General features: G+C 46.0%; 2 long non-coding RNA genes across 3 annotated transcripts; one reads left to right on the top strand and one right to left on the bottom strand.

Moving 5' to 3' along the window:
- The first annotated feature begins 23,963 nt into the window (after window positions 1-23,963).
- Window positions 23,964-26,094, top strand: LOC139180148 (uncharacterized). The gene is made up of 3 exons (XR_011564453.1): window positions 23,964-24,961; window positions 25,279-25,748; window positions 25,882-26,094. It is a non-coding gene; the product is annotated as an uncharacterized lncRNA (long non-coding RNA).
- A 5,717-nt stretch (window positions 26,095-31,811) lies between these two features.
- On the bottom strand, window positions 31,812-46,260 carry LOC139180113 (uncharacterized). 2 transcript variants are annotated; one of them, XR_011564430.1, is made up of 4 exons: window positions 46,192-46,260; window positions 44,663-44,915; window positions 36,570-36,816; window positions 31,812-33,716 (listed from the first exon to the last, which is right to left on the bottom strand). It is a non-coding gene; the product is annotated as an uncharacterized lncRNA (long non-coding RNA). The 2 variants fall into 2 exon arrangements; XR_011564431.1 differs by lacking the exon at window positions 36,570-36,816.
- Window positions 46,261-63,677: the final 17,417 nt, after the last annotated feature.

Raw genomic sequence — 63,677 nt, 5'->3', positions numbered from 1 at the left:
CTGATCCCCGTTGGCAGGAGTCATCCTGGCGGAGCGGTGGGGGACAGCCAGACTCGATGGCATTGTTGACACCAAAATGTTGGTTTTCTCTGCCCACTGGAGCCAAATAAAATTTGCAGAGACAGAGTTTGGGGCAAACAGAAAGATGGCTTTAACCCTTAAGCCGGCAGAAGGGAGAACACAATAGGTTCCTGCCTCAAGGAGCCTGTCTCCCCTTCATCGGGAATCCAGGGGATCAAAAAGTTGGACTCACAGTCAGGGCTTGGAGATACGGGACAAAAGGTGTAGGGGTCCTGAATTCTCTCTTTTTGCACTGTTTGGAAACAGTCAATAGACCAGTGTCAGGTAGCTAGGTATTTGGGTCTGGCACTTGGTCCAGGTTGTTGAATCCATTGTCCTTTGGGGATTTCCTGCTGACTTTCTTCCTGAAATTCAAAAGGGGGAAAGCAAACCACTACGGGGTGGCTTCCAAAAAGAGTGCATCATAAACTTAAGCATCAACAAGAGGTTAAAATAGAGCAAAGAGAGGAACCAAACTACAAGGGGAGGTTTATGATGCCATAAAGTTAAGTACCAGGACGTGGCTAGAATAAGTTAAAGAATCCTAAATGCAGAGTGTGGCTTCTGCAGAGTTAGAGGGCAACTGGTAGAGATGTAGTTTGCATAATAGGTTAGTCTTCTGAAAAGAAGAAACTTAATTATCAATGCAGACTGTTGATTGTTAGCAAAGTAACACTCAAAATCCTCCAAGCTAGGCTTCAACAGTACATGAACTGAGAGCTTCCATATGTACAAGCTAGATTTAGAAAAGGCAGAGGAACCAGAGATCAAATTGCTGGCATCTGTTGGACCATATAATAAGCAAGACATTTCCAGAAAACATCTACTTCTGCTTCATTGACTATGCTAAAGCCTTTGACTGTGTGGATCACAATAAACTGTGGAAAATTCTGAAGGAGATGGACCACCTGCCCTGACTCCTGCAAAACCTGTATGCAGCTCAAGAAGCAACACTTAGAACCAGACATGGAAAAACAGATTGGTTCCAACTGGGAAAGTAGTAAGTCAAGGCTGTATATTGTCACCCTGCTTATTTAACTTCTGTGCAGAGTTCATCATGCAAAATGCCAGGCAGGATGAAACACAAGCTGGATAAGGATTGCTGGGAGAACTATCAATAACTTCAGATTGCAGATGATACCACTCTTATGGCAGAAAGTGAAGAGGAACAAAAGAGCCTCTTGATGAAGGTGAAAGCGGAGAGTGGAGAAAGCTGACTTAAAACTTGACATTCCAAAAACTAAAATCATGGTCTATGATACCATCATTTCATGGCAAATAAATGGGGAAACAGTGGAAGCAATAGATGACTTTATTTTTTAGGCTCCAAAATCACTGCAGATGGTGACTGCAGCCATGAAATTAAAAGACGCATGCTCCTTGTAAGAAAAGCTATGACCAACCTAGACAACTTATTAAAAAGCAGAGACATTACTTTGCCAACAAATGTCCATCTAGTCAAAGCTATGGTTTTTCCTGTAGTCATGTATGGATGTGAGAGTTGGACTATAAGGAAAGCTGAGCACTGAAGGATGGATGCCACTGAACTGTGGTGTTGGAGAAGACTCCTGAGAGTCCCTTAGACTGCAAGGAGATCCAATCAGTCCATCCTAAAGGAAATCAGTCCTGAATATTCATTGGAAGGACTGATGCTGAAGCTGAAACTCCAATACTTCGGCCACCTGATGGGAAGAAGTAACTCATTTGAAAAGACCCTGATGCTGGAAAAGATTGAAGGTGGGAGGAGAAGGGGATGACAGAGGATGAGATGGTTGGATGGCATCACTAACTTGATGGACATGAGTTTGAGTAACCTCTGGGAGTTGTTGATGGACAGGGAGGCCTGGCATACTGCATTCCTTGGGTTCGCAAAGACTCAGATATGACTGGACAACTGAACTGAACTGTAGCATATGAGATCTTAGTTCTCTGACCAGGGATGAACCCATGCCCCTTGCATTGGCAGCTGGAGTTTAACCATTGGACCATCAGGGAAGTCTCTGCTTTTAGTTTTTGTAGCTGCACTGGACAGGGGCAAGAGGTAGAGAGGGTTTGGGTGTCACTCCTGAGTAAACATGAGAAATGAGACCCAGGACCCAGGTGGAAAGGCTGGCCTTGGACCAGAGCATGAGCTCATGAGTCACATGGGAAAGCCATCATCTTCCCGGTGCTAAAATGACACGAGCATTCCTCCCATGCAGGAGTCCAACATGACACCCAGAAATGTTAAGGCAATAAAACATCAACAGATACAAGAATGAAACTTAAAATTAAGTAGAAATTAAAAACTGAAATCCCAACAAAGACTATGATAAAAATTTAATATAAACAGTACCACCAAACCACACTTGCTGCTGCTAAGTCGCTTCAGTCATGTCTGACTCTGCGTGACCCCATAGATGGCAGCCCACCAGGCTCCCCCGTCCCTGGGATTCTCCAGGCAAGAACACTGGAGTGGGTTGCCATTTCCTTCTCCAGAGCATGAAAGTGAAAGTGAAAGTGAAGTCACTCAGTCGTGTCCGACTCAGTGACCCCACGGACTGCAGCCTACCAGGCTCCTCTGTCCATGGGATTTTCCAGGCAAGAGTACTGAAGTGGGTCGCCATTGCCTTCTCCGAAACCACACTTAATGGCAGATAAATATTCCATGAAAATAAAACAAACTAAAAATAAAAGATAAAAGGGATACAAGATATATGAGGTGTAAGACTGAGTCCCAAATACAACCTTCGAGATGAAGAAGAGTTGGCAGATACACCATGGGCATTTCTGTGAAAAAAGAAATATAAAGTTGAGTAAAATGTTGACAGCTGTTATCATTTTTTTCCTCCATTAAACACACACAGGTTTGTCTCTTTTGAGCTGATAATTTTAGGCTCAAGGCATGATTTTAAGCTACTGCTGTATTGATTTCCTGTGGCAGCTGTAGCAAATTGCCACAAGCTATGTGGCTTAAAGGAACACATACTTGTTATTGTGGTTCTGAGGATCCAAAGTCCCAAATGGATCTCATTGGCTTCAAATCACTGTGTCAGCAGCATGCCGTTCCTTCTGGAGGCTTCCTTCCTTCTCACGCTTAGAAGCTGCCTGCCCTCCTTGGCTTATGGCCTCTGCACATCAGTGTGAGCTGATGAGAGGCTGGTTTAGCCTCTCAGCATGCATCTCAGACACTGGTCTGCATCCCTCCTCCACTTCTAAGGCTCCTTGTAATGAGATGGCATTGGGCACAGCCAGACTCCACGTCATTTCCCTATCTTAAGGCTGAATGATTAGGTACCTTAATTCCACCTGTGCTGCAATTCTCTCTTGTCATGTGTCTGCCCTTATAGGCTACTGAAACAGAAACACGATAGGCCAGGTGGCTCTTTTTTTGCACTTTGTTTTTTAACTGAAGGATGATTGCTTTACAGAATTTCGTGGTTTTCTGTCATACATCAACAAGAATCATCCATGGGTTCACCCATGCCCCCTCCCTCCCGAAACTTCATCCCATTTCCTTCCCCATCCCACCCTTCTAGCTGGTCTCAGAGCCCCTGTTTGAGTTCCCTGAGTCACACAGCAAATTCCTGCTGGCTATCTATTTTACATGTGGTATTGTAATAGGTGGCTTACTAACAACAGACCCTTACATCTCAGTTTTGGAGGCTTGGAGCTCCACGATCAAGACAGAGCAGGTGGCTGGTAGATGGTGGTCTTCTCCCTGTGTCCTCAGAGGGCACAAGGGGTGAGCCATCTCTCTGGGGTCTCTTTCAAAAAGGCCCTCATTCCACCCAGGAGGGTCCCACCCTCATGACCAAATCATCTCCCAAAGGCCCTGTCTCCTAACACCATCCCCTTGGTGACCTCAGCTTGCACTGTGGGAAGAGTTAGTACAAAGACCAGAGAGCTGCTCACACATACAACGTGCACCAGCAAGGCTCTTGGTTTAACTAGCAAACCCTCTGAAGAAACTGCAAGCAGGCTGAGGTCAGCCTGCTCGCCCTGCCCGCTGCGGTCTCTGTGTTCTGTGCTGTGTTGTCTTCATTGAATTGTGCTTTCCACAGGACTTGTTTTTCCATAGCATCTAGTTGCATCATATCATGTACACACAGAGAGACATGCTTTGTTCATGTCAACTCTGTCATTCAGTTGATGACAATTTGTGAAGCAATGCCTCATCTCAATGCCCAGCACATAGAGGAATAGGACAAGTCCATGTCTGTAGAGATCTTATAGCCCAAAAGGTAATCAGAAGTGTATCCAGTGTGCACAAGGCAGGTATAAGAAGCAGAAACCAAATGGAAGTGAGGGCTGCAGGGGACAGGGGAGGGGGGTTTCCTCCTGGAGCGGGGGTGGGGGCTTTCCTATGGGACTGGTGTGCTGGTGATTCTGGACCCCTGGGGTTCATGTTTGAGGGGAGACATGGGGCAGGACAGGGTGCCCTGGGCTGGGAAGCAGGAAGGACAGTAGACAGAGGGGCTGGGGAAGGTCAGGCCCCCAAGGAACAGGGGTTCACACCCGTGGGAGCACAAGGCACCCCACCACGATTCCCCGATGGTTCGCGTGGGGAGCTCAGAGAGTATCCTCAGGGATTTCGGAATTCACCTGGGATCAGACACCACACAACAACCTCAATGACCAGTGGGCAAGATTCTTTAACTTTGAACAAAATTTATTCTGGTTTTAATTTTAGACGTTCTGTCGAAGGGCACAGTTTCTGTCTCTGCTTCGGTCCCGGCCGCATCTTCGCCTTCTTCTACCACGACCTGCAGCATTTTACTGGGCGCCCGAAACAGGTGCCAATCTGTCTCATGGGTCCAGGGCACCTGATCAGAATACAGATGCCTCCTTTCCTACGGCAGCTTAGAGGACCACTTATTCCTTGAGTAAATCGTAAAAAGAGAACAAAGAGGGAAAAACGTGTCAGCAGGAAAGCGGCATCTCGAGAAGGCCCACTGTGTCCCCTCTGAGCGAGGCCCTGGGGCTTTCTGTGCTGAGATGCGCACACGGCCTCATGACAACAAGATATGAGTCCAGGACCCTGTAGACCAGCTTCCAGACAGACACTGACCGTGCCCAGGCTCTGGTGGACCCTCATGTTTTCAGAACCACAGGCTGAGGGACTGGGGTGTGAGGACCCCGGTTGTGTGCAGGGTCAGCTCCACCATGAGGGCAAAGACTGGGAAGCTCTGCTACATCCACCTTCCCGCCAGGAGTCAGAAGCCCCCCACGGGTTCTACTTTCACCGTTTAGTTTTCCAACTCATGGAGTCAGTCAAGTAGTGGAGCTGAGATAGGAGGAAAAGATGCAGCTAAAAGTGTAAGAACCGTTTAAAGAGAACTTGCTCTCAAAGTAACTTACAGCTGACAGTGACAATGGCTCAGAAAAAAAAGTTTTGTATCATCGTCTCTGCTGATTCAGAACGCACTCAGTGCTGGTGCGAGTAAGCCCCTCTTGTCCTCCCTTTGTGGTTTCCTCCTGACCAGCCGCCTTCCTGTCTTCCTCACATGCCTTTTTCCTCTTGACCACAAGGTACCTCTGGTCCCTCTCTAGTTCCCCGCCCAGGGATTGAACCCAGGCCCCGGGCACTGAGAGGCCACATTCCTTACACCCCTGTCCTCGCTTCCTGCCACTGTGCTAAGAGTTGGGTTACAGTCATAAACAACACTCATCATACAAGGCCTTTTCAACTTGATTTTGACATCTAATCAGTTGTCTCAGGTCTCAGTCTCCGCATCCTCTCCCTCCATCCCTCTCTCCCTCCCTCCTTCCTTCCTACCTATTTTCATCCTATTTCAGGAAATATCAAGGGTAAGATGAAAATCAGACAGCCGATCCTGCACACTGCTTTGAATGTGCTGCCTCCCATCTATGGAGCGATGGGAGCATCAGCGACGTGTCCTAGAGGACCTTCCTGCTGAGGAGACTGAGCACGGAGCATCCCAAGGGCAGCTCCTGAAGCCCATGCTCGGGCTGACTCTCTTCTGGACTTCTCTGGTCACCCAGAGCTGCCACCCTTCAGATAGAGAGATTTATACAGTGACATACTGTGCTTCTGTCATGGGACAAAATCAAATTTCTTGCTTTTATGAAAAGAAAAAAAGGAGAGTCACTTAACTGAGGCATCTTTTGTTTACTCCTCATGAAACCAATGAGGAGACAGGCTCAGAAGCTTTGTCTCACTACAGTGGCTTAGAAACAACCAGGTATTTTGCAGGGCATTTCTCAGCCCCCTCTTCCTTCTGAAGGACTCAGCGCTGGCTTCTCAGAAGCATCAAATATGGTGGGTTTAGTCTGACCACGTGTAGATGGGGGTAGCAGGACAGAAGGAGGTAGGTAGAAACAGGAGAGAGAGCCTGCGGCTCCCCCCGGGGCTGCCATGAGCTCACCTGACCCAGCAGACAGGACCAGGAAGAGGAGCGCGAGGAGCAGGTGATGGAGCCTCATGCTGGCGTCCCGAGCTCTGCGGCTGACAATGGAGAAGAGGCTGCGCTTGCCGCTTTATAAAGGTCCCAGGTTCCGGGAGGAATTCTGCACTGGCTGTGGATTTGGTTATTAGGAACTGGTTAACTGAGCCTCTTCCCTGTGTGTCATGGGAGTGTCCTTTATAGCACAAAGCAGGGGCAGTCACTTGTATGCTAATGAGGCTGTGGAAAGGCCAGGAAAAGCTTTCCTGCTGCCCTTTTAACCACAAACTTCTCCCTGGCAGTCAGTTCAGCTGATGGGCAGGGGTGTGGCAAGGGGCACAGACTTGCCTGTTTCCCCTGGCAGGGGCACAGACTTCTTGCTGCACCTTCGCTTACCTGCTCCCCAGCTCCACCCTCGCCCTTCCAGGGCTTTGAATCTGCCCACTGTTTTCCTGTGCAGAAGGAAATGGCACCCCCCTCCAGTACTCTTGCCTGGAAAATTCCATGGATGGAGGAGCCTGGTGGGCTACAGTTCATGGGGTTGCAGAAAGTCAGACATGACTGGGAGACTTCACTTTCTTTATTTCTATAGTTCCTTTTGGGCTTGAAGAAGCATGAGCTGGAATCAAATTGCAGGGGAAAATATCAATAACCTCAAATATGCAGATGACACCACCCCAACAGCAGAAAGTGAAGAGGATCTAAAAAGCCTCTTAATGAAACTGAAAGAGGAGAGTGCAAAAGTTGGCTTAAAGCTCAACATAAAGAAAACTAAGATCATGGTATCCGGTCCCATCACTTCATGGAAGATAGATGGGGAAACAATGGAAACAGTGTCAGACTTTATTTTTTGGTGCTCCAAAATCACAGCAGATGGTGATTGCAGCTGTGAAATGAAAAGATGCTTATTCCTTGAAAGGAAAGTTATGACCAACCTAGATAGCATTTGAAAAGCAGAGATATTACTTTGCCAACAAAAGTCCATTTGGTCAAGGCTATGATTTTTCCAGTGGTCATGTACGGATGTGAGAGTTGGACTCTGAAGAAAACTGAGTGCCGAAGAATTGATGCTTTTGAACTTTGGTGTTGGAGAAGACTCTTGAGAGTCCCTTGGATTGCAAGGAGATCCAACCAGTCCATCCTAAAGGAGATCAGTCCTGGGTGATTTTTGGAAGGACTGATGCTGAGACTGAAACTCCAATTCTTTGGCCATGTCATGTGAAGAGTTGATTCACTGAAAAAGATCCTGATGCTAGGAGGGATTGGGGGCAGGAGGAGAAGGGGACGACAGAGGATGTGATGGCTGGATGGCATCACCAACTGATGGACATGAGTCTCAGTGAACTCTAGGAGTTGGTGATGGACAGGGAGGCCTGGCATGTTGCAATTCATGGGGTCGCAAAGAGTCGGACACGACTGAGCAACTGAACTGAACTGATAGTTCCTTTTGGAGAAGGAAATGGCAACCGGCTCCAGTGTTCTTGCCTGGTGAGTCCCATGGACTGAGGGGCTGGGTGGGCTGCAGTCTAAAAGGTTGCAGAGAGTCGGACACGACTAAGCAACTAACACATACACTATTTCCATGAAAGGCTGTTTCAGGCCCAAAAAGGGACTAACTCGATCAGAGGCAGTTTCACTCCCTGGGCAAGACTTGCTGACTCCCAGCATCCACAGAGACAGCCACGCTCTTTCTTTCTGGCCCCTGGTGCACTGAGGGAAGAGACCCAGTGGTCCCGACCTGATCCCCACACAGGCTAGCCACAGTCACCACCAAAATCTTGGTTTTCTTTGTCCACCAGAGCTGAATAAAAATTGTGGAGACAGAGTTTGGAGGACACAGAAAGATGGCTTTAATCATTAAGCCGGCAGAAGGGAGAACACGATAGGGCCCTGCCTCAAGGAGCCTGTCTCCCCTCCATTGGGAATCCAGGGGATCATACAGTCAGGGCTTGGAGATACGGGACAAAAGGTGTAGGAGTCCTGAATTCTCTCTTTTGCACTGTTGGGAAACAAGCAATAGGCCAGTGTCAGGTAGCTAGGTATTTGGGTCTGGCAGTTGGTCCCGGTGGTTGGGTCCATTGTCCTTTGGGGATTTCCTGGTGACTTTCTTCCTGTAATAGAAAAGGGGGAAAGCAAACCACTATGGGATGGCTTCCAAAGAGAGTGGACCATAAAGATAACCATCAACATGAGGTAACATAGAGCAAAGGAAGGGAAAAACAAACTACAAGGGGAGGTTTATGATGCGATAAAGTTAAGTATCAGGATGTGGCTAGAATAAGTAAAAGGATAATAGATGCAGAATGTGGCTCCTGCAGAAATGGAGAGCCATAGGTGTCAGGTATAGTTCGCATAATAGTTTAGTCTTCTGCAAAGAAGAAACTTGGTTATCCATACAGAATGTACGTTAGGAACAGTTAAAGTGGAGAAAGACACAAAAGGGAAAAAAGAAAGAAAGAGGGGAAAAAAACTTTTATTAATTCTCTGCAACACAATCACACACCTGTCTCATGAAATCTCAGTGGGACACATGATGGGCAGATGGGTGCTCTGTTTCCCTTCATCAGAGGCAGAGTGGGAGGATGATGCTGCCACTAAACGCATCACCCAGCCTAGTATCACGAAGCAGGCCCAGCAGTGGGGACCCCTTCACTGGGTTGAGGGGGACCTCCATCACCAAGTAACATTCCTCACTTAGTAACATCCGTCCATCTCAGTGTTGGAGAGACGAGACGCTAAATCTCAGGATGGAACTTGCCATGCAGCTCTGAGTAGAACTCCAAGCCCTTTAGAAATGTGGGGATACAGGAGGACCCCATCCTGAAGGAGCCCCTGGAGCTTCAGTCCTGTTCAGGTCCCCCGCTGTGGCTCAGAGTCTGGCATCTGAGGCTCGGCAAAGCCATGGAGGCTGCCTCGAGAGATAAAATCCCTGGCTGGCACCCAGGCATAGGATTTTTCTGATGGAAGATAAATTGTCTTGATCATAGTTCCTTCTCAGATCAGATCAGATCAGTCACTCACGTGTGTCCGACTCTTTGCGACCCCATGAATCGCAGCACGCCAGGCCTCCCTGTCCATCACCAACTCCCGGAGTTCACTCAGACTCATGTCCATCGAGTCAGTGATGCCATCCAGCCATCTCATCCTCTGTCGTCCCCTCCTCCTCCTGCCCCCAATCCCTCCCAGCATCAGAGTCTTTTCCAGTGAGTCAACTCTTCACATGGGGTAGCCAAAATACTGGAGTTTCAGCTTTAGCATCATTCCTTCCAAAGAAATCCCAGGGCTGATCTCCTTTAGAACGGACCGGTTGGTTCTCCTTGCAGTCCAAGGGGCTCTCAAGAGTCTTCTCCAACACCACAGTTCAAAAGCATCAATTCTTCATTGCTCAGCCTTCTTCACAGTCCAACTCTCACATCCATATATGACCACAGGAAAAACCATAGCCTTGACTAGACGAACCTTTGTTGGCAAAGTAATGTCTCTGCTTTTGAATATGCTATCTAGGTTGGTCATAACTTTCCTTTCAAGGAGTAAGCATCTTTTAATTTCATGGCTGCAGTCACCATCTGCAGTGATTTTGGAGCCCAGAAATATAAAGTCTGACACTGATTCCACTGTTTCCTCATCTATTTCCAATAAAGTGGTGGGACCAGATGCCATGATCTTTGTTTTCTGAATGTTGAGCTTTAAGTCAACTTTTTCACTCTCCACTTTCACTTTCATCAAGAGGCTTTTGAGTTCCTCTTCATTTTCTGCCATAAGGGTGGTGTCATCTGCATATCTGAGGTTATTGATATTTCTCCCAGCAATCTTGATTCCAGGTTGTGTTTCTTTCATTCCTGCGTTTCTCATGATGTACTCTGCATAGAAGTTAAATAAACAGGGTGATAACATACAGCCTTGACGTACTCCTTTTCCTATTTGGAACCAGTCTGTTGTTCCATGTCCAGTTCTAACTGTTGCTTCCTGACCTGCATACAAATTACTCAAGAGGCAGATCAGGTGGTCTGGTATTCCCATCTCTTTCAGAATTTTCCACAGTTTATTGTGATCCACACAGTCAAAGGCTTTGGCATAGTCAAGAAAGCAGAAATAGATGTTTTTGTGGAACTCTCTTGCTTTTTCTATGATCCAGCGGATGTTTGCAATTTGATCTCTGGTTCCTCTGCCTTTTCTAAAACCAGCTTGAACATGAGGAAGTTCACGGTTCACATAGTGCTGAAGCCTGGCTTGGAGAATTTTGAGCATGACTTTACTAGCGTGTGAGATGAGTGCAATTGTGCAGTACTTTGAGCATGCTTTGGCATTGCCTTTCTTTGGGATTGGAATGAAAACTGCCCTTTTTTAGTCCTGTGGCTCCTGCTGAGTTTCCAAATTTGCTGGCATATTGAGTGCAGCACTTTCACAGCATCATCTTTCAGGATTTGGAATAGCTCAACTGGAATTCCATCACCTCCACTAGCTTTGTTCATAGTGATGCTTTCTAAGGCCCACTTGACTTCACATTCCAGGATTTCTGGCTCTACGTCAGTGGTCACACCATCGTGATTATCTGGGTCGTGAACATCTTTTTTGTACAGTTCTTCTGTGTATTCTTGCCATCTCTTCTTAATATCTTCTGCTTCTGTTAGGTCCATACCATTTCTGTCCTATATCAAGCTCATCTTTGCATGAAATGTTCCTTTGGCATCTCTGATTTTCTTGAAGTGATCCCTAACTTTCCCATTCTGTTGTTTTCCTCTATTTCTTTGCATTGATCGCTGAAGAAGGCTTTCTTATAACTTCTTGCTGTTCTTTGGAACTCTGCATTCAGATGTTTATATCTTTCCTTACCCCTCTCTATATCTGGTCCTTGTCCTAAAAGTTACTTGATTGTGCTGTGCTTAGTTACTCAGGCATGTCTGACCCTTTGTGACCCCATAGACTGTAGCCTGCCTGGCTCCTCTGTCCATGGGATTCTCCAGGCAAGAATACTGGAGTGGGTTGCCATGACCTCCTCCAGCGCATCTTCCCAAACCAGGGATCAAACCAGGTCTCCCGCATTGGAGGCAGATTCTTTACCATCTGAGCCACCAGGAAGCCTGTCAATTAACCAATACAGCCTACCATGTTTTCTTTAAATTAATGTTTCCATAGCATATCTGTCAGCTCAACAGTAAAGAATCTGCCTGAGATGCAGGAGATGCAGAGACATGGTTTTGATCCCTGGGTCGGGGAGATTCCCCAGAGGAGGGCATGGCAACACACTGCAGTAATCTTGACTGGATGATTCCATGGGGGTCTCAAGAGTGTTGGACACGACTGAGGGTCTAAACAATGACCACAGCAGATCTGTTTCCATCCTTTCATTTTAAATCCACTTGCCTTTTTATTTGATGTCTCAAGTGGGTTTTTTATAGTTAGTTTATATCTGATTCTTTTTTTTTTTTTTTTTTTTACTGAAAGGACCATCTGTCTCCTTAAAATAGGGTCTAGAATCTTAGCATCACACTTTATCCCATCAAGCTGAACCAAAATTCCATCTAGTATCATAGACTTCATTTTTCAGAGCAGTTTTAGAACTGAATGAAAAGCACAGAGTTTTTAGGCAGGCTACACTGGCAGGCTACAGTCCACAAAGGGTCAGCACCTCCACAGTCCACAGTGTAGCAGAGTCGGACACAACGGCAGCGACTTAGCACACAGGCACACACCCCTGATCCTGACGCCCATCGCTGGTTTTCTGTCCAGAAGTGAAGATGCCTGCACTCTCTGAACTTTGACCCCACTCTGCTCAACTCAACTCAAGAATTGTTGGTCTGTTTGGGTTCTTGTTGCCTGAGCTTTAGGCCTGGAAATCTGTAGGCTGGAGATGTCAGAAGTCTCACTTCACTTGTTTTCTTTTCTTTTTTATAAATGATTAAGCACATAATATTTATTTAGCTAATTCATTAATTTGGCTGCCTTGGACCTTAGTCATGGCAGGCAGGATCTTAGTTGCAGCATGTGGGATCTACTTCCCTGACCAGGGGTGGACCCACGCCTCCTGCATGGGGAGCACAGAATCCCAGCCACCAGACCACCAGGGAAGTCCCTCACCTCACTTGTCTTCTTCTCTCCTCAATTACAGTCCTGGACTGCTTGTGCCAGAGTCTGAATCAGTAGTTTCACAGGTTTTGCCTGGTTCCTTAGGTGTGTACTGTAGGAGGGCAGTATACAGTCCCATCACAGTCCTTTTTTTTTTTTTAATGCTGAATTGTGGGGTCCAAGCTCTTGTCTTTGAGGGTGTGCACTTTCTTCCTGAGATAATATTGTAACCCTGAATATACTCAGGTAAACAACTCCCTTCACCTCGGCAAGACTCCTGTTCTCTCCTGGAGCTGCATGTTCCTGAATGATGCCCCTTGCTTTAGTTCTGCTGAAGATCCCAGTCCCTTCGGGCTTTCCTGTTATTTTCCTGCATGTTTCAGGGCAGTGATGCAGGTTCTATGAGCAGGTTTCCGTCGCTCTGGCTCCTTTTGCTTCCCTCACTTTCCCTCCCCTCCTCTTTCTCACCCTCTTTCTATATCCTCAGCCTGTCTCATCTTGTGGAGAGGAAACTGCTAAAGGAGAGGTAACCCAGCTTCAAGCTTGTATAGACGGTGGTTCCAGTGAGCTGCCTGTACCACCTCACTTATTTTACCCAGCAGATTCAGGCAGGAGGTAAGACCTTAGAAATGGGAGCTCTGTCTACTTTGCTCAGAGGGGCTCGGGGGTGGAGGTCTCTTCTAATGGACCATGGGAGGAAGGAAGCAATGGACACCACGTGGCCGCCGGTCAGGGGGGCTTCCCAGAGACCCGCCATCATCACCCAGGGTCTCCGGGGAAGCTCTTCCCTGAGCCCTGCGCTCGCCGGGAGTGGCTGCCCCCTGAGCCTCCCCGGACTCCCCTGTCCTCTGCCCACCCCCAACCCCACTCCCGGCTTCCCAGCCCTGGCATTTGGGGCTGCCCTTCTTGTTCTGTGTTTCTTAGCTTCTGTTCATTTCTCCCACCAACTGTGTCTCTGTGTCAGTTATTGCAGGGTTGCAAAAATACGTGGTCCACATCATCTAAGGCAACTTCAGCTGCAGTTTGTGGCCAGTTTTGGTGAAGAAACTTTGAAATTTTCCAAGACTGTCTTGCATCTGTGTGTGTGGCAGGTGAAGGGGTGACGGGGGTGGTGTGTTCTCAAAAGGTTCTGCAACCCAGGAAAAGTTACTTCAGAGTGTAGACACCCACAGCTCATCCCTGTGGGGCTTTCTGGGGGTGTTTCCATCTTTTTCCTCTTCACTTGTCCAGATTTGGTTGTGAGCCAGTCAGGGTTCTCCAGAGAAATAGCCCATTTCTTTAAGGAATCATCTCACACCATTATGAAAGTAAGCCCCCAAACTAATAAACATTTTGGCAAGTCCCCAAACAAACAAACAGATCCAGTGCCAGTGCGGTAGACCAGCAGGACTCAGGGAGGAGCTGATGCTGGAGTTCAAATCTGAAGGCTGGCTGCCGGCAGAATTCCTTCCCTTTGCAGGGAAGTCAGTCTTTGTTCAGGCCTTCAACTGATTGGATGAGGCCCACGCATGTCATGCAGCGGTAATAATAACCTGCTTTACCAAAGTCCACTGATTTAAATATAGGTCTCATTTCCAAACATCCTCACAGGAACATCCAGAATGACATTTGGGCAAATATCCAGGCAGCAAGGCCCAGCCGCGTCTGTACGTGAGATGAAGCACCACAGGGACGTTCTCAGATTCGCTCTTCTCTGTCTTGTCTCCCTTTCCCTCACACTGTGGGTTTCCAGCTGTTAGAAGCTTTGAGATGGACAGCATTTGTGGTCCCTTAGACGTGAGAGGACACCTGGGAGTGGTCCTCCATCCCTCCTGTCCGGCCCATTTATCCATTTTAAAATGAGACCTAAAGGGCTCTTTTTATTACAAACCCTGCATTTTGTCTTTGCCAATTTTCAATTGAAGCAGAGCTTGCATAGAGTGAGGAGCACAGATCCTGAGTGTCCAGCTGGAACCCGCATCCCTGTCAAACTCTGGGACGGCCCCATCCAGCCCCAAGTGACCTTGACCCCCTCCCCTCCTCCTCTCCGACCCTCTCCTGCTCATCTCGTCTGGAGAACTCTGTGGAATCTGGGTGGTGGGGTCAGGACACATTCTCAGCAGTGCAAGGACTTCTGGCTTTGTATTCCAGTAGTTCTGATAAGTTCCCATAGTTTAATGCCAGTAGTTCTCAACTCACATGGTTTTTCATTGTAGTTTACCTTTAAATAACATTTACCCTCATCTTCACTGAATGGTGGGCATTAGTCCCTTGGACTACAAGGAGATCCAACCAGTCAATCCTAAGGGAAATCAACCCAGAATATTCATTGGAAGCCTAATACTGAAGCTCTGATGCTTTGGCCACCTGATGCAAAGAGCCAAGTCATTGGAAAAGACCGTGATGCTTGGAAAGATTGAGGGCCCGAGAAGGAGGTGGCAGAGGATGAGATGGTTGGATGGCATCACAGTCTCATGGAGACGAATTTGAGCAAACTCCGGGCGATAGTGAAGGACAGAAGAACCTGGAGTGCTGCAATCCGTGGGGTCACAGAGTTAGACATGACTGGGAAAGCAACTGAACAATAACAAGAACAACAATAATGACCTCTGGGAGGGAGAAGGGACCACGAACTTGTCTGTGTTTGGCTCCTGACAGGTAGTGCATGAAGTCTTTTGCCTCAGTGAGTGTGGAGCCAGCACCGAGAACCAAGGAGGGCTTGGTCGTTTACTGGGCTCAGATTATGCATGTGGCCTCTGCAGCAGGGAGCTGCAGGCACCACTGAGGTGGCAAGGGGAGCCCAGGGTGCCCTGCACTATTTTATGCTATTCTCAGCCTCTGAATCACCAGTGTTGTGGTCAGACTGCCCCCTGTGGGTCTGATGTTCTCAGCAAGCTCTGTAAAAAGGAAAAAAATAGAGGCTTTTTGCTTAGGAGACCTAAAACTTACACAGCACACCTTCCTACTATGGTGTGGCTCTGATGCACTCAGGAAGCTCCAAAAACAGAGAAAAATAGAGGCTTTTTGCTTAGGAGACCTAAAACTTACACAGCACACTCTCCCTACCATGGTGTCAGGTAGGGAGAGAATGCATGGGGGACCTAGGCTTTTGATTTTGTTCAGGTATAGGGTTGGGAGTCTGGGTTTTCAAGGATGCTGCTGCTGCTGCTGCTAAGTAGCATCAATCATGTCCAACTCCGTGTGACCCCACAGAAGGTAGCCCACCAGGCTCCCCCGTCCTTGGGATTTTCCAGGCAAGAATACTAGAGTGGGCTTTCCACTGTCTTCTCCATTCAAGGATGCACTATTGGTGAATTGAAAACATACGAGGGAGAATTTAAAGTGTAGGAAGAGAAACAAACCAACAAGTGACCCAAATGGCCAGTTACAGAAATCAACCAAGGTGTCTAAAACAAAGGAGCCTGGGGAGGGGGCCGTGGCCTGGCCCTTCCTCTTGCGTTTTCTGGAGTTCTGTGAGTCAGTCTAGCAAATCATACAACCTGAAGGGGGAGGTACTGGGATTCCTGATTTTGTAGCCAAGTCGGGCAGAAGTGTGGGGGAGCTGGGGACCCAAGGGTTGGCATCTGAGGTGGGGACAGTCTTGTGGAACTGGTATCATACCTGTGAGACTGCCCCTCCTTCTGGGGTGGTTAGTGTCAGAACTGAGCTGAAGCCCTGGACACACAGTTGGTGTCAAGAAGGGAAAACACACAAACAAAACCCTCTCAGCCAGGACCTGAAAACCCTCTTTAATCTCAGTTTTAAGCAACTGCTCTTGACTTCCACCTCCTGTCTTTCTGGCTCAACCCTTTGTAGATGAAGAACCTAGAATCCTTAACCTGATGCTGCTAAGCCCCTTGCCATGCCCCCAGATTCAGCCTTTTTTCAGGACGCCTCATGCACAGCAGGTCCTGTCTCCCCACTGGCCCTGCTTGCACGCCCCCGTCCCCCTCCGCTTGCCTTCATTCCCCACGACTGCTTCATGTGGCACCTTCTCCTCCAAAGTTACCGTCAGCTCCCAAATCCCACTCTCAGCTGAGAGATGTCATGCCAGGTTTTCAAAGAAAATCAAAGCAACCAGAAGTGAATTTCCCCAGTTGCGGCCCCCAGGTGTGTCTATGTCTGTGCCCACGTGTGGCGTGGGATTCTCGTCAAGCTCCCTGCACACCTTCCTGTCTTTTCTCCCTGCCCCCCTTCCCCAGTCCCCACCACCTCCTTTTTCTTTCAGCATCTTTGGAGAGATTCTGAAAGGTTTCTCTTTGATGATGACTGCTCTTTGTCCAGGTGAAATATTCCTGTGCTATTTTTCTTAATTTATTCTATTTAACTGCTTGCTTTATACTGATTCTTTTTTTGTTTGTTTGCTTTTAATTTGTGCCAGCTCTTAGCTGTTGCATGCAGAATCTTTAGTTGCAACACGTGAACTCTTAGTTGTGGCATGTGGGATCTAGTTCCCTGACCAGGGATCGAACCTGTGCCCCAGCATTGGGAGCTCAGAGTCTTAACCACTGGACCACCAGGGCTGTCCCTGTACAATCTACTTTAAAGAGGTTTTGTAGGGTGGGTAGACAGAATTGGGTTCCAGGCTACAGGGATTTCTCCCTATGATGCATGATTGTTACTATGAATACCTTCTTTCAATGGGTAACCAATGAGAATAACACAAATGGACCATCCACATTCTCATAACCAGATTCACAACTGCTGCCTCCTAAGCAGACGACTTCCTACCAGTGTGGCCCCTCATGTGATGGTTAAGTTAGCACATCTCTTCTCCTTCCTGAGGCTGAGCTTCCTGTGCTATAAAGCAGCTTCCCACTAGCTAGCTGTTTTATATATGGTGGGTTTATAACAGTCCTTTACCTTCGCTTCCTGAATCCAGTCTATATATAGCTACCGAGTTATTTCCAGATTACAAACTTGACAGTGTTATTTTCTCATTTAAAGTCCTTCAGTTTCTTCTCTTTGCTTATAAAACAAATTCAAATATCCAAACCTGAGTCTACATATCCTACAGTGTTTCCTTTTTCTTTAGCCAAAGGACACATGACTTCCCAAATTCACATTGAAATCTACACCTTTCTATCTTTGCCTATGAGCTTCCTTTTTCCAGGACTGGCTTCACCACTGTGTGTGTGTCTGCCTCATAAATACTGTCTCATCCCTTAGACCATAAATCAAAAACTGACCTCACAGCAAAGTTTTCTCAACCCCTCCCCCTGCTCCCACCCCCACACCATAGGAACAGGAACAGCCCTTCCTTCCTTTAAGACCCCTCCTCCTCACTGCAGTGAATAGTGATGAACTGTTACAGTGTGGATCTGTTTGATCCAGCTGAAAGCCCCTGGCATTCTGGGAGCACATTTTGTTCATTTTGTACCCGATTCTGCCTAGGAACTGGAAATCGTGGGAGCAGAGGAAATGGGTCTCAGGAAGAATGGTGCTTAGCCAAGCTGCCCTGTGCCTGGAAAGGGGGCCAGGAGAGTGCTAGAAACTAAGAACCAGGTGATGCCCAAAGGGACCCATCTGACTGTTTCCTATCTTTGTGTAATTTCTCTCACTTGAGTGCTTTGCCCAGAAACTTCAAGGATGTTAGATTACTATACTCATGTAACATGAAGCAGGAAGATAAGTCTACATTCTGAGTAACTTACTTCCTTTTATTAAGCAGGAGGTACAAACATATTTTCCCCAGAGGCAAATAATTTGGCTTTTACTTAGTGCAGGAAGTATCTTTGTGCTAAGAAACCATTCATTGGAGCCCAGTGTCAGCAGGTGGGAGCCCTGGGCTCCGATGCTGTAGTATCTCAGGGTTGGAGGGGCCTAAGTCATCATTGCATTTTCCAGATGAGAAAAGTAAGGTCCAGAAAAGAGAGGCTACTTACTTCCCAGGGGTCCAGAGGCAAGTGGCATCTCTGGAGTCACAGCCCTGGTTTCCTGACTCTAAAATTGGTGTTTTGTCAGTTAATCCTAAGACTCAGTAATGACACTCTTTCATGAAGGAAATGTTTAGACTTCTGAATAATAATCAGAAGAGAAATCAGAAAATGAAAGATTAAAAAGGTGAAATTAGGCAATGTTGTGCTACTTCCTTTTATGGGCACTTTTTAATATTATTGCCAAAGTATTTTTGTCATTTTCAACCTAAACCATTTTTATGTCTCCCTATTTCAAATGCACCTGATGAAGCACCCTCCACAGAGCAAGGTACTGAAGACCCCAAGACTCCTGCCTCTTCTCAGCTGAGTTCCTTGCTTCCCTGCCCCTGCCCCCTGCTTGCCCGCTGATGCGATGATTAAAGCACACGTCTAGCTATGATTTATGGCATTGTCTCCCCAGACAGGTTTTCTCTTTTTCTTGCTGGCATGCCGCCCTATTTCCTCTTGATTTCCTCCCTTCTGCAGGGGGATCTGACCATCTGAGCCCTAAGGCCATGCCACGGTGTCACAGAGAGCTGTTTTCCATCTTCTGTCTCCTCCCTTCCTCAGTGTTCCTGGTGCTACAGCACTGCTCGGACCCTCCGACACCCTCCACTCGCCCAGCAGCTCAGCTCTCGGGGGTCGGCGGTGACTGGCTCCCTGAGCTTGCTGAGAGGCAAGGTAGTGATGAGTCCCTCGCATTTTGCAGCCTCGCTTCCCCTCCAGTCTCTGCAGATGAGCCAGGCACGGGTACAGAAGCCCGGGCACCAGGCCCTGGCCCTTGGGTCCCTGCCAGGAGGTGCCACGTGTCCGCAGGTGCCCACTCTGATTTCTCTGGTTCACTAGCACCCGGTGATGGGAACACGGCGGGCCATCAGGGCGCCTCCAGGAACAGGCCCTGGAGGACAAAGAAGAGTCTCCTCAGGCCCCGCTGCCCCACAGGAGGGAGAGGAAGTGAGTGAGTGAAGCTCAGGGCCTGGACGGACGGGGTCTCGGCTCCGGGGACCCCAGGCAGGAGCCAGAGGACCAGGCGAGCGGCCTTCCTCCTGTGGTCCCGCTCTGAGTTGGGCCCCAGTGCCTCTCGGAAGCACCTGGAGCCACCCGCCTCAGAACCGGGGGGACCTGGGGGTCAGCTCACCGAGCTCTGGCATCTCTCTGACGAGGGCCCGGAGGCGCTGCGAAGGGACGTGACCTGTAGTTGGAGGTGGAGCCGGGACCGGAGCCCGGAGTCCGAAGCCTCAGTCCAGCGTCATCTTTCCACCCGACATCCCAGAGGTGTCTGAGGCTGCTTCTGAGGGAGCGAGGGGGCTGCGGGACAGGACACGTGCAGTGGCGGGGCCTGCTCTGCGTCCACCCGGGGCTCAGTCCTCCTGACCTCGGTGTGGTCCTGCTCCTCACGAAGGGAACGGCTGCTCGAGGTTGTCCCCCGGAGGCCGAATGCAGGGTCCCAGCACACTCCACACGGAGAGGGTCTCCGGGCGCTCCGCACGAAGCTGGCATGGTGCCTCCCGATGCCCACACACTTCCGGACTCAACTGACGCACTTCACTGAAGCCGCCCCTGCACACGTGGGATGGTGCCTCCCCCAGACCGACCAGAGCAGAGGGTCGGGGGCTTGAAGGGCCCCTTCTTGTTCTCACTGGAAGTAGGACCCCGAGACTGGAGTGTGTGCAGAGGTGGGTGGGACGGGGGCCGGGGTTCCTGAGCCCCTGATTCAGGAGCGATGAGTGAGACCCATCGGGGTCCAGCACGGAAGCCGTGGGAGCCTGGGGTCAGATGGGAGAAGTCTGGGTACAGACGAAGAAGGAGAAGAATCCCATGTTCCTATGGTTCTGTCAAAGGTGCTTCCTGTTTCCAGGCTTGAGTTATTCTCTGTCTGGTTCACACCTAAGGGCTCAACACTGAGGAGACTCAGTCTTGGGTTTTCAAGACCTTGGAGTCTTGTAAGTGAAACAAGGTCGACACGTAACAGGACTCCCAACTCGTTCATGACTCAAGGATGTCATTCTGTTTCTCTAGGGAGAGAACGAGGGCTCAGAGTGAGGCCTGTCCTGTCAGAGTGCAGTCAGGAAGCTCCTCAGGGCACAGCCGGGTGGGAACAGAGCTGCCAGCACCTGACAGAGAAGAGAGGTGCTAACAGGGCCACATGCTCCCTGGCCTGCTCTGCTGGAGGAGCACGTGGGGAGCAGACTGGGGCCTTTTATGGCCCCAAAACTGAAGAAGAATTTTTAAAAATTCTGTGACTGCTCTCTCTCCCTCCCTTTTCCCCTCCATTTCTATTTTCTCTTCTTTGAAGTAGCAACCATCCTTGCCTTGGAAAATTTCTCTCACTGCGCAGACATCCTCCAGTGACTTCTCTCAGGGTCAATACATAGTAGTAGCCCACATTCCTAGGCCCAATGTGTTTTTTTATCTCACGCTAACTTTCGTCTAGTCAAGGCTCTGGTTTTTCCAGTGGTCATGTATGGATGTGAGAGTTGGACTGTGAAGAAAGCTGAGCGCCGAAGAATTGATGCTTTTGAACTGTGGTGTTGGAGAAGACTCTTGAGAGTTCCTTAAACTGTAAGGAGATCCAACCAGTCCACCCTAAAGGAGATCAGCCCTGGGTGTCCATTGGAAGGATTGATGTTGAAGCTAAAACTCCAATACTTTGGCCAACTGATTCAAAGATGTGACTCATTTGAAAAGACCCTGATGCTGGGAAAGATTGAAGGCAAGAGGAGAAGGGGCTGACGGAGGATTAGATGGTTGGATGGCATCACTGACTCGATGGACGTGAGTCTGAGTGAACTCCGGGAGTTGGTGATGGACAGGGAGGCCTGGTGTGCTGTGGTTCATGGGGTCACAAAGAGTTGGACATGACTGAGCGAGTGAACTGAACTGAACTAACTTTTAAGACAGAAATCTTGATGTGAACTCAGTCATCTCAATTTTGACTCTACAAGACTGGTTAGATTCAATCCCAGGGTCACAGAAGCTGTGGGTGTTAGTGTTGTCATTAAAATTCCCTCAGTTTCTTCACTGGACACAGTCATTTCTGGCCACCCAGGGACATCTTGGCTGAAACCACAATTTGTGCTTCATGCATGAGCTGAAATTCTTCATTAAGTTCTTGAAGAAAAATCAAAGATTTTTACGGAATAAATCACATGTTTAAAAAAAAAAAGAATGAAAGCGTTTATTTAAAAAGAAAAAAAACTGTCTTTAAAGAACTGTTTTTGAAAAACCTTGTCTCATTTTTTAAGACTGAGGAAGTTGATCTTTGACGTTAAAGGAGGAATAAGAAAAATGAGAAAACAGGGGAAATGCGTAAAAATAGGGTAATATTTGCATTGTGGTAGCTGAGAAAGGAGTCTTGCCTGGTGGCTCAGCAGTAAAGAATCTGCCTGCAATGTTGGCTATCTGGGTTCAATCCCTGGGTCAGGACAATCCCTTGGAGAAGGAAATGACTGCCCACTCCAATATTCTTGCCTGGAGAATCCCATGGACAGAGGAGCCTGATGGGCTACAGTCCGTAGGGTCACAAAGAGTCAAACATGACTAAAGTAACAAAGCACACACACACGCAACTGAGAAAGATTTAGCAACATAAAAGATATCTGCCACAGGATAAACCCAGGACATGATTTTGACCTTGCCTGGCCACAGTTTCCTCTTCTGTGAAGAGGAAGTTGGCTTAGATGGTCTCCAAAGGTTCCAGCCATTGTGAGTCAATGCCATTCATTAAGAGCAGAATATAAGAAGCCTACACATCAAATCAAAGAGGTTAATGATAATTCCTACAGATCTATAGTTTTAGGACTGGAAAACTATCAAGAAGTAACCACAAAAAAATCTAAACGAATAAGAGTTCAATGTGGGCTAGTGACAAAATTATTACTCCTAATTCACAGCTTTTCTTATGCAGACAGTAGCCAATTATAAAATATAGCCAAAGAAGGTGACTGGAAAAGCAAAACCATACAATATTTAAGAATCAAGTTACAAAAAAATACTCTGAAGGACCCAGAAAGGTTATACTAAAAGGAGGAAAACATGTAAAGGGAAATCTAGTTCTTAGACACAATCACCCACGTGTCATTTTTTTTTTTTTCTTTAGTAAAACCTGTAATTTCAATGAAGAATCAGTCAATAAAGTGATAATATTGTGTTTAACTTGATGGAGTAATTTAAATGTTATTTGGTAATAGAGAATCACTGAGCCTAGCCATGCACTCTGAAAGAGACTGAAGAGGGAGATTTGATTATCTTGAACTCGAGGAGCTGTGTTATTAGTAGCTCAGATCACTTAGTGCTGCCTCTGGCAGAGACAAACAGAGAAGCAGAAGGAAGAGAACCGTCTCTGACCAGGACTAGGTAGGTGCCAGGCAGGCTGTGTGGTTTAGGTGCTCTGATGGGTGTACAAAATGTGTCTCGCCCCCGTCCTCCCCCAGACAGCCTGCTGTACTTGGATCACCCGGGTGGCCCTGATCATTTTCAATTCCTTCCAGTCATGTATGAGCTTGTTTCTCTTCCATGCAAGACTAGGTTTCCTAAGAGGACAGAGATGTGAACTCAGACATCAGCCTTCCATATGAGACATGTGGGAGTGAGGGCATGTCTGTGGGCTCAGGAAATTCATAGTGCTGGATGGTGCAAGCAATAGTTCTCAGGTCACTGCTGGGGACTTGCCTGTCATAGGTTTTCAGAAAAGCCTCCATTCCAGGACTGAAAGAATTAAGGATGAAACCAACCAGGAATACAGACAGAAGTAGATAAACATACTAATAAATATCTTTGAAGAAAACCAAGTGTACTCTCTAAGGCTAGCTATAAATTTCATCTATTAGATGAGCAAGCACACAGCCAAAAGCAAGCCAGAAACAATTTTTGCAACACATAGAATATAGGATTGCTGCTAAGTCGCTTTAGTCATGTCCAACTCTGTGCGACCCCATAGACAGCAGCGCACCAGGTGCCCCTGCCCCTGGGGTTCTCCAGGCAAGAACACTGGAGTGGGTTGTCATTTCCTTCTCCAATGCATGAAAAGTGAAAAGTGAAATGAAGTCACTCAGCCATGTCTGACTCTTCGTGACCCCATGGACTGCAGCCTACCAGGCTCCTCCGTCCATGGGTTTCTCTAAGCAAGAGTACTGGAGTAGGGTGCCATTGCCTTCTCCGAATATAGGATTAGGGACCTTAAATATACATGGGATTCTGAGAAGTCAGCAAGGGAAGATGAATAGAAAAATGGGTAAAGTGTAAGAGATAAAAATAACCATAAAGCATTTAAAAAAATGTTCAACCTCAGAAACAATTTTTTTTAATATATTAAAACAAAAAAGAAAATATTATCCCCTCATTCAATTTGGAAAAATTGAAAAACTTTTTAAAACCACTAGTAATGAGAATATTGACTGTCAAATATATTTTTTAACATTGTCATTAAGAGGAAAAAGTGGTACAACAGTTTCTAGCATGGGCAATTAGGAAAAACCCATTAAGACATGAAAAATGCATATTATATATATATATATATAGATATAGAGAGAGAGAGAGAGAGAGAGAGAGAGATTCCACTTGTATGAATTTATACAAAAGTAAGTGTTGTATAAATTTTTTAAGATATATATATATATGGTCATACAAATTTATGAGGCAAATTCATTTGAACAGATATAAAATTTTTTCAAGATAATATTTAAGTGGTAAAAACACATTGGCATTGAGTGTGAAGTAAGATTCTATGTTTTAAAACAAAAATAAATATTTACACAATTTCATTTGCAAAGGAAAAGAGCTGAAATATTCTGAATTGTAGGTAGTAGTTATAACTGAAGGGTGGGCCTATGGGTTTTTAAAAAATCTTTCATTTTTGCATTTACTTATGACCTGAAATTTTGGGTGTTTTTAGTTGAAACTTTCTGATGTGTTTTATTTTTTATAATCAGAAAAACTATGATAGAGTTAAATGAAAGTAAACATTAAAATTAAAATCCTAGAAATAATTGGGTATATTTCTCCACTAATTTTTAACCAATACAAACTCTTTATTTCTTTAACATGGATTCTCTAGGAAGATTATAACCCACCACCATTCTGGATCTTCCTTTCAAGTAGCCCTGAAGATCCAATCAACTGGGCTCTAAATCTTTTCTAATGAACCTCTTCACCCCCAAGGGTCTGGCCTTACCCTCCTTTTGTGACAGCCGGACTCCCGCCCTACCACTGGCTTTGGATGCTCCAGCCTCTGCCTCACGGGGACGCTGCCTCCATAGATGTGGGCACGGGAGGGCCTCAACCCCAGATCTGAACCCCAGGTGTGAGCAAACCCAAGGCGAGTGACAGCTGGGGCTCAGAGAGCAAGAAATGACGGAGCAGTCACACTCCTCCTGCTGAGGCAGGCGCAGGGCCCCGGGGCAGGAGGTCGTGTCTGCTCTGGTCCTGGAGGCCCTGAGCTCCTTGGATTTCTGACTGTGTCCTTGATCCTCCCACCAGGCCTTCTGGGACCTCCATTCCGGGACAATGAGGCTCCTCTGTGTCTTCCTCACCGCTCTCTTGGTCCTCTTCCAGGTACTGCCCTGTAAATACCAGCCATCATGCCCTTTCCTATCATTACTTGGTTTTTCCTTCCCTGAGTCAACCATCATCAGAAAGTAAAGCATGATAGAGCTACTAGTAGGTCACTTCCACACCCAAAAGTAGGCATTGAGTGATTAGAGAATTCTTTCCAAAGCATGTTGTTGCGTCTTCATGACCTTAAACGTCTTGTTGGTGGTAACCTTCTCCCTCCTCCCAAATCCCTGGAATAATCTAGATGATTTGTGAACTAAATCAGTTGAATCACTTGGCTGGTATAACCCAGTATGAGACAAAGTTCCTTTATTCAGGCCCAGACTGGAGACCTCTTGCCACCTGTCACGGTGTGACCTTGAGTTCCAATGGACAAGGCTTCCATATGACGAGGCTGTGAGAGCTGGGTGGGTTTTGCATGATGGGGAGGTGGGGTGACTGGTGAGGCACACGGGGCAGTGGTTACTGACCCTGCGGTTAACACCCAGGTGTTCCTGTGGCAAGAAGGGTTTGTGGGTGTATATATATATATATTTTTTTTTTTTTTTCTTTCTTTTGGCTGTGATGGGTCTTCGTTCCTGCATGGGCTTTTCTCTAGTTTTGGAGAGCATAGGCTACTCTCCAGTTGCAGGGCATAGGTTTCTCATTGCAGGGGCTTCTCGCTGTGGAGCCCAGGCTCCGGAGTACAGGCTCATGGTGGTGTCTCAGGGGCTTAGTTGCTCCCACACGTGGGATCTTCTCAAACCAGGTTCATCAGCAACACTGACATCTTACATCAGAACAGAAGGTGAGGGATACGAGGGGGATGTTTGCTATTGGTGTTTAGCTGGGAAAGAAGGGGATCCCAGTCAGATGCTGAGACCCCCAGATTTCCTCATGGGACTTCCATGAGGCTTCATATAAATGTCTTTTCCTTCTAGACAGCACTAGGGAGCTCAATTTTGAAAGACCCTGCCATCTTCGGGGTGAAATCTGCCTGAAGCAAGGGACGCCGAGCTGTGAGCCCTTCAGAGGACCCTGCCGGGCATCCACCATTTGCTGCAAAATAAAGTCGAGCTGATGTAAGCAGCCCAGCTGAGGAACCTGGCGGGAGACCCTGAGCAGGTCTCCTCTTGTGCAAATAAAAGCAGAAAGTTCTCACATCTACGCAATTGAATGTTTTATCATTGGGACTGATGTTTTCTATGGCAGGGTAGGCAGTGGGAGGGAGACAGTTATTATGCTTTAAATTCTTGCCTGGAAAATTCCATGGACAGAGGAACCTGACAGGGTACAGTCCATGGGGTTGCAAAGAGTTCGGCAGGACTGAGTGACTGAACACAAATGTTGCAACAGTGTTTTCATTCACAGAGCAAATGTGACCCTTAAGCCACTTTGGCCCGAGGCTGGAGTCCTGAGAGAGGTGCGATCATGCGGTGTCTTCCTTGTTCACTTGTCTTGTCCAAGGCGTGGCCCCGTCTGTAGTTAGCTGAGTAGGCCACCTCTCCATACAGGTGTCACTCTCTTCCCTCTGGGGAGGGAGCAGGCCTTGACAGGACCACAGCTCTCTGCAGTTTACAGAGCAGGTTTAGGCCAGGAGGACGGAGACAGGACGCAAGGTGCCCAGGAAGCGGGGGACAAAGAGGAAGGACAAGAGACACGAGCATTCTTCCAAAACCTGAACAATCTCACAGGAAACAAAGAGTGTGACTGGCATTGTGGTGATGTGACCAGGACCAGTTCTATAACTGGGTCCCAATCAGTGATGAGTGGGCTTCCCTGTGGCTCAGATGGTAAAGAATCGGCCTGCTATGCAGATTCCTGGGTTGGACAGAGCCCCTGGAGGAGGAGACAGCAATCCACTCTAGTATTCTTGCCTAGGAAATCCCATGGACAGAGGAGCCTGGTGGGCTACAGTTCATGGGGTCAGGAAGAGTCAGACACCACTGAGCAACTAACACTTTCATTTGATTTTCAATCATGAATAATTAAAGAAAATTCAGAACAGGTTAGCAGATGAACAACCAGTGTACTGTTTCTGGCTTCTTTGTTTTGCCTCAGGTTTCATTTTTTTTTAATTCCTCAGCCAAAGTCACATATTTCAAGCCTCAGCACGATCATAAATTATAATAACTGGTAATGAAAGTCACTGTGTTCTTCTTTATAAAAAATATCTTGCTTATTCTTGCAAGTTTTCCCTTTACAGGGTATTTTAAAATCACCTTGGTCAACATAAAAATATTTTTAAATCCTAATTTCTAGATTATTACTAGTGTATGGAAGGTCGTGAGCCAATTTATCATTCTTTTAAAATGTATAATAATTTTCACTTGATTCTAATACTTAATCCTTGAGGAAGGTGACCAGTAGAACATCCTGCAGTAATAAAGAATTCAGTATCTAGAGTCAGATTCCTGATTCCAACTTTAATTTCACCACATACAAACTTGAACACCACACTGAATATCTCTAGTCTTATTTTTTCCCCATGGATACCATTAGGGATGATATTAGTATTGGTATAAGGTAAGACTAGTTTACTTCTGGTTGTAGGAAGGCCATCATAATCACCTCAATACGCTTCAGTTGGTGGGTTCTGATTAATTGCATAAATGTAGGATGAGTAATCAGCCATCATCTTGAGATGAGAGGGAAAATAGAAGAATTTTTGAGTCAGTCACTCTGAAGACATTTGTTAGAGAAAAATGCTTCATTCAGAATAAGGGGCATCATTTCTTATGAGAAGCCCAAGATTTTCTGGGTGAGAAAAAACTGAAATCTCACCCCCAGCTGCTGAGACTTAAGTTAGGGATGGCTCAGCCAAAGCCCGGAGACAGAAGAGAGAAACAGCAGGTTAAGGAAAACCAAGAGGAGGGTGCCTGGATGTCTGTTAGCATCACTGACGCCATCTTGGGCTCGTGCAGCTCCTGCCGTCCTTCTGCTGACCCTGCCCGGAACTGGCCTGTGCGGTGAATGGCATCTCTGTCATGAGGGTCTTGTAGTTAATAGATATTGTTTAATAACCATTAGGACCAGGCACCCCTATGCTCTGTTAGTCCCCAAACAATGAGGATAACCTTCCCTGATGTATTCCCATGTGACTAGTTACCCTTTCACAAATCTTAGGAAAATAGATTCCTATTTCCAAGCCCCCACCCACATACACCAGGTTAGCAACAAAATAGCCCCAGTGGCTCCTCAGAGGGAGCCTTGGAGTCCTGCTCTGTGAGTAAGTAAGTTGCTCCCCACACCATGGTAAATAATGGACTTATTGATTATACCCAGCGGCCTCCTCATTTTTTGGTCTCAAGATGCCATCTCCGTTTGGTGAGCTGTTTTCATTCCTTCTGTCCTTCATCAGGGACACTAAGCCCCTTTCCCAAACTTGTTTTGATTCAGGCTTTGGCTAAGGAGCAAAGCCCTTCGACTTTCACTTACCCTGGAACTATGCTGTGTTTTATAGCACAAGAGTCAAGAACATGAGGCTTTATGGGTCATTAGACATCACCATGGCCTGGATAGGGCCACGAATCAGCAGGGTCATTCCTAGAGCACAGATAAAGCCCATTGTCAGATTCAGGGGGACCGTCTTCTGTACAAACTGAGCCAAGTGACATGCTACAATAGATCTCAGACAACTCTCGGCATCTGAAGAGAAGTGAGTCCTAAACCCTGTGATAGTTTTCCTTCTCAAAGTCCCATTGGGTTAAGTGCAGGAGTGACTATCAGAAAAATAAAAGATTGTATCTTGACTGTACTTGTGCCTGAGTTGAAATAGTGGATGGTACTAACTCCGTGAAAGCAAATGGGAAAACGTCATCTGAACTATTCAGAGGTTCCCATAGAGTAAGTGCTCCATCAGTTTTAATCATTCTTTTAGATTTTTATTTTTTTGTGATCATTTTTAAATCTTTATTGAATTTGTTACCCTATTGCTTCTGCTTTATGTTTTGTCTTTCTGACCACAAGGCATGTGGGATCTTGGCTCCCCAGTCAAGGTTGGAACCCATATCACCTGCATTAGAAGGCCAAGTCTTAACCACTGGACTGCCAGGGACATCCTATCTATTCATTCTTTTTTTTTTTTTCCTGTCATCATCATTGTTGTTCTCTTCTGGTCCTGCACCCATTAAGAGCTAACAAAAGCAACCCCGCCAGCTTTGCCAGGAACATTGTTAATCATTGCTCCTGTGCATATCATGGGCTTTCGAAGTCCAGCAAATATTTTAGTTAGTACTCAGATCAGAATTGAACACTGTCTTGCACATGCAGTCGCCCTGATTGGACCTATAAAAGAAGCTTTGGGTCGCTTTTTATTCAACCCACTGAAGTGCTGTTTGTTTTCTCCTTTCCAGGAACTTGCAAGGAGTCTCTTCTGAACCAGCTTTGAAGCTGTCTTACCTTCTCATCTTTCTTGTCTTCTTTTCTCAAGTGATACCAGGTAAATGGTCTCTGCCATTTCCCTGTCATGTCTGAGTTCAATTTCGTTTCTCCAACCTGCTCCACTTTCAGAGAGATACCCTGGTGTCCCCAAAGCAGTTCAGGGATGCTAATCTGGGAAGAGTAGAAAAGGGAAGTTTCCCAGCCGGGTTGCCAAAGGCCATCTGGCCTGGAGGCATAAAGAAGAAACCCTGAAATCAATGGGAAAGAATGGAAACAAACCATTATCTGCTTTCTTTAAAGTCTAATATGATGACATAGTCATAACATACATAGTCTCCTTTTTTAAACCTTCCACCTACTGACGTGTGTCTGAGCTGATAGCAGTACCTAAAGTTTACCATTTGCCTCATTCCAGAGGCATTTTGTTCTTGGCTGCAGAGCACGAAAAAAGAGGAAGCTTAGAGGTATTCTTTAGGAGATAATTCATATAGGTAGAACCACGGCATTTTGGGAAAAAACACAGATGTATATTCTGCCCCATATCTTGAGCAAGCGGTGGCAGGGATGAGAAAAGAAGGGGAGGTGGGGGTCTGAGCCCCTGTGTGATTGCTCCTGCAATCACAGAAGTGATCACTTCTGCATCACAGAAATGCTGACTGTCACGAGACAGCTCAGAGGGCAGTAAGATCACTTGGATGTGAGGGAGGAGAGTGGCTGGTGTGGCTGAGAGGCGCTGGACGGTCCCTGAGAGCCAGCGCCTCACCTCCTGCAGGGAGTCTTGTCTTTTTCCACCATGTTGAGCTTGGTGTCCAGCACCCTTCGTCCTCTGTCTCCCCTCACTCACTTCCTCCCATCATCACATCACACCATGTAGTCACTCAATCGTGTCCAACTCTTTGTGACCCCATGGTCTGGTCAGGCTCCGCTGTCATGGGGTTCTCCAGGCAAGAATAATGGATCGGGTAGCCATGCCCTCCTCCATGGGATCTTCCTGACACAGGAATCTATCCCAGATCTCCCACATTGCAGGCAGATTCTGGACCACCTGAGCCACCTAATGTAAATACACTCATCTGACCAATCATTCCTTTCCTAAGTCTCACTGCCCAGGGCTCCTCGTGCTTCCCAGGGTGTTGCTCACAAAACTTGATAGATAATGAGCTAAGCGAGCAGGGGCTGGATGGATGCAGTAGCTCCCCTGATGCCCACCCCCAGACCCCGTCCTTTGTCTGTTTCTTGTCAACAAGCCGCTCTCTGCTGTGAGCCCACTGGGCACAGTCATCCATTCTGTGGCCTCACTCAGATGAGTGGCCCCACGTCAGTTTCCCCACTGTGTTAACTTGCAATCAGAGAGAAGGGGGTGTAGATTCCCTTCCTCCACTGGGCTCTGAGGGGATGTCCTGGATAAGAATGAAGACAGAGCCGCAGAACTCCTCATTTGAGATTCTCAGCACAGCGCTAGGACATCAGTGGGTCCCAGCGATGGGTGGTCCAGAGGTCAGAGCTCCTGGGTCACAGCTGCCATGATGAAGCCCAGCATGGCTTGGGTAGGCATCAGGACAGCCTCCACGATGTGGCACGGAGCTGCAGGTGCGAGGACCCATGATGAGCAAGATCTCTGCTGGAAGCCAAGTGCTAGCATGTTCCCTCCAGCCTGTGGGTAGAATGAGCAGTTCAAGAAAGTGGAAACAAGGTTGACTTCCCTGAGGGGGCAGAAGGAGAGTGTGAGCCTACCGCCAGCCCTGGCATTGACCCCACAGGGCGTTGACCCCCCAGGCCAAAGCCAATGAGAGCCAGCCCTCTGACCACTCAACCTGGGCTCCAAAGCTGGTGACCTCTACTAATGACTCAGACCAGTGGACAGGCTGGACTTAGAGGGTCCTTGGGGGGCCCTTGCTTATCTCCCCCACCTGCTAAGATGCAGGAAAAGCAATCTTTTTTTTTTTTTTTTTTTTTAAATTTTTGTCTGCGCTGGGTCTTTGCTGCTGAGCCCGAGCTTTCTCTAGTTGCGGTGCCTGGGGGCTCCTCTCTAGTTGTGGTCCTCAGGCTTCTCATTGTGGTGACTTCCCTTGTTGCGGGTCCTGGACTCTAGATCACAGGCTCAGCCATTTGGCACATGGGGTTAGGTGCCCCGAGACATGTGGGATCTTCCAGGACCAGGGATCAAACCCATGTCCCCTCGCTGGCAGGTGGACTCCCAGCCACTGGACCACCAGAGAAGTCCCAAACCAACCTTAGTCCTGGTTTGGAGCCAAGTGGGCTATTCCTTTCCTTTTTAGAAACCTCTCTCCCCTCAGCTGGTGCCCTGATCATTCTAGGTCCTTGGCTTCAAGGTCTTAATGTTTAGATCTTTAATCTTAATTGTAAGACTTATCTGCGAAACCCTGAAAGCAGGGGTATATTCTTAGCCTGGGAATAGTGAGTGACCTTCAGAGTATTGCTGACACTCTTCAACTGCGTGGGGCATATGTGTGAGTATGTTCGCAGATTTTAGTAAGAATCTGAGGTCTGTGGTACCATCTTATCTTCAGTGGGATCCCTTGCCAAGAAGATGAAAACACAAACTAACAAAATTTTAATGTGCTGTTTCCAAAAGACATCTGATAACCCCACAATGGCGCATTTCAGAGGGCACAATAACAGGCTGTAAATGTCAGCCCAAGAGAGCTGTTTACAGTCTCTGATCCTAGTTTCCAAATTACAGCATAAACTTTCTATTCACAACAAATTTGAAATTCAGCCTTTCTCCTACTGAACAAGCAAGTATAATAGAAGGGACAAAGTGCGGGAAAAGAGGTGCATAAGACAGAATACTTTCCTGGCAGTGTATTTTGGGGATTCCTGGTTGAACTGAATTATTTCTTCCCCCGGATCGTGATCTCAAGACTTTCTTCCAGAAACAGACATTTTTTTTCTTTCTTTAGGTTGTAAAATGCTTAATTTGTGTGACTCTCACACAAGTGTGTGCCTGCGAAGAAAATAAATGGTCTTCATCACATGGTAAACACTTCCATTGTATGATGGACTCATGTTTGATGGAACTTCCTGAATTAAGTAAACTGAGGAATTCACATTTAATGGATCATCCCTGAATTACATTGGAAAGCTGAAGCCTCATTCTATCGTTTTTTTTTTATTCATCGACTATTCTGTCAACATCTATTGAACACCTACTGTGTGCTAGAAACTGTACTGGTAACTGAGGCCATGGAACCAAAGTCTCTTCTCTTACTCAAGTTGGATGAATGAAGGATCTCTTCCCAGTGTGAAGGCCATGTGTGAGCTGAGACTATAAAAAGCGAGTACAAATTGTGCAGGGAAAGTCAGAGGACAAGTAGCTTAACTGTGTTTCAGTGTGAGGAGAACACACTATGCCAGAAAGACGACTGACACTGTGTCAGGGGTTAGTTTGAAAACCAGGCTGAGATAAGATGAAACTCGGGAAAGTATGGCAAACCGGTGAAGGACCTGAGACACTAGAGAATTTGTCCTTCATCCTTTTTACAGAGAAACACTGAGAATTTTACATGGAGGTGTGACGAGGGATGGGAACATGGAGAGACTGGAAATTCAGAGGCCACTGAGATTATCAGCAGTGACCACAGCTGCTTCAGAAAGTAGTTTGCTGTCTCTTGTGACATTAAGCACATGTTGACCATGTGGAAACCCATATGCCAATGGAAACACAGACGTCCTTCCAAAAAGGGACACAAAACCTCGGTGACTTTTCATACTATAACACACACACACACACTCAAAGCTCTTTCCCCCAGTCCATACATTTGTAGACATAGATTAACAGGTTGGGTTTCCTGGGGCTCAGTGCTAAAGACTCTGCCTGCCAATGCAGGAGACACAGGAGATGTGGGCTTGATCCCTGGGTCAGAAAGATCTCCTGAAAAAGGAAAGGACAACCCACTCCAGTATCCTTGCCTGGAAAATCACCCGGACTCAGTCCATGGGGTCACAGAAGAGTCAGACATGATTTAGCAACTAAACCCCACCACCAACAAATTAGGTTGTGGAGAACATCCATTTCAGCAGTCACAGGAGCAGAGACTGAGACCTAGGAAAGGCAAGGCCTGTCCAGAGTTAATCAGCTAACGAGTGGTGTGGCCAGACTTCCAACTGAAATCTTCCCATCCAGTTCATGACCTCATGCACTCAGAAAGACCCCACAGGACCCGAATGAGCAGTGTCTCTTTTTAAACAGGACTCAGCTGTGGGGAGTGTCTTGTGCTGCTGAGGATGCTCCCATGCTGAAACTAGATGATGCAGCAGTGTTTCTTCCGACTCTTGCATTCTCCAGGCAGGATGACGCACCCATGGGTGTTCTGATACTTGCAGGCACCACCCATGTTCTCACATTCAAGGTTTTTCATTTTTCTTTTCCCTATAAAGGAAGGGGAGGTGAAAAAGAAACAATAAATAAGGCATGTGTAACTAAAGCTACCAGAATTCATCTTATACAGCAAGGAACTCCAAATTACAGTCCACAGGGACACAACTGGCACTCTCCTTGGTTTAGTTTGACCTACAAGCTTAGAATGTTTTTCCACATTTTTATTTAAATTATAGTAAGAACTGAGATCAGATCAGATCAGTCACTCACGTGTGTCCGACTCTTTGCGACCCCATGAATCGCAGCACGCCAGGCCTCCCTGTCCATCACCAACCCCCAGAGTTCACTCAAACTCATGTCCACCGAGTCGGTGATGCCATTCACCATCTCATCCTCTGTCGTCCCCTTCTCCTCCTGTCCCCAGTCCCTCCCAGCATCAAGGGCTTTTCCAATGAGTCAGGTCTTCGCATGAGGTGGCCAAAGTATTGGAGCTGCAGCTTCAGGATCAGTCCTTCCAATGAACACCCAGGACTGATCACCTTTAGGATGTACTGGTTGGATCTCCTTGCATTACAAGGGACTCACAAGGGTCTTCTCCAACAACACAGTTCAGAAGCAGCAATTCTTCAGCATTCAGCTTTCTTCACAGTCCAACTGTCACATCCATACATTACCACTGGAAAATCCATAGCCTTGACTAGACGGGCCTTTGTTGGCAAAGTAATATCTCTGCTTTTCAATATACTATCTTGGTTGGTCATAACTTTCCTTCCAAGGAGTAAGCGTCTTTTAATTTCATGGCTGAATCCACCTTCTGCAGTGATTTTGGAGTCCAAAAAAATAAAGTCTGGCACAGCTTCCACTCTTTCCCCATGTATTTGCCATGATGTGATGGGACCAGATACCATGATATTAGTTTTCTGAATGTTGACGTTTAAGCCAACTTTTTCACTCTCCTCTTTCACTTTTATCAAGAGGCTTTTTAGTTCCTCTTCCCTTTCTCCCATAAGGATGGTGTCATCTGCATATCTGAGGTTATTGATATTTCTCCCGGCAATCTTGATTCAAGCTTGTGCTTCTTCCGCCCAGCATATCTCATGATGTACACTGCATATAAGTTAAATAAGCAGGGTGACAATAGACAGCCGTGACATACTCTTTTTCCTATTTGGAACAATTCTGTTGTTCAATATCCAGTTCTAACTGTTGCTTCCTGACCTGCATACAGGTTTCTCGAGAGGCCAGTCATGTGGTCCCGTATTCCCATCTCTTTCAGAATTTTCATGTTTATTATGATCCACACAGTCAAAGGCTTTGACATTGTCAAGAAAGCAGAAATAGATGTTTTTCTGGAACTCTCTTGCTTTTGTGATGACATAGCAGATGTTGGCAATTTGATCTCTGGTTCCTCTGCCTTTTCTGAAACCAGCTTGAACATCTGTAAGTTCACGGTTCATGTAGTGCTGAGACCTGGCTTGCAGAATTTTGAGCATTACTTTACTAGCATGTGAGATGAGTGCAATTGTGTGTTCGTTTGAGCATTCTTTGGCATTGCCTTTCTTTGGAATTGGAATTGGTCAACATGATTTACTATTATTATTGTTGTTACTGTTAGTCACGTGGAAATGATTTGTAAGCCATAAAGTCCCCTGTAAATGTCTTCTATCACCATTACAATTTATGGGTTTACCACCAAACTAGTTAAGGGCAATCATGGGAGGCTATTTTTCACTTCTTTAAGCTTCTCTTTCATTTTTTGTAAAATGGAGCATCTTACATTTGCTATGCTTCTCTCAGATTTGATATTATTCTGTTTAGTACATCACTGGATGATGAATCAACTTGACCTTCCCTACCCTATGCTCCAAGGTCATCCACCATATCACCCGACCAGTTCCATCTGCCACTTACCCGATGTTGTGTGGATAAGACACACAAGTAAGAGGAAGAGAACATACAGTAGCTTCATGATGGGAAAGGAGTTTTCGGAATTCCTAGTAGAAGCAATTTCTGGTGGCACACCTGAATCGGGGCAGGTGATCTGGGAGAGAGTTTGAAAACTTCAGCTGGAAAGAAAGTGCTTTTATCCTACCAGAGATGTTCAGCTGGGCCTGGGCCTAATTTGAGGATGTTTCATCTATGGACACATGGTCCAAGTGTTTGCCTGTCATAAAGGAAGATGTTTGCAGGAAGTCAGGGTTTCCACATTGATTCTCAGTTCTTCTTATGGCTCTGAGGTTTGGTCTAATTTTTGGAGAAAAATCATTAAACATTGAATTCTGTTAGAAAATTATTCATTTCTTTTTTTCACCTTTATTTCATGTCTCTGAATCTTTCCATTTATCCTTTCAAAATAAACACCGTCAATCCATGGGTCTTGAAGTGTTGGACACGACTGATTGACTAAACAACAACAACAACCCACACACATACACCTTTTACCATCAAAAAGGAATTTTGGAAATCAAAATGATCTTTTATCACTCTCAACATTTTTTTTGTTGTTGTTGCTACCATTTACAGAGAGAATTGATCCATCCTAAGCAAGCTCTTGCATAGACCACAATCAGGTAAGGCTTTATGGGCTAGAGTATTTCTTAATACAGGTAATTCATGAATGTATTCTTGAGTGAAAAGCACCAAAGGATACCAGATAAAGGACTTCCCAGGTGGCCCTAGTGACAAAGAGCTCCCCTGCCAATGCAGAAGATGCAGTTTTGATCCCTGGGTCAGGAAGATCCCCTGGAGAAGGGAATGGCAACCCACTCCAGTATCCTTGCCTGGAGAATCCCATGGAGAGTGGAGCCTGGTGGCTGACAGTCCATGGGTTCACAAAGAGTGGACCACAACCGAGTGACTAAAAATCGGAACCTGCTTGGTTAATGAATTCTGAGCAGAACTGACCTTTCCCTTCAGGGCTGGGGCCCCTAATCTCTAGCACGAGAGTCCTGAGAGCGCTTTGCTCAGACACAGTACCAGCAGCATCCTCGGTGGTGGCTGCTCCTCGAGGGTAGGGGATCTGATCAGAGCACCCGGGCCCTCCCGGGTTTGCGTCGTTTCATCGAGAATTAACTTTGGCTTTTGAAGATGCTAAGATCTGGAGGCACTGTCACCACAGCACATCCTGGAGCATGCTGTCACCTGAGGAGGGCTGCAGGGAAAATGCAGGACACCCAGTTTAGCTTGGATTGCAGTTGAGGAACACATAACCTTGTAGGATAAGTATGTCCCGAGTGATGCACAGATCACACTTGAGCTAAGTATTTGTTGATTTTATGTAATTCAGTAGGTACATTAGTTTTCTAGGATTGTTGAATATTTAATAAAACAAGGTCTTTGGAGTCAAAACCACTTGGGCTTGGGTTAAAGTGCTCCCTACATTCAATCTGCACTCCTTTGAACAAATTACTTCATTTCTTCATCCCATCTTGTAAAATGGCCTACCCCATAAATATTGCTATGAGGAATATATTTGGGATAAGACATTAAAAGTTTCATTGTTTTAGTTAAAGAGGAAATTCAGTTCCGTTCAGTTCAGGTGCTCAGTCGTGTCTGACTCTTTGTGAGCCCATGAATCGTAGCACGCCAGCCCTCCTTGTCCATCACCAAATCCCAGAGTTCAATCAAACTCATGTCCATTGAGTCAGTGAATCTATCCAGCCATCTCATCCTCTCTCATTCCCTTCTCCTCCTGCCCCCAATCCCTCCCAGCATCAAGGGCTTTTCCAAAGAGTCAGCTCTTCGCATGTGGTGGCCAAAGTATTGGAGCTGCAGCTTCAGCATCAGTCCTTCCAATGAACACCTAGAACTGATCTCTTTTAGAATGGACTGGTTGGATATCCTTGCAGTCCAAGGGACTCTCAAGAGTCTTCTCCAACACCACAATTCAAAAGCATCAATTCTTCAGCACTCAGCTTTCTTCACAGTCCAACTCTCACATCCATACACGACCAGTGGAAAAGCCATAGCCTTGACTAGACGGACCTTTGTTGGCAAAGTAATATCTCTGCTTTTCAATATACTATCTAGGTTGGTCATAACTTTCTTCCAAGGAGTAAGCGTCTTTTAATTTCATGGCTGTAGCCACCATCTGCAGTGATTTCGGAGCCCCCCAAAATAAAGTCTGGCACTGTTTCCACTGTTTCCCCATCTATTTGCAATGAAGTGATGGGACCAAATACCATGATCTTAGTTTTCTGAACGTTGAGGTTTAAGCCAACTTTTTCACTCTCCTCTTTCACTTCCATCAATAGACTTTTTAGTTCCTCTTCACTTTCTCCCATAAGAATGGTGTCATCTGCATATCTGAGGTTATTGATATTTCACCCGGCAATCTTGATTCCAGCTTGTGCTTCTTCCAGCCCAGCATTTCTCATGATGTACTCTGCATATAAGTTAAATAAGCAGGGTGACAATAGACAGCCCTGATGTACTCTTTTTCCTATTGGGAACCCTTTTGTTGTTCTACGTCCAGTTCTAACTGTTGTTTCCTGACCTGCATACTGGTTTCTCAAGAGGCTGGTCACGTGGTCTGGTATTCCCATCACTTTCAGAGTTTTCCACAGTTTATTGTGATCCACACAGTCAAAGGCTGTGGCATAGTCAAGAAAGCAGAAATAGATGTTTATCTGGAACCCTTTTGCTTTTGTGCTGATCCAGTGGTGTTGACAGTTTGAGCTCTGGTTCCTCTGCCTTTTCTAAAACCAGCTTGAACATCTGGAAGTTCACGGCTCATGTACTGCTGAAGCCTGGCTTGGAGAATTTTGAGCATCACTTTACTGGCATGTGAAGTTGAACAGTGGTATGAATACCTACAAGACCTTTTGGAACTAACACCCAAAAAAGATGTCCTTTTCTTTATAGGGGACTGGAATGCAAAAGTAGAAAGTCAAGAAACACTTGGAGTAAAAGGCAAATTTGGCCTTGGAATTCGGAGTGAAGCACAGCAAAGACTAATAGAGTTTTGCCAAGAAAATACACTGGTCATAACAAACACCCTCTTCCAACAACACAAGAAAAGACTCTACACATGGACATCACCAGATGGTCAACACAGAAATCAGATTGATTACATTCTTTGTAGCCAAAGATGGAGAAGCTCTATACAGTCAGCAAAAACAAGACCAGGAGCTGACTGTGGCTCAGACCATGAACTCCTTATTGCCAAATTCAGACTTAAATTGAAGAAAGTAGGGAAAACTACTAGACCATTCAGGTTTGACCTAAATCAAATCCCTTATGATTATACAGTGGAAGTGAGAAGTAGATTTAAGGGCCTAGATATGATAGATAGCGTGCCTGATGAACTATGGAATGAGGTTCGTGACATTGTACAGGAGACAGGGATCAAGACCATCCCCATGGAAAAGAAATGCAAAAAACAAAATGGCTGTCTGGGGATGCCTTACAAATAGCTGTGAAAAGAAGAGAAGTGAAAAGCAAAGGAGAAAAGGAAAGATATAAACATCTGAATGCAGAGTTCCAAAGAATAGCAAGAAGAGACTAGAAAGCCTTCTTCAGCGATCAATGCAAAGAAATAGAGGAAAACAACAGAATGGGAAAGACTAGGGATCTCTTCAAGAAAACCAGAGATCCCAAAGGAACATTTCATGCAAAGATGGGCTCAGGAAAGGACAGAAAAGGTATGGACCTAACAGAAGCAGAAGATATTAAGAAGAGATAGCAAGAATGCACAGAAGAACTATACAAAAAAGATCTTCATGACCCAGATAATCACGATGGTATGGTCACTGACCTAGAGACAGACATCCTGGAATGTGAAGTCAAGGGGACCTTAGAAAGCATCACTACAAACAGAGCTAGTGGAGGTGATAGAATTCCAGTGAGCTATTCCAAATCCTGAAATATGATGCTGTGAAAGTGCTGAACTCATTATACCAGCAAATATGGAAAATTCAGCAGTGGCCACAGGCCTGGAAAAGGTCAGTTTTCATCCCAATCCCAAAGAAAGGCAATGCCAAAGAATGCTCAACCTACCGCACAGTTGCACTCATCTCACACGCTAGTAAAGTCATGCTCAAAATTCTCCAAGCCAGGCTTCAGCAATATGTGAACCGTGAACTTCCTGATGTGCAAGCTGGTTTTAGAAAAGGCAGAGGAACAAGAGGTCAAATTGCCAACATCCGCTGGATCATCGCAAAAGCAAGAGAGTTCCAGAAAAACATCTATTTCTGCTCTATTGACTATGCCACAGCCTTTGACTGTGTGGATCACAATAAACTGTGGGAAATTCTGAAAGAGATGGGAAACCAGACCACCTGATCTGCCTCTTGAGAAATCTGTATGCAGGTAAGGAAGCAACAGTTAGAACTGGACATGGAACAATAGACTGGTTCCAAATAGGAAAAGGAGTACGTCGAGGCTGTCTATTGTTACCCTGCTTATTTAACTTATATGCAGAATACATTATGAGAAACACTGGACTGGAAGAAACACAAGCTGGAATCAAGATTGCCTGGAGAAATATCAATAACCTCAGATATGCAGATGACACCACCATTATGGTAGAAAGTGAAGAGGAACTAAAAACCCTCTTGATGAAAGTGAAAGTGGAGAGTGAAAAAGTTGGCTTAAAGCTCAACATTCAGAAAACAAAGATCATGGCATCCGGTCCCATCACTTCATGGGAAATAGATGGGGAAACAGTGGAAACAGTATCTGACTTTATTTTTCTGAAATCCAAAATCACTGCAGATGGTAACTGCGGCCATGAAATTAAAAGACGCTTACACCTTGGAAGCAAAGTTATGACCAACATAGATAGCATATTCAAAAGCAGACACATAACTTTGCCAACAAATGTTGGTCTAGGCAAGGCTATTGTTTTACCTGTGATCATGTATGGATGTGAGAGTTGGACTGTGAAGAAGGCTGAGCACCGAAGAATTGATGCTTTTGAACTATGGTGTTGGAGAAGACTCTTGAGAGTTCCTTGGACTGCAAGGAGATCCAACCAGTCCATTCAAAAGGATATCAGCCCTGGGATTTCGTTGGAAGAAATGATGCTAAAGCTGAAACTCCAGTACTTTGGCCACCTAATGTGAAGAGTTGACTCATTGGAAAAGACTCTGATGCTGGGAGGGATTGGGGGCAAGAGGAGAAGGGGACGACAGAGGACAAGATGGCTGGATGGCATCACTGACTCGATGGACGTGAGTCTCAGTGAACTCTGGAAGTTGGTGATGGACAGGGAGGCCTGGCATGCTGCGATTCATGGGGTCGCAAAGAGTTGGACACGACTGAGCGACTGATCTGATATGATCTGATCTGGCTTCTGAGGTGAGTGCAATTGTGTGTTCATTTGAGCATTCTTTGGCATTGCCTTTCTTTGGGATTGGAAGAGGTCAACATGATTTATTCTTATTATTAGTGTTTCGGTTAGTCACATGGAAATGATTTGTAAGCCATAAAGTCCCATGTAAATCTTTTCTATCACCATTACAATTTATGGGTTTACCACCAACTATTTAAGGGCAATCACGGGAGGCTGTTTTTCACTTCTTTAAGCTTCTCTTTCATTATTTGTAAAATGGAGTATGTCACATATGCTATACTTCTCTCAGATTTTATATTATTCCATTTAGCACATCACGGGTTGATGAATCAACTTCATCTTCCCTACTGTAGGCTCCAAGGTCATCTACCATATCACCCGACAAGGTGCATTTGCCACTTGTCTGATGTTGTCTGGATAAGACATACAAGTAAGAGGAAGAGAAGTTAGAGTAGCTTCATTATGGGGAATGAGTTTTTGGAATTCCAAGTAGAACCAGTGTCAGGTGGCACACCTGAATCGGGGCAGGCGATCTGGGAGAGAGTTTGAAAACTTCAGCTGGAAAGAAAGTGCTTTTATCCTATCAGAGATGTTCAGCTGGGCCTGGGCCTAATTTGAGGATGTTTCACCTATGGACACATAGTCCAAGTGTTTGCCTGTCGTAAAAGAAGAAGTTTGCAGGAAGTCAGGGTTTCCACATTGGTTCTCACTTCTCCTTATGGCTTCTGAGGTTTGGTGCATTTTTTGGAGAAAAGTCATTAAACATTGACTTCTGTTAGAAAATTATTCATTTCTTTTTTTCACCTTTTTTTTTCATGTCTCTGCATCTGTCCATTTCTCCTTTCAGAAGAAACACCCTCAATCCACGGGTCGCAAAGAGTTGGACATGACTGATTGACTGAACAACAACAACCCAACATACATACACCTTTTACAATCGAAAAATGAGAAGGAATTTTGGAAATTAAAATGATCTTTTTTCACTGTCAACTTTTTTTCTTTTTTCTTTTTTTTTTTTTGCTACCATTTACAGAGAGAAGTGATCCATCCTAAGCAACCTCTTGCATAGACCACAATCAGGTGAGGCTTTATGGGCTAGAGTATTTCTTAATACAGGTAATTCATCAATGTATTCTTGAGTGAAAAGCACCAAAGGATACCAGATAAGGGGCTTCCCAGGTGGCCCTAGTGACAAAGAGTCCACCTGCCAATGCAGGAGATGCAGTTTTGATCCCTGAGTCGGGATGATCCCCTGGAGAAGGGAATGGCAATCCACTCCGGTATCCATGCCTGGAGAATCCCATGGACAGAGGAGCCTGGTGGACAACAGTCCATGGGGTCGCAAAGAGTGGACCACCACCGAGTGACTAAACAACTGGACCTGCTTGGCTAATGAATTCCGAGTGGAACTGTCGTTTCCCTTCAGGGTTGGCGCCATTAATCGCCAGTACCAGAGTCCTGAGAACGCTTTGCTTGGACACAGGAGCAGCAGCACCCACAGTGGTGGCTGCTCATCGGGGGTGCGGGGTTTGATCACAGCACCCGGGCCCTCCAGGGTTGGCGTCATTTGAACAAGAATTAAATTTGGCTCTTTGAAGATGCTAAGATTTGGAGGCACTGTCACCACAGCACAGCCTGGAGTATGCTGTCACCTGAGGAGGGCTGCAAGGAAAACGCAGGACACCCAGTTTAGCTTGGATTCCAGGTGAGCAAAACATAACCTTGTAGGATAAGTATGTGCTGAGTGATGCACAGATCACACTTGAGCTAAAGTATTTGTTGATTTCATGTAATTCAGTAAGTACATTAGTTTTCTGGGATTGTTGAATACTTAATAAAAGAAGGTCTTTGGGGTCAAACCCACTTGGGCTTGAGTTCAAGTGCTCCCTACATTCAATCTGCACTCCTTTGAACAAATTACTTCATTTCTTAATCCCATCTTGCAAAATGGCCTTCCGCATAAATATTGCTATGAGGAGTATATTTGGGATAAGACATTAAAAGTTTCATTGTTTTAGTTAAAGAGGAAATTCAGTTCAGTTCAGTACAGGTGCTCAGTCATGTCTGACTCTTTGAGACTCCATGAATCGCAGCACGCCAAACCTCCTTGTCCATCACCAACTCCCAGAGTTCACTCAAACTCATGTCCATCGAGTCGGTGATGCCATCCTGCCATCTCATCCTCTGTCGTCCCCTTCTCCTTCTACCCCCCAGTCCCTCCCAGCATCAAGGGCTTTACCAATGAGTCAGCTCTTCGCATGAGGTGGCCAAAATATTGGAGCTTCAGCTTCAGCATCAGCCCTTCCAATGTACACCCAAGACTGATGTCCTTTAGGATGGACTGGGTGGATCTCCTTGCAGTCCAAGGGACTCTCAAGAGTCTTCTCTAACACCACAGTTCAAATGCATCAGTTCTTCGGCACTCAGCTTTCTTTACAGTTCAACTCTCACATCCATACATGACCACTGAAAAAACCATAGCCTTTACTAGAAGGACCTTTTTAGCAAAGTAATATCTCTGCTTTTCAATATACTATCTTGGTTGGTCATAAGTTTCCTTCCAAGGAGTAAGCATCTTTTAATTTAATGGCTGCAATCACCATCTGCAGTGATTTTGGAGCCCCCCAAAATAAAGTCTGACACTGTTTCCACTAATTCCCCATCCATCCACCATGAAGTGATGGGACCAGATACCATGATCTTAGTTTTCTGAATTTTGAGGTTTAAACAACCGTTTTCACTCTCCTCTTTCATTTTCATCAAGAGGCTTTTTAGTTCCTCTTCACTTTCTCCCATAAGGAAGGTGTCATCTGCATATCTGAGGTAATTGATATTTCTCCTGGCAATCTTGATTCCAGCTTGTGCTTCTTCCAGCCCAGCATTTCTTATGATATACTCTCCATATAATTTAATTAAGCAGAGTGACAATAGACAGCCTTGACATACTTTTTTTCCTATTTGGAACCATTCTGTTGTTCCATGTCCAGTTCTAACTGTTGCTTCCTGACCTGCATACAGATTTCTCAAGAGGCCGGTCACGTGGTCTGGTATTCCCGTCTCTTGCAGAATTTTCCACAGTTTATTGTGATCCACGCAGTCAAAGGCTGTGTCATAGTCAATAAAGCAGAAATAGATGTTTTGCTGAAACTCTCTTGCTTTTGCAATGATCCACCGGATGTTGGCAATTTGATCTCTGGTTCCTCTGCCTTTGCCAAAACCAGCTTGAACATCTGGAAGTTCATGGTTCATGTACTGCTGAAGCCTGGCTTGGAGAATTTTGAGCATTATTTTACTGGCTTGTGAGATGAGTGCAATTGTGTGTTCGTTTGAGCATTCTTTGGCATTTCCTTTCTTTGGGATTGGAAGTGGTCAACATGATTTACTATTATTATTAGTGTTACTGTTAGTCACATGGAAATGATTTGTAAGCCATAAAGTCCCCTGTAAATCTTTTCTATCACCATTACAGGTTATGGGTTTACCACCAACTAGTTAAGGGCAATCATGGGAGGCTTTTTTTTCACTTCTTTAAGCTCCTCTTTCATTATTTGTAAAATGGAGCATGTCGCATATGCTATGCTTCTCTCAGAGTGGATAATATTCCGTTTAGCACATCACTGGATGATGAATCAACATGACCTTCCATACTCCAGGCTCCAAGTTCATCCACCATATCACCCGACTTGTTACATTTGCCACTTACCCGATGTTGTCTGGATAAGACGCACAAGTAACAGGAAGAAAAGATACAGTAGCTTCATGATGGGAAAGGAGTTTTCAGAATTCCAAGTAGAACCAACGTCTGGTGGCACACTTGAATCGGGGCAGGCGATCTGGGAGAGAGTTTGAAAACTTCAGCTGGAAAGAAAGTGGTTTTGTCCCACCAGAGATGTTCAGCTGGGCCTGGGCCTAGTTTGAGGATGTTTCATCTTTGGACACATGGTCCAAGTGTTTGCCTGTCGTAAAGGAAGAAGTTTGCAGGAAGTCAGGGTTTCCACATTGATTCTCACTTCTGCTTATGGCTCTGAGGTTTCGTGAAATTTTTGGAGAAAAATCATTAAACATTGAATTCTGTTAGAAAATTATTCATTTCTTTTTTTCACCTTTATTTCATGTCTCTATCTGTCCATTTCTCCTTTCAGAATAAGCACCCTCAATCCATGTGTTGCGAATGTTGGAGACAACTGATTGACTGAACAACAACAACCCAACACACATACACCTTTTACAATCGAAAAGGAATTTTGGAAATTAAAATTATCTTTTTTCACTCTCAACATTTTTTTTTTTTTTTTGCTATCATTTACAGTGAGAAATGATCCATCCTAAGCAAGCTCTTGCATAGACAAGTGACTTAGCACACATGCCTACCAGGTAAATCATTGATATTTTTCTCCATGTCTTCCTTCTCTCCACTTGGTTTTACTTTACAGTGTTCATACCTCTCTTTTTCTTTATATGTAAATCTCCAAAGTAACAAGTCCTGTTTTATTATCTCACATTCTCAGCACCTAGAACAGTGCCTGGCATTGAGCAGGTAGTCAAACATTTGTTTCTATTAATAGGTAGTAGTATGGAAGAGTCAACATATAGGTGAATGAATAAATGGATATGAATGGAGGGAATGAGGGAGGGAAGGAGAAAAGATAGGAAGGCTTGGGCATAATCTTTAGGATTTTGAGGGTCTGGAGAGAGCCCATTAACTTGCTTTATCCCAAAGTGTTCCCAAGCACAAGTACCCGCTCACCCACTCCCAACCGAACAGGTCAAAGCAGGTCATAATACGTCATGGTCTCTAGCCTTCACTCACCCACCTCTCTTCCATCTTATGTGAACTATATGTTCGGACGTTTTTCTCTCTGTCCTGAGGCAACTTAGCAATAAAATGTTTTTACTTTTAATCTTTTGATCTGCATTTGAATCTTTCACTAAGTAGAGATCTATTTTAGTTTAGTGACATCAATCTAAAAATAGAGTAATTGTTTGCAGCAAGCTGTTTAAATAAGTCTTACTTAATTTTATAGAATAGCTGTGAGGGTTTTACTTCTTTGGTCCCAGCAACAGTACTTTTATAATAATGGAAAAGAAAGTATAGCATACAGGCAATTGGCCACATTTCTCTCTTGTACTTTTATACTGAATGTGATCCTTTACACTGACTCTCTAAATGTTACACATCTATTCCCACGCTTTCTTCAACCACAGATATCTCTTTCTCTCCTGGAAACCTACCTTGTTGTTCTGCAGTTCTGCCCTTCTCAGGTGGACTGCGGCAGAGACACCTGGGACCCCCTGTCCATGGCTACACGATTAGAGGAGGCCAGGTCAACAAAGGGCAGAGGAAGGGGTGAGTGAGGTCACACAGGATGCCTCCTGATCCCCATTGGCAGGAGTCATCCTGGCGGAGAGGTGGGAAAACAGCCAGACTCAATGGCATTGTTGCCACCAAAATTTTGGTTTTCTCTGTCCACTGGAGCCAAATAAAATTTGCAGAGACAGAGTTTGGGGCAAACAGAAAGATGGATTTAACCCTTAAGCCGGCAGAAGGGAGAACACAATAGGTTCCTGCCTCAAGGAGCCTGTCTCCCCTCCATTGGGAATCCAGGGGATCAAACAGTCGGGGCTCACAGTCAGGGTTTGGAATACAGGATAAAAGGCGTAGGGGTCCTGAATTCTCTCTTTTTGCACTGTTTGGAAATAGTCACTAGGCCACTGTCAGGTAGCTAGGTATTTGGGTCTGGCAGTTGGTCCCGGTGGTTGGGTTCATTGTCCTTTGGGGATTTCCTGGTGACTTTCTTCTTGTAATACAAAAGGGGGAAAGCAAACCACTACAGAGTGGCTTCCAAAGAGAGTGCACCATAAAGTTAAGCATCAAGATGAGGTTAAAATAGAGCAAAGAGAGGTACCAAACTACAAGGGGAGGTTTATGATGCCATAAAGGTAAGTATAAGGACATGGCTAGAATAAGTTAAAGAATCATTGATGCAGAGTGTGGCTCCTGCAGAGTTAGAGGGCAACAGGTACAGATGTAGTTTGTATAATAGGTTGCTGCTGCTAAGTCACTTCAGTCATGTCCGGCTCTGTGCGACCCCATAGATGGCAGCCCACCAGGCTCCCCCGTCCCTGGGATTCTCCAGGCAAGAACACTGGAGTGGGTTGCCATTTCCTTCTCCAATGCAGGAAAGTGAAAAGTGAAAATGAAATCGCTCAGTCGTGTCTGACTCTAGGGACCCCATGGGCTGCAGCCCACCAGGCTCCTTGGGATTTTCCAGGCAAGAGTACTGGAGTAGGGTGCCATTACCTTATCCAGCATAATAGGTTAGTCTTCTGAAAAGAAGAAACTTAGTTATTAATGCAGACTGTTGATTGCTAGCCAAGTAGGGCTCAAAATCCTCCAAGCTGGGCTTCAACAGTACATGAACTGAGAGCTTCCATATGTACAAGCTAGATTTAGAAAAGGCAGTGGAACAAGAGATCAAATTGCTAACATCTGTTGGACCATAGAAAAAGCAAGACATTTCCAGAAAACATATACTTCTGCTTCATCGACTATGCTCAAGCCTTTGACTGTGTGGATCACAATAAACTGTGGAAAATTCTGAAGGAGATGGACCACCTGACCTGCCTCCTGCAAAACCTGTATGCAGCTCAAGAAGCAACACTTAGAACCAGACATGGAAAAACAGATTGGTTCCAACTGGGAAAGTAGTAAGTCAAGGCTGTATATTGTCACCCTGCTTATTAACTTCTGTGCAGAGTTCATCATGAGAAATGCCAGACTGGAGGAAACACAATCTGGATCAGGATTGCTGGGAGAAATATCAATAAGTTCAGATTGCAGATGATACCATCCTTATGGCAGAAAGTGAAGAGGAACTAAAGAGCCTCTTGATGAAGCTGAAAGCGGAGAGTGGAAAAAGCTGACTTAAAACTTGACATTCAAAAAATGAGATCATGGAATCTGATATCATCATTTCATGGCAAATAGATGGGGAAACAGTGGAAGCAATAGATGACTTTATTTTTTAGCCTCGAAAATCACTGCAGATGGTGATTGCAGCCATGAAATTAAAAGACGCTAGCTCCTTGTAAGAAAAGCTATGACCAACCTAGACAACTTATTAAAAAGCAGAGACATTACTTTGTCAACAAAGGTCCATCTAGTCAAAGCTATGGTTTTTCCTGTAGTCATGTATGGATGTGAGAGTTGGACTATAAAGAAAGCTGAGCATGGAAGGATTGATGCTATTGAACTGTGGTGTTGGAGAAGTCTCTTGAGAGTCCCTTGGACTGCAATGAGATCCAACCAGTCCATCCTAAAGGAAATCAGTCCTGAATATTCATTGGAAGGACAGATGCTGAAGCTGAAACTCCAATACTTTGGCCACCTGATGGGAAGAAGTGACTCATTTGAAAAGACCCTGATGCTGGGAAAGATTGAAGGTGGGAGGAGAAAGGGATGACAGAGGATGAGATGGTTGGATGGCATCACTAACTTGATGGACATGAGTTTGAGTAACCTCTAGGAGTTGTTGATGGACAGGGAGGCCTGGCATGCTGCAGTCCCTGGGGTCGCAAAGACTCAGATGTGACTGGGAAACTGAACTGAACTGTAGCATATGAGATCTTAGTTCCCTGTCCAGGGATGAACCCATGCCCCTTGCATTGGCAGCTGGAGTTTTAACCACTGGACCACCAGGGAAGTCCCTGCTTTTAGTTTTTGTAGCTGCACTAGATGGGGGCAAGAGGTAGAGACAGTTTGGGTCTCACCCTTGAGTAAGCATGAGAAGAGACCCAGGACCCAGGTGGAAAGGCTGGCCTTGGACCAGAGCATGAGCCCATTTGGCTCAAGAGTGACATGGGAAAGCCATCATCTTCCCAGTGCTGAAATGACACGAGCATTCCTCCCATGCATGAGTCCAACATGACACCCAGAAATGTTATGGCAGTAAAACATCAACAGATACAAGAATACAACTTAAAATTAAATAGAAATTAAAAACTGAAATCCCAACAAAGAATATGATCAAAATTTAATATAAACAGTACCACCAAACCACACTTTATGGCAGATAAACGTTCCATGATAATAAAACAAACTAAAAATAAAGGATAAAAGGGATACAAGATATATGAGGTGTAAGACTGAGTCCCAAATACAACCTTCGAGATGAAGAAGAGTTGGCAGATGTACCATGGGCATTTCTATGAAGAAAGAAATATAAAGTTGAGTAAAATGTTGACAGCTATTATCATTTTTTTCCTCCATTAAACATACACAGGTTTGTCTCTTTTGAGCTGCTAATTTTAGGCTCAAGGCATGATTTTAAGCTACTGCTGTATTGATTTCCTGTTGCCGCTGTAGCAAATTGCCACAAGCTATGTGGCTTCAAGGAACACATACTTGTTATTGTGGTTCTGAGGATCCAAAGTCCCAAATGGGTCTCTTTGGCTTCAAATCACTGTGTTAGCAGGATGCCGTTCCTTCTGGAGGCTTCCTTCCTTCTCACGCTTAGAAGCTGCCTGCCCTCCTTGGCTTATGGCCTCTCCACATCAGTGTGAGCTTATGAGAGGCTGGTTTAGCCTCTCAGCATGCATCTCTGACACTGGTCTGCGTCCCTCCTCCACATCTAAGGCTCCTTGTAATGAGATGGCATTGTGCACAGCCAGATACTCCACATCATTTCCCTATCTTAAGGCCAAATGATTAGGTACCTTAATTCACCTGTGCTGTAATTCTCACTTGTCATGTGACTGCCCTTTCAGGCTACTGAAACAGAAACACCATAGGCCAGGTGGCTCTTTCTTTGCACTTTGTTTTTTAACTGAAGGATGATTGCTTTACAGATTTTCGTGGCTTTCTGTCATAGAAAAACAAGAATCATCCATGGGTTCACTCATGTCCCCTCCCTCTCGAACTTCGTACCATCTCCTTCCCCATCCCACCTTTCTAGCTGGTCTCAGAGCCCCTGTTTGAGTTCCCTGAGTCACACAGCAAATCCATGCTGGCTATCTATTTTACATGTGGTATTGTAATAGGTGGCTTACTAACAACAGACCCTTACTTCTCAGTTTTGGAGGCTGGGAGCTCCACGATCAAGACAGAGCAGGTGGCTGGCGGACAGCAGTCTCCCTGTGTCCTCAGAGGGCACAAGGGGTGGGCCATCTCTCTGGGGTCTCTTTCATAAAGGCCCTCATTCCACCCAGGAGGGTCCCACCCTCATGACCAAATCACCTCCCAAAGGCCCTGTCTCCTAACACCATCCCCTTGGTGACCTCAGCTTGCACTGAGGGAAGCGTTAGTGCAAAGACCAGAGAACTGCTCATACATAGAGTGTGCACCAGCAAGGCTCTTGGTTTAACTAGCAAACCCTCTGAAGAAACTGCAAGCAGGCTGAGGTCAGCATGCTCGCCCTGCCCCCTGTGGTCTCTGTGTCCTGTGCTGTGTTGTCTTCACTGAACTGTGCTTTCCACAGGACTTGTTTTTCCATAGCATCTAATTGCATCATATCATGTACACACAGAGAGACATGCTTTGTCCATGTCAACTCTGTCATTCAGTTGATGACAATTTGTGAAGCAATGTCTCATCTCAATGCCCAGCACTTACAGGAATAGGACAATCCATGCCTATAGAGATCTTACAGCCCAAAAGGGAATCGGAAGTGTATCCACATGCGCACAAGGCAGAAGTAAGGAGCACAAACTGAATGGAAGTGAGGGCTGCAGGGGGACAGAGGAGGGGGGTTTCCTCCTGGAGCGGGGGCGGGGGCTTTCCTATGGGACTGGTGTGCTGGTGATTCTGGACCCCTGGTGTGCATGTTTGAGGAGAGACGCGGGGCACGTCAGGATGCCCTGGGCTGGGAAGCAGGAAGGACAGCAGACATAGGGGCTGGGGAAGGTCAGGACCCCAAGGAACGGGGGGTCACACCCCTGGGAGCACAGAGCACCCCAACACAATTCCCCGATGGTCCGCATGGGGAGCTCAGAGAGCATCCTCAGGGATTTCAGAATTCGCCTGGGATCAGAAACCACACAACAACCTCAGTGACCAGTGGGCAAGATTCTTTAACTTTGAACAAAATTTATTCTGGTTTAAATTTTAGACGTTCTGTCGAAGGGCGCAGTTTCAGTCTCCGCATCGGTCCCGGCCGCATCTTCGCCTTCTTTTACCACTACCTGCAGCATTTTATTCGGGGCGCTAAACAGGTGCCAATCTGTCTCCTGTGTCCAGGGCACCTGATCGGCACACAGAAGCCTCTATTTATACGGCAGGTTACAAAATTCCTTACTCCTTGAGTAAATCCTAAAAAGAGAATGAAGAGGGAAAAACATGTCAGCAGGAAAGCGGCATCTCGAGAAGGCCAGCTGTGTCCCCTCTGAGCGAGGCCCTGGGGCTTTCTGTGCTGAGATGCGGACATGGCCTCGTGACAACAAGATGTGAATCCAGGACCTCGATGACCAGCTTCCAGACAGACACTGGCCCTGCCCAGGCTCTAGTGGACCCTCACATTTCCAGAACCAGAGGCTGAGGGACTGGGGTGTGAGGACCCTGGTTGTGTCCACCACGAGGGCAAAGACCGGGAAGCTCTGCTACATCCACCTTCTCACCAGGAGTCAGAAGCGGCCCGTAGGTTCTATTTTCACTGTTTACTTTTCAAACTCATGGAGTCAGTCAAGTAGTGCAGCTGAGATAGGAGGAAAAGATGCAGCTGAAAGTGTAAGGACTGTTTAAAGAGAACTTACTCTCAAAGCAACTTACAGCTGACAGTGACAATGGTTCAGAAAAAAAAGTTTTGTATCATCGTCTCTACTGACTCAGAACGCTCTCAGCGCTGGTGCGAGTCAGCCCCTCTCCTCCTCCCTTTGTGGTTTCCTCCCGACCAGAGGCCTTCCCGTCTTCCTCACACGCCTTTTTCCTCTTGACCACAAGGCACCTTTGGTCCCTCTCTAGTTCCCCGTCCAGGGATAGAACCTGGGCCACACTCCTTACACCCCCGTCCTCTCTCCCTGCCACTGGGCTAAGAGTTGGATTAGTCTTAAAGAACACTGATCAAGCAAGGCCTTTTCACCTTGATTTTGACATCTAATCAGTTGTCTCAGGTCTCAGTCTACGCAGCCTCTCCCTCTCTCCCTCCCTTCCTCCTTCCTTCCTACATATTTTCATCCCATTTCCGGAAATATCAAGGGTAAGATTAAACTCAGACAGCCTATCCTGCACACTGCTTTGGATGTGCTGCCTCCCAGCTGTGGAGCGGGGGTTGCATCATCAGTGACGTGTCCTGGAGGACCTTCCTGCTGAGGAGACTCAGCACGGAGCATCCCAAAGGGAGCTCCTGAAGCCCAGGCTCAGCCTGACTCTCCTCTGGACTTGTCTGGTCACCCAGAGCCACCACCCTTCAAATAGAATGATTTAAAAAGAGACATTCTGTACTTCTGTCATGGGACAAAATCAAATTTCTTGCTTTTATGAAAAAGAAAAAAGGAGAGTCACTTAACAGAGGCAACTTCTGTTTCCTCCTCATGAAACCAATGAGGAGACGGGCTCAGAAGCTTGACTCGCTAGAGTGGCTTAGAAACAACCTGGAATTTTGCAGGGCGGTTCTCAGAACCCTCTTGCTACTGAGGACTCAGCGCTGGCTTCTCAGAAGCACCAAATATGGTGGGTTTAGTCTGACCACGTGTAGATGGGGGTAGCAGGATAGAAGGAGGTAGAAACAGGAGAGAGAGCCCACGGCTCCCCCTGGGGCTCCCACGAGCTCACCTGACCCAGCAGACAGGACCAGGAAGAGGAGCGCGAGGAGCAGGTGATGGAGCCTCATGCTGGCGTCCCGAGCTCTGCGGCTGATGCTAGAGAAGAGGCTGCTCTTGCCACTTTAAAAAGGTCCCAGGTTCCGGGAGGATTTCTGCGCTGGCTATGGATTTGGTTATTAGGAACTGGTTAACTGAACCTCTTCCCTGTGTGTCATGGGAGTGGCCTTTATAGCACAAAGCAGGGGCAGTCACTTGTATGCTAATGAGGCTGTGGAAACCCCAGGAAAAGCTTTCCTGCTGCCCTTTTAACCACAAACTTCTCCTTGGCAGTCAGTTCAGCTGGTGGGCAGGGGTGTGGCAAGGGGCACAGACTTGCCTGTTTCCCCTGGCAGGGGCACAGACTTCTTGCGGAACCTTAGCTTACCCGCTCCCCAGCCCCACCTTCGCCCTTTCAGGGCTTTGAAACTGCCCACTGTTTTCCTGTGTAGAAGGAAATGGCACCCCCCTCCAGTACTCTTGCCTGGAAAATTCCATGGATGGAGGAGGCTGGTGGGCTACAGTTCATGGGGTTGCAGAGAGTCAGACATGAAAGGGAGACTTCACTTTCTTTATTTCTATACTTCCTTTTGGCCTTGAAGAAGCACAAGCTGGAATCAAGATTGCAGGGAAAAATATCAATAACCTCAAATATGCAGATGACACCACCCTTAGGGCAGAAAGTTAAGAGGAACTAAAAAGCCTCTTGATGAAAGTGAACGAGGAGAGTGAAAATGTTGTCTTAAAGCTCAACATTCAGAAAACTAAGATCATGGCATCCGGTCCCATCACTTCATGGAAGATACATGGGAAAACAGTGGAAACAGTGTCAGACTTTATTTTCTGGGACTCGAAAATCACAGCAGATGGTGATTGCAGCTGTGAAATTAAAAGACGCCTATTCCTTGAAAGGAAAGTTATAACCAACCTAGATAGCATTTAAAAAGCAGAGATATTACTTTGCCAAAAAATGTCAAGGCTATGGTTTTCCCGTTTCATGTATGGATGTGAGAGTTGGACTGTGAAGAAAGCTGAGTGCTGAAGAATTGATGCTTTTGAACTGTGGTGTTGGAGAAGACTCTTGAGAGTCCCTTGGACTGCAAGAACATCCAACCAGTCCATCCTAAAGGAGATCAGTCCTGGGTGTTCTTTGGAAGGACTGATGCTGAGGCTGAAACTCCAATCCTTTGGCCATGTCATGCGAAGAGTTGACTCATTGGAAAAGACCCTGATGCTGGGAGGGATTGGGGCCAGGAGGAGAAGGGGATGACAGAGGATGAGATGGCTGGATGGCATCACCAACTCGATGGACATGAGTTTCAGTGAACTCTGGGAGTTGGTGATGGACAGGGAGGCCTGGCATGCTGCAATTCATGGGTTCGCAAAGAGTTGGACACTACTGAGCGACTCAACTGAACTGAACTGATAGTTCCTTTTGGAGAAGGAAATGGCAACCTGCTCCAGTGTTCTTGCCTGGTGAATCCCATGGACTGAGGAGCCTGGTGGGCTGCAGTCTACGGGGTTGCAGAGAGTCGGACATGACTAAGCAACTAACACATACACTGTTTCCATGAAAGGCTGTTTCAGGCCCAAATAGGGACTAACTCGTTCAGAGGCAGTTTCACTCCCTGGGCAAGACTTGCTGACTCCCAGCATCTGCAGAGACAGCCATGCTCTTTCTGGCCCCTGGAGCACTGAGGGAAGAGACCCAGTGGTCCCGACCTGCTCCCCACACCAGCTAGCCCGTTATGGGATGACAGCAACAGTCGCCGCAAAAATCTTGGTTTTCTTTGCCCACCAGAGCTGAATAAAAATTGTGGAGACAGAGTTTGGAGGAAACAGAAAGATGGCTTTAATCATTAAGCCGGCAGAAGGGAGAACTCGATAGGTTCCTGCCTCAAGGAGCCTGTCTCCCCTCCATCGGGAATCCAGGGGATCATACAGTCGGGGCTCACAGTCAGGGCTTGGAGATATGGGACAAAAGGTGTAGGGGTCCTGAATTCTCTCTTTTGCACTGTTGGGAAACTGTCAATACGCCAGTGTTAGGTAGCTAGGTATTTGGGTCTGGCAGTTGGTCCCGGTGGTTGGGTCCATTGTCCTTTGGGGATTTCCTGGTGACTTTCTTCTTGTAATACAAAAGGGGGAAAGCAATCCACTAGGGGTGGCTTCCAAAGAGAGTGCACCATAAAGTTAGGCATCAACATGAGGTTAAAATAGAGCAAAGAGAGGTACCAAACTACAAGGGGAGGTTTATGATGCCATAAAGTTAAGTATCAGGACGTGGCTAGAATAAGTTAAAGGATAATAGATGCAGAATGTGGCTCCTGCAGAAATGGAGGGCCATAAGTGTCAGTGTTCACATAATAGGTTAGTCTTCTGCAAAGAAAAAACTTGGTTATCAATACAGACTGTAGGTTAGGAACAGTTCAAGTGGAGAAAGACACAAAAGGGAAAAAAGAAAGAAAGAGGGGGAAAAAAACTTTTATTAATTCTCTGCAACACAATCACACACCTGTCTCATGAAATCTCAGTGGGACACGTGATGGGCAGATGGGTGCTCTGTTTCCCTTTATCAGAGACAGAGTGGGAGGATGACTCTGCCACTGAACGCATATTCCCAGCCTAGTATCACGAAGCAGGCCCAGCAGTGGGGACCCCTTCACTGGGTTGAGAGGGACCTCCATCACTAAGTAACATCCCTCACTTAGTAACATCCGTCCATCTCAGTGTTGGAGAGACACTGACCTGGCTTTTCAGAAACACTAAATCTCAGGATGGAACTTGCCATACAGCTCTGAGTAGAACTCCAAGCCCTTTAGAAATGTGGGAACCCAAGAGGACCACATCCTGAAGGAGCCCCCGGAGCTTCAGTCCTGTTCAGGTCCCCCGCTGTGGCTCAGAGTCTCGCATCTGAGGCTCAGCAAAGCCATGGAAGCTGCCTCGAGCAGACAGAGTCCCTGGCTGGCACCCAAGGATAGGATTTTTCTGATGGAAAATAAGTTGTCTTGATCATAGTTCCTCGTGGTTTAGCTCTAAATGATATTTGAGAGAGGTAGATATCATCTACATATATATATATATATATATATATATATATATATAAAATTATCTATACATAAGATATATATATATCTGTTTTTTTATGGACCTTGCAGGCAAAATCTATACTACAGGGTCAATTTATAAACACGCTATAGTACTACACTGGAGAAAGAAGTGAGACTGAATCATTGTCTACTGTGTCTCTTCATTGAAAATGATGTTTTTCAGGGAATTCTGCTTAATGTTATGTGACAGCTTGGATGGGAAGGAAGTTTGGGGCAGAATGGATACATGTATATGCATGGCTGAGTCTCTTGGCTGTCCACCTGAAACTATCACAACATTATTAATCAGCTTTCCTCCACAGTTTTTTAAAAAATAATTTTTAAAAATGCTGTTTTACGAGACTTCCTTGAAGAGTGGGTAAGAGTGGGTAAGACTCTGTACTCCCAAGCATAGCACATCACGTAAGTAGATCCCACATGCCACAACTACGACCTCAGTTCAGTTCAGTTCAGTCGCTCAGTGGTGTCTGACTCTTTGTGACCCCATGAACTGCAGCATGCCAGGCCTCCCTGTCCATCACCAACTCTTGGAGTTCACTCAAACTCACATCCAATGAGTCCATGAATCCATCCAGCCATCTCATCCTATGTCGTCCCCTTCTCCTTCTGCCCCCAATCCTTCCCAGCATCAGGGTCTTTTCCAATGAGTCAACACTTCACATGAGGTGGCCAAAGTACTGGAGTTTCAGCTTTAGCATCAGTCCTTCCAAAGAACACCCAGGACTGATCTCCTTTAGAATAGACTGGTTGGATCTCCTTGCAATCCAAGGGACCCTCAGGAGGCTTCTCCAACACCACAGTTCAAAAGCATCAATTCTTTGGCACTCAGCTTTCTTCATAGTCCAACTCTCACATCCATACATGACCACAGGAAAAACCATAGCCTTGACTAGATGGACCTTTGTTGGCAAAGTAATGTCTCTGCTTATTATATGCTATCTAGGTTGGTCATAACCTTCCTTCCAAGGTGAAAGCGTCTTTTAATTTCATGGCTGCAGTCACCATCTGCAGTGATTTGGGAGCCCAAAAAAATAAAGTCCAACCCTGTTTCCACTGTTTCCCCATCTATTTCCCACGAAGTGATGGAACCAGATCCATGATCTTAGTTTTCTGAATGTTGAGCTTTAAGCCAACTTTTTCACTCTCCTCTTTGACCTTCATCAAGAGGCTTTTTAGTTCCTCTTCACTTTCTGCCATAAGGGTGGTGTCATCTGCATATCTGAGGTTATTGATATTTCTCCTGGCAATCTTGATTCCAGCTTGTGCTTCTTCCAGCCCAGTGTTTCTCATGATGTACTGTGCATATAAGTTAAATGAGCAGGGTGACAATATACCGCCTTGACGTACTCCTTTTCCTATTTGGAACCAGTCTGGTGTTCCGTGTCCAGTTATAACTGTTGCTTCCTGATCTACATATAGGTTTCTCAAGAAGCAGGTCATGTGGTCTGATATTCGCATCTCTTTCAGAATTTTCTACAACCTAGTACAGCCTAAATAAATAAACAGAACAAAAATTGGTGTGTTTTAGTGATCTATGGTTTGCAGCACAGCAGATTTTTTTTTTCTTTTAAGGAAGCTGATGATGCAGTTTTATGTGCAAGACCAGGCATGACTTTTCATAGAAGGGCATTTCCAAAAGGGGTCAGGGTGCCATGGTGAGTTTCAAGGGAGTTTCTTGCCATGGTTCCTCATCAGTTCGAAAATGGCCCTTGTCAGGAATTGCACAATTTCAGTGGCTTATTTTTCCTTGGCAAGGTCTAAAGATGAGTCCTTTGCAGCTATGTTAATCCTGCAGATAGCACCCAGGGGCATCTCTGTACATCAGGGAAGGGTCCTGTTGCCTCAGCAAGGAGGTCACACACCCAAGAAAGCATGGGGTGGCTCACCAGAAACCAGAGATGAATTCATATAGAATAGAGGGAAGGGTTATTTTTAGGTCAAGTCTACATGAACTGTTAGTTTTCCCAGGTTCAAAGCCAAACAAGGCCATGTGGATCGTGGTTGCTTCATGCCTGGGCTGAGAGTTAACTCATGGATTCATTCTTTAAAGGGAAGATAAATGCTGTGTCCCCAAACCCTTAACCTGTGAGTCAGAAATTGAGGCAGGGTCTTTCCAGCAAAGCGCCTCAGTTCCTCAGGTAAGAAGGGGAGTTCCAGTTCTACAGATAAGATTTTGAAGACCAAATCCCTTTACATCTATGACTCCACAAACAGGTGTTCTCAGCATGGAGCCCTGGGTGTTAATGGGCAGAGGCCGTTGTCCCCAGTTCCCTTGTCCTATGGACGGGCCGGGCGTCATGGCTTCTGACAGTCATGTGGAGACCTACCCTGAGAAGGGGGCCAGGGCTGGGTCTAATGCTGTGCTCTCCCACTGACACTTTTACTAGTTTCTTCTTTGAATTTGTCCCACAATTATATTTTGCAATGAGCCTTGCTCAGTAGCTGGTCACTTTTATTCAAATTATCTCTTTGAATTCCCCTAAACAAACCCGCCAGGTAGGTATGCCCCAAGGTTTATACAAGATGGTCCCGAGGACTAGAAAGCCATGTCTGAGGCCACAGGCAAAACTGACTTAAACAGTTGATTAAAATTGGCTGCAAATCCAACAAAAAGATGTATCCAAGGCCATAGTCTAAGTGGCAGTGATGTAACTTGGAGCAAAATCGACCTCTCTTCCAATGTTCCTGCCTGCCTCCTGCAGTCACCACAGTGTCCTGAGAGCTTTACCAGGACATTCTCCTATAACTGGAAAGCCTGAATAGTGCTGTCAAATGCCAGCTATCTGGTGCTAATGAGATCAGAATTGGGCGGGGCACAACCTTTAAAAGAATGATGGGGACTTCCCTGGTGGTCCACTGGTTAAGAATCTGCCTTGCAGCACAGGGGATGTGGATTTAGTCTCTGGCCTGGGCACTAGGATTCCACATGAAAGAAAGAAAGTGAAGTCGCTCAGTTGTGTCCAACTCTTTGCGACCCCATGGACCTTTGGCCACCAGGCTCCTCTGTCCATGGAATTATCCAGGCAAGAATACTGCAGTGGGTTGCCATTTCCTTCTCCACATGCCGTGAGGGGACTAAGCCAGTGTGCTGAGATGAATATCCTGCATACCGCAACTAAGACCTGAAGTAAATATATGTTTTTAAATCCCTTTGTAACATGGCAGCTGGTGACACACCCAGAGGCGCCGTGACAATTCCAAGGCTGACCGGAAAGGTCATAAAAGGAGGTGCTGACCCAGTTCCTGGAAATCCCCATCCTTTCCACAAAATAGCTGGAATACTCCTCCCACTCATTAGCCTATGAAATGACCCACCCCTATAAACACTAACAGCCCCATACCCTGGTGCTGGGCTTGCTTTCCAAGATGGCCCACACTCTCCGTGTAGCGTGTTTCCTCCCTGGATTGACCTTCCTTCACCATGACTCGCTCTTGAGTCCCTGCTTATGCGAAGCCAAGTCCCCACATTTGGCGGCCATCCCAGGGACTCGGACGTGACCTGGGATGCGACCATCCTCTCTCACCCCACTCTCTTTCCCGCAACACTGCTGCCATCTCCTCCAGCCTTAGAGATCACTGGAGTGTTAAAAGAGCATCATCTTTTCAGTTTGTTCATTGTTTCCTTTGCTGTGCAGAAGCTTTTCAGTTTGATGGATCCTACCATTTAGCTTTGTTTTTGTGGCTTCTGCTTTTGGTGTCAAGCTCAAAATCATCCTTGTGAAGACCCATGCCAAAGAACTTTTCTCCTATGCTTTCTTTTAGGAGTTTTGTGGTTTCAGGAGTTTTGTGATTTTTGTAAACCTTTAATCTATCTTGCATTGAATTTTGTGTATGGTATAAGAGATCTTACTTGCTCAACCAGGGATGGAAACTGTGCCCCCTGCATTGAAAATTTGGAATCTTAACCACTGGATGGTCAGGGAAATTCCAACTATAACTGCTTATTTGTCTGTCTCTCCAGTTATTCCTGTAAGTTTTCTTTAAGAATTTTAAAATTCCTTTGCTAAGTACATTCTGATTCACTATTCATATGTATTCTTGATGAATTAAACATTTTATCGTCAAGATAAATATCAGCTCTCTATATCTGGTCCTTGTCCTAAAAGTTACTTGATTGTGCTGTGCTTAGTCACTCAGGCATGTCTGACCCTTTGTGACCCCATAGCCTGTAGCCTGCAGGCTCCTCTGTCCATGGGGATTCTCCAGGCAAGAATACTGGAGTGGGTTGCCACGCCCTCCTCTAGGGCATCTTCCCAAACCAGGGATCAAACCAGGTCTCTTGCATTGGAGGTAGCTTCTTTACCATCTGAGCCACCAGGAAAGCCTGTCAATTAACCAATACAGCCTACCATGTTTTCTTTAAATTAATGTTTCCATAGCATATCTGTCAGCTCAACAGTAAAGAATCTGCTTGAGATGCAGGAGATGCAGAGACATGGTTTTGATCCCTGGGTTGGGGGACATTCCCCAGAGGAGGGCTTGGGAACACACTGCAGTAATCTTGACTGGATGATTCCATGGGGTTCTCAAGAGAGTTGGGCACAACTGAGGGTCTAAACAATGACCACAGCAGATCTGTTTCCATCCTTTCATTTTAAATCCACTTGCCTTTATATTTGATGTCTCAAGTGGGTTCTTTATAGTTAGTTTTTATCTGATCCTTTTTTTTTTTTTTTTTAACTGAAATGACCATCTCTCTCCTTAAGATAGGGTCTGGAATCTTAGCATCAGACTTTATCCCATCAAGGTGAGCCAAAATCCCATCTAGTATCATAGACTTCGTTTTTCAGTTTTTCAGAGCAGTTTTAGAATTGAACGAGAAGCACAGAGTTTTTAGGCAGGCTACACAGGCAGGCTACAGTCAATGGGGTCACAAAGAGTCAGCACTTCCACATTCCACAGAGTAGCAGAGTCAGACACAACTGCAGTGACTTAGCACAAAGGCACACACCCCTGATTCCAATGCCCACTGCTGGTTTTCTGTCCAGAAGTAAAGATACCTGCACTCTCTGAACTTTGACCCCTCTCTCTTAGACTCAGAAGAATTGTTGGTCTGTTTGGGTTTTTGTTGCCTGAGCTTTAGGCCTGGAAATCTGTAGAGACTGGAGATGTCATAAGTCTCACTTCACTTGTTTTCTTTTCTTTTTTTAAAAATGGTTAAGCACATAACATTTAATCAGCGAATTCATTAATTTGGCTGCCTTGGACCTTAATCATGCCAGGCAGGATCTCAGTTGTGGCATGTGGGATCTAGTTCCCTGACCAGGGGTGGACCCAGGCCCCCTGCATTGAGAGCACAGAATCCCAGCCGCCAGACCACCAGGGAAGTCCCTCACCTCACTTGTTTTCTTCTCTCCTCAATTATGGTCCTGGACTGCTTGTGCCAGAGTCTGAATCAGTAGTTTCACAGGTTTTGCCTGGTTCCTTAGTTGTGTACTGTAGGAGCGCAGTATAGAGTCCCATCACAGTCCTTTTTTTTTTTTTTTTAAATGCTGAATTCTTCAGTCCAAGCTCTTGTCTTTGAAGGTGTGCCCTTTCTTCCTGAGATACTCAGGTAAACAACTCCCCTCACCTCGGCAAGATTCCTGTTCTCTCCTGGAGCTGCATGTTCCTGAATGATGCCCCTTGCTTTAGTTCCTGCTGAAGAACCCAGTCCCTTCGAGCTTTCCTGTTATTTTTCTGCATGTTTCAGGGGCAGTGATGCAGGTTCTATGAACAGGTTTCCGTCACTCTGGCTCCTTTTGCTTCCCTCCCTTTCCTTCCCATCCTCTTTCTATATCCTCAGCCTGTCTCATCTTGTGGAGGGGAAACTGCTAAAGGAGAGGTAACCCAGCTCCAAGCTTGTGTAGACGGTGGTTGCAGTGAGCTGCCTGTACCACCTCATTTACTAAGCTTGTGTAGACGGTGGTTGCAGTGAGCTGCCTGTACCACCTCATTTATTTTACCCAGCAGCTTCAGGCAGGAGGTAAGACCTTAGAAACGGGAGCTCTATCCACTCTGCTCAGAGGGGATCGGGGGTGGAGGTCTCCTCTGATGGACCATGGGAGGAAGGAAGCAATGGAAACCACGTGGCCGCTGGTCAGCGGGGCTTTACAGAGACCCACCATCATCACCCAGGGTCTCTGGGGAAGCTCTTCCCTGAGCCCTGTGCTCCCCGGGAGTGGCTGCTTCCTGAGCCTCCCCCACTCCCCAGTCCTCTGCCCACCCCCAAACCTACTCCTGGCTTCCCAGCCCTGGCATTTGGGGCCGCCCTTCTTGTTCTGTGTTTCTTAGCTTCTGTTCATTTCTCCCACCAGCTATGTCTCTGTGTGTCAGTTATTGCAGGGTTGCAAAAACACGTTGTCCACATAATGCTAACACAATCTCAGCTGTAGTCTGTGGTCAAGTTTTGGTGAAGAAACTGATTTTCCAAGACTGTCTTGTGTCTATTTGCTGGGGGTGGGAGGGGGAGGGCGGGGGAGGGGTGTTCTGCAAAGGTTCTGCAACCCAGGAAAAGTTACTTCAGAGGGTAGACACATACAGCCCATTCCTGAGCGGCTTTCTTGGGGTGTCTCCCATCTTTTTCCTCTTCACTTGTCCACATTTGGTCGTGAGTCAGTCAGGGTTCAACACAGAAATAACCCATTTCTTTAAGGAATCATCTCACACCATTATGAAAGTAAGTCCCAAAACAAACAAACATTTTGGCAAGTCCCCAAACAAACAGATCCAGTGCCAGCGCGGTAGACCAGCAGGACTCAGGGAGGAGCTGATCCTTGAGTTCAAATCTGAAGGCTGGCTGCTGGCAGAATTCCTTCCCTTTGGGTGGAAGTCAGTCTTTGTTCAGGCCTTCAACTGATTGGATGAGGCCCACCCATGTCACGCAGGGGTAATAATAACCTGGTTTACCAAAGTCCACTGATTTAAATGTAGGTCTCATTTCCAAACATCCTCACAGAAACACCCAGAATGACGTCTGGCCAAATATCTGGGCAGCAAGGCAGAGCCGCCTCCATACCTGAGATGAAGCACCACAGGGAGGTTCTCAGATTCGCTCTTCTCTGTCTTGTCTCCCTTTTCCTCACAGTGTGGGTTTCCAGCCATTAGAAGCTTTTAGATGGACAGCATTTGTGGTCCGGTAGAGGTGAGAGTACACATGGAAGTGGTCCTCCATCACTCCTGTCTGGCCCATTTACCCATTTTAAAATGAGACCTAAAGGGCTCTTTTTATTACAAACCCTGCATTTTGTCTTTGACAATTTTCAGCTGAAGAAGAGCTTGCATAGAGTGAGGATCACAGATCCTGAGTGTCCAGCTGGAACCCACATCCCTGTCAAACTCTGGGATGGCCCCATCCAGCCCCAAGTGATCTTGACCCCCTCCCCTCCTCCTCTCCGATCCTCTCCTGCTCATCTCGTCTGCAGAACTCTGTAGAATCTTGGTGGGGAGGTAAGGACACTTTCTCAGCAGTGCAAGGACCTCCAGCTTTGTATTCCAGTAGTTCTGATAAGTTCCCATAGTTTAATGCCAGTAGTTCTCAACTCACATGGTTTTTCATTGTAGTTTATCATTAAATAACATTTACCCTCATCTTCACTGAATGGTGGGCATTAGTCCCTTGGACTACAAGGAGATCCAACCAGTCAATCCTAAGGGAAATCAAACCAGAATATTCATTGGAAGCCAAATACTGATGCTCCAAAGCTTTGGCCACCTGATGCAAAGAGCCAACTCATTGGGAAAGACCCTGATCCTTGGAAAAATTGAGGGCACAAGAGGAGGTGGCAGCAGAGGACGAGATGGTTGGATGGCATCACAGTCTCATGCACACGAACCTGAGCA

This window comes from Bos indicus, chromosome 27 (assembly GCF_029378745.1).
Source record: "Bos indicus isolate NIAB-ARS_2022 breed Sahiwal x Tharparkar chromosome 27, NIAB-ARS_B.indTharparkar_mat_pri_1.0, whole genome shotgun sequence".
NCBI lineage: Eukaryota > Metazoa > Chordata > Mammalia > Artiodactyla > Bovidae > Bos > Bos indicus.
The sequence above is the reverse complement of the archived record's forward strand: the minus strand, read 5'-3'. Positions and strand labels throughout refer to the sequence as shown.